This window comes from Passer domesticus, chromosome Z, assembly GCF_036417665.1.
Source record: "Passer domesticus isolate bPasDom1 chromosome Z, bPasDom1.hap1, whole genome shotgun sequence".
In the NCBI taxonomy this organism is placed as follows: domain Eukaryota; kingdom Metazoa; phylum Chordata; class Aves; order Passeriformes; family Passeridae; genus Passer; species Passer domesticus.
In genome coordinates this window covers 59,926,529-59,998,617 of record NC_087512.1, presented here as the reverse complement: position 1 = coordinate 59,998,617, position 72,089 = coordinate 59,926,529, and the positions used below count along the sequence as shown (strand labels likewise).

The 72,089-nt window shown below is 35.6% G+C and overlaps 2 long non-coding RNA genes across 4 annotated transcripts; one reads left to right on the top strand and one right to left on the bottom strand.

Annotated features, from left to right (window-relative positions):
- Positions 1–22,878: 22,878 nt before the first annotated feature.
- LOC135291149 (uncharacterized) lies at positions 22,879–29,563 on the bottom strand. The gene is made up of 5 exons (XR_010354020.1): positions 28,905–29,563; positions 28,602–28,816; positions 26,886–26,969; positions 26,630–26,715; positions 22,879–24,866 (listed from the first exon to the last, which is right to left on the bottom strand). It is a non-coding gene; the product is annotated as an uncharacterized LOC135291149 (long non-coding RNA).
- A 1,193-nt stretch (positions 29,564–30,756) lies between these two features.
- Positions 30,757–64,163, top strand: LOC135290874 (uncharacterized). Of its 3 annotated transcripts, none has more exons than XR_010353700.1 (3): positions 30,757–31,844; positions 32,467–32,624; positions 63,977–64,163. It is a non-coding gene; the product is annotated as an uncharacterized LOC135290874 (long non-coding RNA). The 3 variants fall into 3 exon arrangements; XR_010353701.1 differs by lacking the exon at positions 63,977–64,163 and adding an exon at positions 62,233–62,271; XR_010353699.1 differs by lacking the exon at positions 63,977–64,163 and adding an exon at positions 35,702–37,731.
- Positions 64,164–72,089: the final 7,926 nt, after the last annotated feature.

The following is a 72,089-nucleotide window of genomic DNA, read 5'->3' as shown; positions in this document are numbered from 1 at the left end:
CTAATTAAAATTAGGGGAAGACTTCAGTTGGAGAAATTGATTAAGGACTAACAAGAAAAGGCAAAAAACCCCCTTTCCAAATGTGTTTTTAGGGTAGAATATCAACTGATTATCCTGTGCCTAGAGGTACTGTGCCTTCCCCATCTAAAGTCATGTATGCAGGTAATCTTAACTATTTCATGGGCTCAATGGGCAAAAGGGAAGAGATTCTGAGAGTTTTTTAACAGAAATATGTCTCTGAAATCAAACTTTTTCAGGAATGCACTGACAGATGTCAGCATCACAATTCCTCAAAATGGGAAAGCGGAGAATTATCCACAAATATTTAGCATATTTGCTCAATAACATAACACTCTTATAGGCTACACTACAGGTCACTAATTTTTCAAAGTATTTTCTCTTATAGCTTGATAAATACAGTGTTTCCTGAATGAAAATCACTAGTACTTGGCAGAAGCATTTTTAAAACAAAAAGGCTGTAGATTTATTTTTAAATTAAGGAATTTTAATATTGAATATTTAATACTGAGTATTTCTTTCTCTTAATTTAAAATGTTGTACTGCAACTTTGTCCCCCTTCACAAAAGCTAGAATGCAAAATGATCAGTCTGCTTGCCAGTGTGGGACAATTTTTTAAAATGTATTTATCTTTCCAAGTTTAAATTAGTTCATGAGCTAGCTCACAAAAGCTACAGAGACATATCAGAAAGAAGACAGCAACAGTGTAAAAGAAATGACAAAAATATTTATTCAAAAGAATTTTGCATCGATTTTGGATAATAGCGAAACATCTGTCCTACAACCATACAACCATCAAATTTTATATAGATACAGATCTAGGTATCAAGGGAAAACTTGACCGATTTTTTTTCTCGTTTGTTTTGTTTATAATTCTTTTTCTAATATCTTCTTTTATACTCATTGCACTTCATGGATGCTAACAAAAATATCTTGGAAAAAAGATATTACAGGGCATTAAAGTAACAACTGAATTCTTCTGGAAATACCTATCTATCCAGTTCTTCCTTATTATAGTAACTGAGCTTTCCACTCTTGAAACAGAAGGGGCTGGAAATAACTGATACAAGGCAACACTGAAAATATATTTGTATTTAAGTTGATATAGGAGGGATGAATATTCAGCCCTGGACAATAGTAGGATTCAGACTTTGATAGTCAAAGGAGGGTACAGTACTGCACAGAAGTAAAAATATGTGATTGCTTTTTTCTTATGCTGTGTCTAGTCCAGTATAGCCATTCATGTATGTGTCTCCTCATAAAGGAATGCTTCCCTATTCCTGAGACAGCATTAAGTAAGGAAAGGAAACAAATGTCTAGCAACACTTTTATTCAACACAAATGAATCCTTTTCCTCACAAAACAGAAGGTACAGAGAAAATAGGGGTGAGAAAATGGATTCCCAGCCACTTGCATGAGGGTTTTTTGTTCACTTCAGTAACTGTGCCAGTGCCAGGGGTTGTAAATTGAAAAGGTCTGTATATGTCCATGAATAAAAATATTTCCAGGGTAGACTGTGAGGTGGGACTTCCCAAACATCACCTTTTGTTTAAGACTGTGCAAAAAATGTTGAGCTAGCCTTTAATTTGATTATAGTCTGTTTTGCTATTTAGACCCAAAACAGGAAAGGAATGAGGAACATAAATAGTTCTGTGGGAGCCAATAAAACTACACTTATAATTAAGTATCAGTTCAAGAATTTTTCTGGATAAAGGTACATATTTAAAATTACAGCTTGATTAAATTATTTACCACCCTTAGTGACAGAACTTCAAAACTTTTCCTGCACTTGTCCATAAATATACTAGAGTTTTTGATAAATACTCATGCTGAAGCCTTTCAGGTGATAATCTTATTCCATTGAGCAGTTAAATATTACTGTGTGTGTAAAAAATAAATTGTAAGCGTATGAGAGGGTGCTATGTAAAAATGCCATGTTAAAGGAAATCTGCAGTGATTATCTCTAATACTTTTGCTTGATCAATATATGTGTGCTTAGAAAAAACATTATGTAGCAAAACATGTAGCAACTGGCCTACAAAAAAAGGCAAATACATACCGATCATCTTCTATCTCAGCTCTTTCAGGTTTTAAATTTAAGAATCTGTTTATGGATTTGTAAAAAAGACACATAATCCTATATTTTAGAAGTTTATGTGGAAATTCTCATTCAGCAGTGCTTCAAAAAATCTCATGAATTTTACTGCTGAGATTCAACAAAGCTTCTTACCTGGAGTTTGCACTGGGAAGAATTGTCCCTTTTTTAAATTTTTCTCTCCCCCCAGCCCAGAGATCTCACTTTTTTATAGAGGGCAATAGCAAATAAATATTTTTGCACCATTTTGGGATATTGATTCCTTATAGTGTTCAAAAGGACACTCGAAAATAATAAATGAGTCGTACACTATTTTCTGCAGCATTTGTTACCCCATGCATGTGCTGCCACAACTCACGCAGGAGAACTCAGGTAGTCTGATGACTTCCTAACTTGAGTTGTTTTAGGAGTTGTTTTAGCAGAGCTATTAAAATCCATAATGCCCCACCCCCCCCCTTTTTTTTTTTTTGCCTAAAAAGCCAATATATTTTTGCAATTACGAAAAGGAAATGGATAATATTATGAAATGAAGTCAGGAACTTTTTGCAGAGGAATAAAAATCCATTGAGGTGTTCATCATCTTAAAAGGGGATAGTTGCACCTATTTTGCAAAGTACAAGTTCGCTGCTTTTTCTCCACAGTGGTGGTGACATTATCTTGTTATGGTGAGATCTGCGTTTGGGCTATATACTAATTTAGCAGTAAGAAGGAGCTGGGATTGAAATGTCCATGTTTTAAATAGCTGGTAGATGTAAAATAGCTCTTTCCTGAGGCTAAACCTCCTAACTGTTCAAAAATCCAGATTGACTCTTTGCCTCACAATTCTTGCCTAACAGCAAAAAATCCGTTGGTAGTGGTATCTTAAAACAGTTCTATTTATTGTTAGTAAATTATATATAAATATAGTAAGGATTGCACAAATATTTAAACCACTACAGCTATAGCCTATTTAAACCTTAACTCAAAATCCCACTATTATTGTATGAGAATGGACAGGTAATACAGAAAAGTGACACAGTGAGAGGAAGAACTGCTGTTCATAAAGTTCAGATAAGGAATTTCACCAGGGATGAAAACTGGAATCCTCTTTAACCCAGTTTAGGTAAGCATCTAGCATGTAATGGGGATAGATTACTGCATCTCATTAATCTGCCACATAAATGCAACTAGTTATGACTATGAATAACACTGATTCAGTTTTGCATATTGCCCCCCAGTGTCTAAATAACTCCTACTTCGGTTCATCTTCATTACAGCTGCTATTGTCCACTCTGCCCTTAGAAAATCAGTTGGAAATGTGAACAAATATAAACCCAAGGTTTTTAGGGTTACATTTGCAACAGCACGTTTCCATCTTCATCTGTTCTGGGCAGACAACATCTGAACGGTTCTGAAAGACTCCAGACCTTTTCACAGCAAAGAAGGTAGCTAAAAATGGGATCAAAAATGATTGGGATACATCAAGTTGATTTGAATTTTCATTTTCCCCTTGAATGTACACCTAACATTAACACCACATATACATATTTATATAAAACAAGCATTCATTCTTTTTCTTTCTACCTGATTTGCCTCAAACACAGACTCATTGTAAATTTCAGTGTCTACACATAACTAACACACTTGCAGTAGCTAGAAGAAAGTGTTGTATGTCAACAGGCTAAAACAAAGTACATCAATTCAGGGTTGCAGCATATTTTACTATGTTATTGTGGATCTTTAGCTGTGACAGGTGACAAAATGGATAGTGATACTCATGTAATAATGAGAACGATTTTCAAAAGTATATTATAACTGGTATCCTTAGACATATCAGAATGTAGATTTCCAGAACTGAACTACATGCAAGATATATTGCTATGAGACATGAGGAAAAGGCAGTATTTTTTCTGTCCCAATGACCTATAAAAAGCTTCTCTTGTCAGGCAGCCTGAATCAATATTTTATACCATGAAATAAATGCATATTGTAGCTTATAAATATAAGAAAACAGAAGAATAAATGGATTGATATGAGCTGAAGCCTGAAGCATTATTCTCTCCTGCTAAGTGCATCCTGCACAGACACATGCGTATGTGCATAGATACACAAAGGTTTCACATATACAGCTGGTAAAATTATGATAATTCATTTCATGAGAATGCGGTCATGCCAAATATAGAGAAATATCAGTATTTCATAAGAAAGTTGATTTTTTAGTAATAATTGTTAATTTGGAGATTCTTAAAAGAGGATGAGTGTTGTAATGAATGATAACTGAGAAAGGTTTTTCACTTGTGTGCTACAACACTTTCTGAGAGAAGACAAGTAAGTTTTATTGAGTGCAGTTATGTTGACTGAAATTACATTTTATGGTGGACCAAGAAGTAAGAATATTATTTTATGCACAGCAACTGTTCACCAAGTGAAAAGGCTTCCTTGCTTCTGCCATTGAAAAGTTACTGCTGTTTGTGTAACACTTTCTGCAAATTTTCCAGCAAGTTTATGGAACAGTCAAGACCACTTAATTATCAGTGTCTTCATTGCTAGCAACAAGAGCAGAGTTAGTGCAAGGGTTTTGCTCTCCTACTCTTCCCTTGCTGCTTTTCATACTAGTACAACCTAGTTCATACTGCTCACCCAGCCAACTGTATTGTGTTAAGTCTTCCTCCTGGGCAGTGGCTGATTCTCTCATTGCCAGGAACTATCCCTATTTTCATCGTCTCACCTCCCCTTCTCTTCCAGATACTGACACAGTTGCTCTTGTATTCTCATAACAGCAGAGGCAGGTTTCTTTTTGAATCAGATGTGGAAACAAGCACTGAGTTAGACTGTTTCAGGGATTAAGGCTTATAAATTTTTATGAAGAATAACACACTACAGAACACCACAGTCTGTTATACAAAATATCAGTTCCTGTTTTATAAACAACACAAGTGTAAATACATTTTAAATAATTCAGATATCAAGAGGAAACTTTAAAAGTTGTGCAGCTTCTAAACTACTATAATTTATTAACTATAGTTTATAAACTTCTTTATGATTTCCAGGTGATTTCTTCTTTTAAAAAGAAGAAACTCACAAGAATTTGCCTTGCCTGTGTGTCACTAATTTCATATGATGGTTTCACCATTAGACCAAATGATCTCTATTTGCCAAAACAAGATCCCAATGCATCTGAATTAAGAGTGGACTTCTGGAGTTCAAATACCACAATAAATATGAATGAGATAATAAGAATTGGGCTTTTGGAGCTTCTTTAATCCTTCAGATATTTCCATTTGTACATACGCTGCACTCTTGTTCAACAGCATCTAGATAGATTTCCCAATTCAATTTAGCTGTTACTTCCTTTGAATATGTTTATCTTTTAAGAGATTTTGTGTGCTTAATTTAAGTGAAACACATCTCTATTTTTAAATCATAGGAAAATAAGACAATAACCACGAATTATTCTCAATTTCTTCACTTTTGCAAATTATTTTGCCTTTACAATAAGCAGCTGGAGCAACTGAACAAGGATGTAACTGTGACTTGAAAAGAAACTGTGCAAAATGTAGCCCTCTCAGATTCCACTTCCATTAGAGTCAGTGAGAATTTATGTACATTTCTGTAGTGCTGAAAGAGTAATACTGTGGGCTCAAGAATGAGAAAAAATGAGGGCGTTTCTTATAGTACTATTGCATGCAGCTCTAACAAATACTAAAACCCCAAGCCCTGGTAAAATCACAAATTTGTTTGTCAAGGAAATGAATGGGAAAGACTTTTTGTTTATACAGTTCTGAAAAATAGGATTTATTTACACAATCCATGGGAACTATATCCTCTAAAACTGCATCCTAACTACAAATATGCACACATCTCTTCAGTATTTTTCCAAAGAGATCAAAATGACATTACAAGCAGTGAAAGAATACTAAACTTGCAAAGTCAAATAATTAAAATTTAGTTAATGCCAGAATTCAGATTGCCCAGGTAATCTTGTTTCTCACTACTTGTGATTATAGATTTAATCACAGTGTTATCTCCACAGCTGACCCCTACTATGACTTCTAAGACCTTGTTTCCAAAGATGCAAAAGCCCTCTGTCTTCTGTTTGGTGAGAGTTTCTTCAGTCAACGACCAGAACCTGCTGTACACACTCAGGGACATCCAGGGACATTCAGGGACATCCTATCACAGCTGGTCCATATAGTCCTCATGCCCATCTTCATCCCCCATCTTAGTCTTTTGTTGTTTGTGTATTTTTGCTGTTTTCTTGTACGGTCAATGTGGGGGTTTTTTTGGTGTGAAAAAAGTATCCATCTCCTCATTACTGAACAGAGCAATATGCAAGCTCTTGTTTTTAGAATCACTTCAGCTGTGGACACCTGACTGACTCACTTCTTTCTCCTTGCCCACCCACTATTTTCCTGGGATATTGTGCATCTGCGTTTACCCTTTCCTGATTCTCTCAATCTCCCTTCCCTTCTTGGCTAAGCACCTTCTTGTGAAAGTACTTGGGAAGTCCAGAATGCTGAAAGCCTTAGGAGGCTTGTAGAGGCAGAAGAGAGCCTTTGTACTGCACCCCCCGCTAACTTACATCCAGGAATCATCTAGTGAACCAAACCTTCCCTTTATGCATGAGGAACAAACATTTTGTGAGGAAGAGCTCTTCATAAACTTCTTAGAGGAAACTCCAAGTAGGTCAAGTTTACCTGTCTAATCTTCTCCAAACTTTTTACTCACTGAATTAATAAAATGGATGGTACTCAGTGGGTAGGTCAGTATTTTTTTTTTTTTAGTTTTTCTCATACCATGATTTGTCTTAATCCTTGTTTATTCTCAGGGATAGACACACTGTGTTAACTACTCCAAAGTTATTAATTTGTTAATGTTGTCTTGAGCATTTCTTTGAGTAGCTTCTGAGTGAATCTGAATGATAATAATGAATGCATTTTTATAATATACACTAAAATGTTACTCATTAAGATTATAAGTGCCACACAAAAATTAAATATCTTTTATAGTTGCTAGGTAACCGTAGTCAGACTCTTTGTAGAGTAGTTGGATGCACATTTTCATCTGTAATTTAGCATACTGTTGCAGATAAAACACTCAAAGGATTTAGCCGTCAACTTGCCAGATCTGTACTGAACTCATACCACTCATAACTTTTATTATTTTCATTATCTTAAAAATATTTTTAAAGTTGTTTTAATTTCAAAAAAATATACATGGGCATTCATCAGCCTAAATGAACATACCTAATATCTGCCAAACTTCAAGTCACCCTTCTCGCAAAGGGTCATGCATACATTTTGACATTATATGATTAATCCCTAAATACTATCTATCTGTTTTCTTAGCAACAGCCAAGCCACTTATAAAGACCGATTAAAAGAAATCAAAAGAATGAAAATTTAAACTCATCTTCAGTGTTTTCCACAATGAACAATGATCTTTCTTGGGCTTTCTTGCAGGATCTAGAGAAATTGGTCTCTGTCCAGAGGATTAAATTAATCTTATAATTACTTCATTTGTTTAACAAAGTACATGCCATTAGCAATTTTATATGCGTATTACTTAACCTTTTTTATGATTCTGTGAGCAAATAGCTTGCTAAGTAAGAAGAAAAGCACACAGAATAAGGTACCAGGTAGCTCTTGTCAAATATTGACTTTTTAATTATGAAAACTAAATCTTTACATTCCCCCAGGAGAGCTAAATCCCAGTTTAAGCAACAGTAGGAGATGAACTAATTTAACACCATTTTTCCCTATACTATGTTGTTTCCATACTATGGCCAGACACTCCACCCATACAGATCTGACTACAAAATTGCTCAGCCTCTGCTGAGGGTACAAGCAGCCGCTTTTCACATTACATTTAAAAGGACAAGCACAAACTCTGGTCTGGAGACCATAAGTGCTCCAAAGGCTATAAATTAGGAGATAGCTCTGTCAGTACCTTCAAAAGGAGAACATCTACTACCTTTAGGCTGTCCTCTGCTTCGCATCTGCAGGATGTTCTCCATGCCTTCCCACTCTGACCCTGGGGGATTACCTGCTGGGCTGTGAATAAAGATAGTTGAATTATTTGGGAATGAAATAGATGTAGTAATTGCAGTGCTTCCAAGTGAAGAAAACTGTGAGGACATGGCAAATTTGTTCAGAATATGTGTGACTTCTATGTTTATACTTCACAAGTAATTCAAGATCTATGAACTTTCGACTCTGTTCCTGTTGCGTCTTCTCATCTTCAAATCTCATAATTTAACACATAATTCTTATGACACAGACACATTCTACAAGAAAAAAGTCTTCATGTACAAACATAATTTTTATTCAAGTCAATTGCTTGTGATAACCTATGGATAATATTAATCAGATGGTGGTTTCATCTACTATCTATTTCTGTCTATGGCAGGCACTGAACCACATGAAAAATATGCAAAATTTGTTTTGAATGATTGACTCTAAAAGGGGGAGTGTGTGTGGGATTGCTAAGAACAGTTATCTTTTTAGTCATGGCTTTTATTGAAATGTATCTGTTCAAATTCCCTAGGCCTGATCTGTTCCTAGTTGTTCATAATTTTTTTTCCTATTGATCTGAATTTAACAGAGATAATTTCATTAAGACATTTAGATTTTTCTTTTAATTATTGAAATATTCTTGATGAGAGAACATGCTAAAAATAAAACCCATAAAAAACAAACGAAACCCCAACAAACTGTGAGAAATTAAAAATCCTAAAAGAGAAGTTGCAAATTGTTATTTTAAAGAATAACTGTTCTCTTTTTATTATTGTACTTCATATTCCTTTAAAACATATGCAACACCATTTGCTGGCTTTACAAAAATCCTTCTATGTCTTGCCTTTTCTTGGCTAGCCTTGATCAGCCTCTTCCACAGATCATTCCTCAAACTCTGAGGATTTTAAAGAACTAATAAAACCATACCCTACATAATTTAAAATTATGTTAAGGTCTCTTCTTTTATCAGAGCTACATCAATCTCTTTGTAATTTTTTAATTTTTTATTTCCCCCCCATGACAGAAGTTCCTACCACCAGCAGTCTCAAGTGCGTAAGCGTCACCATTGACAGAAATGTCTCCTACCAGGGCATCTATGTCTTTAGAGTGGCTGGCATCTCACTAGCTGCATGTTGGCCACCATTTTGGAGCTGCTGATATGTGATTGCAAACTAAGCAGTGTGATGAAAGGCTATGAGTTTTCCAGTCATGGCAACATGAGTGCTAAAACTGAAATTAAGCCATATAGGGGTGCCGTATTGAACTGCTTTCATGTAACCAAAACATTGTGTACTTCACTGTATGTAGGATTTTTAAATAGTGCAGCACTGCCCACATCTCTTTGAGTCATGTCAGCTCTAAATTCTGTAGCAAATTCAAATGAATTAAGCTTTCTAAGATTTTCAGTAACTGAAAAATGACAATGAATGAAAGAATTAACCAATCAAAACTAGTAAGGATACAAAAAAGGAGTTGCTAGGGGTGAAGATTCAGAAACGTCATCACAGAGTGGGGAAAAAGTTGATAATTCTTTTATCTAAAATGAGGTAAAAATGTTTGGGATTTGAAACTGAAATGACTGATGCTGTCATTTCCAGCATAGAGCTATATTATCTATCCAGCCATCTTTCAGTGGCTGCTTAGGAATATGCAGAACAAACCTAACATTTTGGGATATTATTTTCTCACTTTGTCTACAGTCTCATGTCTTGTATGTATCATATGGTTAGAAACATCATTCTATTACTGGTGTCTCAATACATTAGTCACAGTATAAACACACACATTTCTTGATATTAAGGAACACAATAGTAGATGGAATCTCCTCAATCACCAGTCCCAGTTCTCTCTTGTCATAAGTAAACAAACCATGTAATCACTTTCATCAATTGATCTAGTTACAGCAGGCACTAATTAAATTTTCAGTTCTTATTATATTCAGCATCAGTGGAGAAGAATGTAGTTGAATACTTCAGATAAAATTGTTAATCTTGACATTTAAATAGCCATCATTAAGTTACGGAGTTAGTAGCCTATTCATAGGAGCAAACTCAGGTTCTCTTTACACAGCTGTTGGTAGTGAAGGTAATTTCTTCTCTTTACTTTCTGTTTGACTTTGAAAGGATCTCCTTCTAGTCATAAATGCTAGAAACACAGCTATTTAAAAATGAAATTTTAATTCTTTATCATTGTTGACAGGTAAGTGATTTAAATAACCAGTGCTTGCTACACATGCTTCATTTGCAATCCTTCAGTAAAACAACCTGTGCCTGTAGAATTTTAGCCATGAGGCAAAAAAACTGCTTAGAAATTGGCACATGGAAAATGAAAGTAAGAAAGGAAGAAGCCTCAGTGATTAGAAACAATTGCTTTATCACTTGCTCTTTTTAGTGACGGACTAATATTGATCTTTATTTGCAGATTTTTTCCTTGATGCACGTAAAAGATTTTCTGCCCCTGTTCTTATTTACATTTGAACTAGAATTATCAGTTATTTGAATTGTTGATGTTTAATGGTGAATATATTTTAAAGGGTTAAATTAAGGTCACTGGTAAGTAATCTGAATAAATAACCTCTAGTTATAGATTAAATTACTTAGAGAGAGACTGTGGAGTCCATTGCCGTGTGGAGGGATACATTAATACATTGTAGCTCTAGGGACACCTTCACATTGCAGTTGGAAGTTTCTGCAGCACAATATAGAGATTAGCAAATTTTGAAATTACCTTGAGGTAATACTAGAGGTCTAATTGCAGTAATACTGTGCAGGGTAATCTACCTTACTTTCCCTTGGCTGTAGTACACACTTGCTAGGAGAAAACTTTAGCTTCCCATTTGTCCAGCAATGTGGAGAAATGAATTGAATAACCAGATAAATTTCATACTTATCTTGATTAAGAAAAAAATTTGTAGGCCTACTGAAAATTAATTTGTTTCACCCCATGAGCACTCCAGGGTATTGCTGAATTACTCCTCACTGCTTCCAAATCTCAGGACTTAGTTGACAAGCTTAGAAACGTCACATTAACTAGCCTGTGAGATGCCTGCTTCAAGGATTAATGAACAATGCAAATGAGTTTTCTACAGGATGTCCATCACTAAAATCCAGAATTCTAGAATAGAATACTGCATTATTGTTATAATTCTGGCCCCATATTATAGATTTGCAAGTAAGTGTCATCTCCCTATGGATTCTACAAGCGGCAGGATCCTATAAAATACTTACTAAAAACGAAATTAATTAAGCTGTAGAGGCTCTAGTAGCATAAATGAAATTGTTATATCATTAGTTTCTTATCAGCTCTTTTCTAAAATTTAATAAAACTTGTCTTATTTGCCTATATACAACTTATCTAATATGAAACTAATTTAATTTCATATCCTATGTTTAACTGTAGCTGCTCTAAAACCAGTAGAGAATGTCCTTATGGTTATTTGAAAAAAGTCCAGCCAACAAGAGCGCAGCATATTTTTACAGGGTTGTCAGATAAATCTCTCTGTGGAAGTTGCCATGCTCAAGAAATTCAATAGAGCACAGCTTGGTAGCGTACACCACATGGAGTCTTCCCAAGGATTAAGCCCATGTTTTGTTAAAATGTAAAGTTAGTTTTAGAAAATATGTGAAAAGTGATCATTTGGAAAACATAGTACAAGATCTACTTGGTTTCTTTAAAGTAAATGTCTTATATTGCTCATACATGAACGGAGGATTATGAGGAAGATTAAAATAAATCAGTATTTTGTGAGCATTGTTGCATTTATTTTAATGCCTTAAAATGTGTGTTTTATTATGGAGCTCACACACTGCAGTTTTATGTTATGTTTTTAAACACAAACCCAAAGGTACACCTTAACACTGTACTCATATACTGTATACAGAGGGCAAACTAGTGCATTGCAAAATCAGACAACTCTGTATGCAAGTTGATCACAAACAATCCCAACATTTACACCTTCATGCAACACCTTATGTATATTGCAGATATGCCCTTGTGACACACGGAATTTATTTCTGCTGTTTGTACAAGCAGATATTTAGTCATATTCATATCTGTCCCAGCCACACAGAATTGATAGTATTGGCTTGTCTGAGGATAGAAATCTGAGAACACACTCATTTCTAAATGCCTTAGTGTACACCATACCTGCTGCTGTACAGATCACTTACAGGCAATGTATACAGTGTAAAAGTGCACATCATTTGCAGCGTAACAACCATGCCTTTGAAGAATGGGGTTTTTAAATTTAAATTACCTGTAGCAGAGTATTACTTTGTAGAATGATATTTCAACAATACAGAACTGGGCTAAAAGAGACCAGATAGCTGACTAATTTCCTTGTTTACAGTATTCATAGGCCTACATTCTACATAATTCTGGTTTACTGATCATAGAGTTGAAAAAATGCTAATTTTATTAATTGCAATTGTATTGAAGTTGCTAAAAATGCAACTATACTAATAGTTTTTCATAATATGATAATTTCAGCTACGTTAGAGCAGTATTTGGGTATTCTTTTCTGAGTTTGTATAGTCCAACATTTGAAATCTCTCCATTTCTCTGAGTCCCTTGTTGGTCAACAAGCACTGGGAAACTTGTGTGGATTACAGTTTGTTGTCCAAGCTGGAGAACCTTTGCTGAGAAGAGTCCTGGCCCCAAGCATCCTGGTGCAGGGATGGTTACTGTACATCTACAGGTTTCACTGGTCCTCAGGAGAAGAACAAATTTGGCTTGTGTTTTTCCATCCCACAGAATAAACAGAATTACAAGGGACACTGCTAGATCTCTGTCACTTGACACTTTTTGAGAAATGAAAGCTCAGTTGGTAGCAAAGAGAAGTTTTTCCTGTGTTCATCCAGCAATTTTTGCTTTCTCCTAGGAAAGATGCATCTGTTCCTCTGGATTACAAATGGAATAATTACATTTTTTATGTACTAGATTTCCTATCAAAAGAATACTTTAACACCTACTCTGGTGTACAATTATTTGTAGTGTGGATATAAAAAGTGAAAAGGATTCTTTATATAGATGTATATATAGCTGTACATATATAGAGATGTACATATAAATAAGTATGTAAAATATATATACACTTATTCATGTTTACATGAAAGCAAAAGTCACTGAAAAAAAGACTACACAATAGGGGCCAGATTCTAAGCTGTTTTGAATCATACAAGCTTACAGATTATATGAGAGCTCATGAAGTTACTCATGCAGAATCTAATTCATAAATTCACTTCTGTACATTCAGATAGGGAGGAGGGGATGGGAGAGGCTGCAGCATTTTGTTTATAGAGACCATCCATTTTGTCATCTCTGCCTGCAGCCCATAAGTAGTTTCAACTCTGCTCCTGTAGCAGACCAAACTCTGCTGCCAGCATTCATTCTTTCACTTTCAAAAATTTCACAGGTTCAGAGTCACAATAGGAGCTGCAACTTGTGGCAAAATTATGGTGCTGTTGATGCCTTGGAGTGGCTACCTGGAAGAGAGGCTGGACAAAATTAAGAGAATAAAACCAGGTATTTATTAAAGGCCTTCAATAGGTACACCTTGGGCAGTCACGAGCCTCTGAGAGGTTACACCCATGGTGGGTGATGGTCACAAGTTTTTCAGACAGTTATAAGTTTGGTCTATTTTCATATCTGGGATTAATCCTCCAATTACAGTTCCAGGTAATAAAGTCATATATCCACAGTTTGTGCCAAAGTTCCCCACATCCAAAGCCCCCTTACTGAAATCAACCTTCTATATTACACAGGTGCTATCCTGAGTAGCTGTATATGCTAAGAAAGTTTTCCACTGAGTATTTAAATACTTGAGATCAAGAACTCAACTGCAGCACAAACAAAGATCTCAGCTCTGCTTGAGAAAAGCCTGAAAATTTCTCCAGGTAGATGTTTGCTAGGATCCAAAATCCCAGTCTCTAGTACTAATGGATGGTTGTAAGAGACAATATCTTCTTAGAAGGCTAAAAGAGTAAATATTTTTCAAGTAAGCATGTGAGGAATTAGAAAAGTGATTCTTGCCTGCTTGAGTCCAACTCTAAACAACAGTTTCTGTAAAAAGTCAGAGGACTAGAAATTGTGAAGTATATTTTTATGGCAGAATAAACACTTTTTATGGGTTGGAACATCCTGCGTCTGGTGGGATGGGAACCCTGAGCTATTCTTCCTTTACATGGTCAGAATGATTCCTGTTTTTGCAGATCATCCAAAGATTTTCTGTGTCTCACTTAACATGTTTTCCAAGTCAAGTTGGCAAGAGGGTATTTTAAGCAAAGTGCAAAGCACAGTAGGAGGTACTATATAGTGCCATCTGCTGAAAAGTGAAGTGCTCACACATAAGAACAGAACTTCGTGCATTTTATATTAATGCAGAAAATACTCTAGAGTTGGTATATAGATATGTCCCATTCATCCCCATTTAGAGCCACTATCTCAATTTATATGGCGAACATGAACAGTCAGTTCTGGAGTTGATGGCATTGTGAATGATAGTGTGAATGATTCCCAAAGAAGACACTTGAACAGATATGGAACATATTTGCATCACCAAGACTCTGCATAAACTGTTTCAGAGATTTTGATCCTATTCTAGAGAGCAATGCTCATTTCAGACTGTAGAGGTTTTAGTTTGCCAATTCAGTTTTGCGGTCAAAGCGCCAATAATATAGTGGGTCTAGTTCTGACTAAACACCAGTGCACCTACTAGAATATATTTTCTAATTTTTCTTCTGTGAGATATGAATTAGAAGGAGGTTAAAGCAGGCACAAACTTTAAAGGGTACAACGAAAATATTTTAACAGAAAAAAAACAATAAAACAAAAAAAATCAGAATAAACATTCAGAACACTTCTCCTCCCCCCAGTGACAACATTCAGAGACAAAACCTGGGACTTTCAGACAGTTTACCACTTCTAGAATAGTCTTTCTTCAGTCTACTTAGGGCGGGGAGTCTCTCTTGCTATGCTACGAAGACTTTTCCACAAGAAATTGTTCTGTTGTGGCATTAATGTCACAGCGAATCAGCCACCCGGAAAAGGAAAATCTGTTTGCAGTGCGAAAAGTCCCTTTCGTGCTTTATAGCTTTCCCACAGCTCCCATGTCAACTTATTGAGGTGCTATTTTAAGGATGAGCTGTTCTAACATAAAACAAAAAGTTCTCTTCATCCATCTCTGGGAACACAGGATTTTTATTATTATCTCTGGGGCAAAGTTTCTCATGTCTCTCTGTTCAAGTTTTCAATTGGACTAAAGTAACATCTACTTGCTTCAATACTGGTGCCTTCACTCACAGTTGGGTTAAAATGCTACATCCTCTCAATGCATTTTCATGAGTTACAGGGAAAAAAAAAAGTCTGATGTATCAATTATATCTTCTCCATAAACATACAAAAAGAATATCAGCCCAAGATTAAGGCATGTCCTCAATCCCCTCCTATCTAGAATTTTGACTCCTTCTTTATTGACCTCAGAGTCCCATGTTGTTGTCTTTATGTGTCTTCGCCCCTCCTTTTCCTGATTTGGAAGAGAAATGGTGTTTGTAAGTTCATTTGTTCTCAAGTCTTATTAATTGAAACAGTTTTTATAGAGTTTTGTATTGTTGAAAGGTTGATCTTGTCTAGGCTCCACAATCAAGGAATTGCTGTGTCTTTTGCTACTGACTATGTGGTTCCCACTGGCATCATGAAAGCTGCGCTGGCTGCCAGTGCCAACCCCCTTTTTCCTTTCATGGGGGGCACTGGGAAAAAAGAAAGTAAAACTGCTGCTGCTGCTTTTGCCCTTCAGTCAGCAGCATAGCTGGCTAAAAGCGGCAAAGTGAACAAAGTCTGTTGAGTCAGGTTGACGTAGCCGTAGCTGCATGTGCCGCCCCGGCTGCTCCAATCTCAACTGCCCAGCCCAGCCATGTGGTTGCTCCCAGTCTGGGATGGCAATGGTAGCATGGCCACTCCTGGCCCTTCTTGGCTTTGGGGCAACTCCTGGCCCTGACCCCTCATGGTTTTGGGGCTGCTCCCAGCACTGGCCACAGGGCTATTCCCAGTGCTGGTCCCTGGGCTCTGCTGGAAAGGGGATCCAGCCCCGCTGAGGAGGAGTCCCAGCCACCCCCTGGGACGAGGCCCAGCAGGCTCCCCAGTGATGAGCTCAACTGCCTGCTCCCCACTCCGAGGGCAGAAAATCTCAGCCCAGCTGTGCAGGAGCTGCCCTGGCCACTTGCCAACCCGGCTGTGGGGGCCCAGCCCAACCTGGCCACACAGCCTGGGCCCAGCTGTGGGGGCCTGGCCCAGCCTGGTCAAAAAGCTGCAAGTGAAGAGACCTTTTCCTGGGATTTCTTTGCTTTCAAATGTACTTTTCCACAGGGCCATGTTCACCTTTTTATAGTGATTTAGCTGAGTGTCAATCTTTAAACTTAGCCAACTGACTGGCTCTTCAAAACTAGCTAGTTGATTGGCTCCTGCAGATTCCCAGAGGGAACCACCCCTCCCCCCAACTGAAAACCAGGCCTTTGTTACACCATGACACAAACCCAGATATGATGTAAAAAGAACATAAGTAGATGTAATTTCCTGCTTAATATTTTTACTTCACAAAAGCCATTGTGTAACCAATTGCATAAAATCTGCTTCTATTTTTCTATTTTAATCTAAGACTCAAGACCCTTGAGATAGGGACTTTGTGGGCTGTTTTTGTCATTAGTTTTTGTTTTTTCTTTGTTTTTGTAAAATCACTGAAAGACTAATGCTGTCTGCTTTGCTGTATTACTCAATTGACTAAAAGGAAGAGCAGTCAACATTTTGTCCTAATAACTCTGGAACTTTTTATAAGACAGAAGACCTGGAATAATAATTTGCCCTACTACGCTGCCTTTGACATAAAGGATAAGGCTGTTTTTTACGAAATAGGACAGAAGTTTTAAATTTAAACTTTTTCAGAAAAGTCTTTTCACAAAAGCACAGGAAAGCCCCTCATGTACAAATTTAAGCAAATACTTTTATACTATAAACCCATGTTTAGACTCTAATTTTGGTGGAAAATTTGTTCTTCAAGGTTTTAATTGGTATTCTTTGAGAGGGCTTAAGCTACATCCTACAATCAATTCATACCCAAGAAAGACTCTCCTTGTGCAGACAAACTATTAAGAGTATGAAGCAAGTCTAAGAATTTTAATTATCCTTATTTTCATTATCCTTAATTTTCATTTTTATGCATTACAGTTTATTTGATAATTTTCCAAAGTACAAACTTGTCAATCTATTGGATAAAACAATTCAATAATTAATATATATGAAAACATATATCACACTGAACTGTATTTTTTGAAGTTATCCCAGATAAGTTATCTAAAAGTCATAGATCTGAGACAGTACAGGCAACGGACAAGCAGATGCTTCAGTTCACTTTAAGTTTACATCTTGTACTGGATTTAGAATATTTGCAATATTTGTGCTTATTTTCTATCCATTTGATTTTCTGTTGTTTGCTTAATACTGACTTGTAGATGATTCCAAGAGGGGCAGCGTATCCCACTGCTGGAGTAAAAATTGAACAGTAACTTAAGTATAGCTTCATTCACAAGGATCTAATGGAGCAATTCCAATGTTCCTCTCCAGTTTATTGCTCATCCCATAGTGTGTTACTGTGTGGGCTACCTTCACAGGGATGTAATTACAGCTTGTATCCTTGAGGGGCCTACAGGGATGCTGAAACAAACAACTCTGAAGTGGATGAAAACCACTTGTTATTTGGAGAAGACTCCAAGAGTACAGTAATAGGTGTCTAAACAGGAGAAAGCCAGACCTCTCCAGTCTTTGTGCAGTGCATGGACTATCTGTCCTAAGGAAAATTCTTGTTCTGTACTCTTCTTGCCCTCAAACAGTGTGTGAATCAGCACATGCACAGGACTATGGGCAATGAAAAAACCACAGCTGAAGTCCAAAGAATAAATTTATTTCATTACCTTGCCTACTGGAGGACCTTGAAACAGCACTGGGCTGCAGAGACACACAAAACAAGGATGTAGGCACCATCAGCCTCTGTCCAGTCCTAGGCAGGGCATCAGGCCTGCTGTTAGCACCTGTTTATCAAAGGCCCATGCATGTGTATTTTGCTACCACACTGCAATTTTCCTCTGTGCTTTTCTGACCTCTCTCCCAAGAAGGAAGCTCAAGCCTTTCAGCAGAAGTGTCACTGAATCTCTGAAAACACCTATATTATCTCTACATAGAAATTCTACTTCTCAAAGTAGACAGAAGATAAACAGCAGTAGGGTAATATATGAACATATAATATATCTAATTATTTTTAATTTTTGTGAAACTTTTCTTCATTCTGCTAGGTCTGAAACTGGTGTTTCTGAATCATATTATATACCATTCTGGTCATAAAATGACCCAGAGGAAGGCCCAAAGCCAGAATCTCAATTTTTTTCATAAATGTCATGCCCTTAATGTTCTTTCTTGCCTGGGGAAAAAAAAAAACACCCCCCCCCCCCCCCAAAAAAAAAAAAAAAAAAAAAAAACCAAAAAAACCCAAAAAAACCCACAAAAACAAAACCAAAAAAAACCACCAAAAAAAAAAAAAACTGAACAAAACAGTTGTGCATAGCACTTCTGAAAGTAAAAAGAGATTGGGTAAGTTATTGTTGCCTTTTCCCTATAAAGATGAAGGACATATGAAAAACACACATAGAAAGATGCAGTGAGGGAGAGGAAAAGATGGATCAAGAGAAGAGAGTGGGAAGTCCCCATGGAGCAAGAGATCAGTCTTTGATGCAGGCTGGGGGGAGATAGGGCACCCCACTGTGTCACCTGGCAGCAGACAATACTAAACTCTCATTAATGCCTGGTCATGCTTCTATGCAAAAGGGCAACCAGTGGTTGAAAGGCATTGTTCAAATGCCTTTCAAATGAAGCATTGTTCACTCTTCTTACACATCACACATTTTCATACATCCTAGGGGAATAAAGCAGCCACAGAGCCACACTAAAAACTTAGTTGAATATACCCCACAAAACCATTTGTGAGATGTTGTTCCATCTGCTCTGGAAAAAATTCAGGGAGTATTTTTTCCTTCTCTCTTTCAGATTGACCATTTGTGCTGGTTTAGAGCAAATTTGGGAGGAAACTTCCAGAGGGTTCCCTCTAGAAAGCAGATAAAAGCAGCTTCCCCCGCACTGGTTCAGGAAAATATTTCCTTGGAGAAAAGCGGAAAACCCCTGTTTATTTAACAAATAAAGTATTCACAAGCATAAGAAATTAATAACATTAAACAATAAAAACTTTCACTGCTCTGAAGAGACGGAAAACTCAGAAAGTCCTTTCCATGGGGTGCAGCTCGGTTCACTCAGTCTGTTATCAGTCCCTCCTGCACTGGAAATGCTGCATCCCAGGCCCTGGTGTGCCACAGGTGTGAGCTCCTAGTGTTCTGGGTTTTCAGTCCAGAGCAGGGCCAATCAGTTCCAAGAAAAAGAAAAGCCACCATCCGGGGAACTTCTCTGCATCAGCTAGCTAAAAACTAGCTAAAAGCAAAGGAGACCTCTGTCCCGCTGTCCATGCTGAAGACAGCATGGTATGTAGGAGAGAATGCTGAAGCTCTTATCTCTATGTTTTTGAATACAACCACCTCAGACATTCCACTGCTTCTCTTTCTCCCCCCCTTCACTCTCAAAGCTAGTTTTAAAGGTGCAAAACTTATTTCTGGGCTAAACAGATGAATGGGGATACAATTCGGCATAACAAAGTCACCCCACGACATTGTTCTTTCTTCACTTATAAAAAGACAAAACCAGAAAATATTTTCAATTCAATATTGTCTTTTTGTTTTAAATTATCTTCAATTAAACCTTTACAGTACCTATAGAATTTTGGTTTTGGAAAAAAAAAAAAGGAGGAAACCCGCTTTGGAAAAGCTTTGATTTTTCTTTTTAAAGTAATTACATTTTAAGGATCACTGCTTCTGAATAAGTAGATGGGATTCTTTGGTGCATTAGTCAGTATTTTTAAAAGATATTAATATTGTAAAGTGAATCATAGAATTATTACATTTGCAAAAGACCTCTAATATCATCAAGCCCATCTGTTAACCCAGCACTACCATATTCACCACTAAACTATGTCCCCAGGTGTTATATAACATAGTGCTGTGGTTTAGGAATGGTATTTTCCAATTTAGTGATCCCACTGAATCCATGCACTGCTCTCTTGCTCTCAACCTGCCCTTCTCTCTGCCCTGCTTGTGCTGGAGAGGAGAATTGGAGCTTCAGAAGGCAAAGATCATGGGTTGAGGGAAGAGCAATGTGCTGAAAACTAACAGTACAACAATACTGACAGAGGGTACCAGAAAGAGGTGAACTATTCACACAGAAACAGCACCACCCAACTGCTCCCTCCACCACACTACACTGACCCAGAACAAGCCCCTTCTCCCCAGAAGAGTTCCTTCCCCTAGCACTTACGGTGAAATAACCTGTGGGTCCCCACCATGGCTCCTTCTGGCTACTGCACAAATTAACCCTGTTTGTTTGCATAGTTCTATGCAAAGACATATCACATCAATCGTTTGCCTGTATTTTCATTATTCATTCTACTTGGAAACTTACTTTTTGGCACTGGCAAAAGTGTTTCTGCTCACTAAAATATGTAGCTAGTAGTTGGTCAGAAAGTCTAGTTGGTGGGGCCCACAAATATGGACAAACCTAGTGAAAACTTCATGCAAATACATGACTCACAGTTGGGCTGAGATCTATCTAAGGAGCATGAGTTATACCCCAGTGCACAACCTGATCAGAATGTACATTTCCAGGAGTATACTAAGGCTGCAAAACTCAGATTTGTGGCTAGCCTGTAGATTCTGAGCCCTGACATTAACTTAATGACTCAGACCTAGGCTCACCTAGGGTGGAGTAATGGTGAGCTGAAAGAAATGAAAGCCTCTTTTGCAAACTCATTATCTCCAGATGTACTAAACACAAATCTAGTACAGCTGATGAGCCAGCCCCCTGTGACTAAAGTAATTTCCATCAGATTGAAGTAGGAAGAAAAACTAATGAGAAGAAAACAGAAGATTGTTGAAAACAAAAGCAAAGTGGTCTTAATTTACTTGTACAAGTTCCAAATTATGTGCTGCGTTGTCTGCGAAGTCAGTGTCTGACAGTTCAGAGCACTGCTGTAGTTTTGCAAGAAAACTCTGCTGTTCTCTCAAATGCAGGACACCTTAAAGCTGTCTATATTTTGTATTAGCAACAGGTATGCCTACACTTTAGTTAGTTTTTTGCCATTCACTTTCGTTAGTTTTCATATTTCTCAAGCTGCAGTAGTTGGTAAAATTTTTTTCAGTCAGATTCCTGTACAAAACGTGTTGCTACACTTGGCATTAATTTTTCTATGGTCTGTGGTTAAATGTAGCCTTAACTGCTTGTAGACTGCATTTCTGTGGGCTGCGGTTTTGTAATCTTCAGAATATAACTGCCTTGTGATCTACACAAAATGCATCCATGTTGGGATGATTCCCATGACCATCTAGCCTAAACCAAATAGCTCAACAACTTATTTTTCCTTTTTTAATTTGTAATTCACTCAAAGAAATAAAGGAAATTTTCCAACATTATGAAATCTTACAGTTTTCCTGCTACCAGGTGGCATTATTAATTCAATTGTAGAATCATAATCAGATGAAAAACAACCACAAAATAGAAGCTTCAAAATAATACTCAGAACAATTCTCTAAACTTTTGATTCAGAAATCATGGAATTCATGTGAGTGAAGTAATATTTAAAATTCTTAAATCTTCTTGAAGGTTTTTCTTTCAGTTTTGCTATCTCTTTTCATGCTGGAAAACATAAAATGATATCTTAAAAGATATTTTAATGCTTCTCTTTAAATTTTAGAAGGAAAAAGGTAGTTACAGAAATAAGAGAAAGGGAGAAAAATACTTTCTATGTTGTGAAATTGCCCTGTTCTGTTTAATGGGAAATTTTTTTTCAGTTTTCTATAGAAATTCCTTAACTAACCAAAATATAGCGTTGTTTTTTTCAAGTTTGCTAGTAATATTATCACATTTAGTGGATCCATATATTTTATAGCCAAAAAAGTAAAAAAAAATTGAAAGGAAAGAGAAGGAAAAAAAAAAGTCTCCCTGTATCACAAGGGTAAGAATTCTGCTGGATGCAGAGTGGCAGACCTAACATGAAAAAATTAGGCATCCTTTAAGCAGTTTCTGAATTAAACAGCTGCTAATTTCTGGTATTAATACTAATTTCAATTTAGTTCATTTTAAAAGTTTAGTGCTTTTTTTTCTATGGCTTAAGTTTTGTGTGGCCTTTCACTTTGAGCTATTGTGTTGCATAAGCACAGGAAATGAGAAGTTAACAACTCCCTGTGGATGAACAGAGTTTGTTCCAGTTGCTTGGAATACTAAAATTCGTGTTTGTGTTTTATTTCACAAAGGATGAATTTTGGGAAGCTGAATATGATGTCAAATCTTAAACAAATCTTTACTTTAAGCCATCTTTTGTCCTTATTTAGATCATTCTTCTTGTAATATTAGCAGTCCATCTGTTTTCAGTGTGTGGTTTTATATTACCTATATTGACAAGTCCAGATGAAGAGCTGGTGCAGGCCTGTATCTTTCAAGACCTCTCACCAGCAGTGGACCCAAAAGCAACACTAAGCTCACAGGTTTTGCTCGAGGCAATCAGTAAGACAGGGGTGTGCATGCACATTCCCCTAATGCTTGCAGAGGAGTTTTTGGAGAAGGCCAACTGTACTGACTGTTCTTTCTGGAGTGTCTTTTTATGTGCAGATTACATGAGGAGAAGAGAATGTATTACAGAAGTGAATCCCTTTATTTAGCTTGTTTCTCGCTGTGAACCTTTATCAGTGAAAAAGCTGCTGGCAGAAAAGACAAGATAACCTGTGACTGATTTTTGAGAAGAGCTTTACACCATTTCCAGAATGTCATCTCAATCTTTGATGGAGGAAATTTTCCATGGGTAGATGATGTGTAGTAGTTTTTGGAGGAAATAATAAATATCCTCTCTTACTAATGCATTCCATTTTATTAGCTAGATCAATATTGCTGTAATTTCTAGCCATTAGCATCTCATTGCTGTATAGTACATAAAAATATTTACATTAACATTGATCAAAATTGCAACAGCATATATTAAAATATGAATGACATATAATCAGAGTTTTCTGTTTCTACTGCCTCCAGTTATTTGTGACCCCAGATATGAAATTCAAGTTTACACCTAATAGCACAATTATGTAAATGTGTAATTCTAACACTGAATTACAGCTGGTAATGATCAATAATTATATTTATGTATGATGTGAAGTTAATACTGTCACCACAGATTAATGTAAGCAACAAAATTATTTCTGCAGTCAAGAGCTAACAAATCATCATAAATAAAGAGAACTAAAACAATCTCTTCAGAGCTTTAATTCCCTCAGCATCATAAACAGATTTTTATTTCTGATTAACGTAAAAGCACTGATTACAGACAACACATGTCTACAAAAATTGCACAAAGGCTGTATTTGTTAGCATAGCTTGATTTTTTCTTTTTTTTAAGACTCTTTAAAAACAAGTTTGTTTGACACAAATAAAAATCTCTCCAAATCAATGTGGATAATAATTTTCTTGGAAAAGTTCTGGGGGAAAATAAACCCCAAGGGAAAAAGCAGATTAAAAAGAAAACTGTGAGGAACTATCAAATACTGTAGTCCCCAACTTTGGAGTTCTTCAGTGTTCTCTAACCCGTAATGTTGTTCTTTGCTGAATAGGGCAACAGGGAACTGCATAATGGGGCAGTGGGAAATTCAAAGAAACAGAAAACAAAATTATGACAGACACTCTTAAAACTAAATCAAATCTTTAAACACCATTCAACCTAATCCAGAGACTTCAGAATAAATTTAAAGCAGACTTAAAATTTAGAAAAAGGGCACACCAGAGGATAATTAATAAAAAAGGGAGGAAAAAAGAAGTCCTGAGAAGTCTGTGTGAGGCTCCAGGCTACTTATTTCAAAAATTACTGAGATGATCTGATTTTCCATCATGTTTTTAAATTCACTCAGTATTGACTGGAAAACCAGGGAAGCCCTGTGTCATGGCAACCATTTAATGAAATATAGAGAGGCCAGCATTGAGAAATATTTAGTAGAAACTTTTGCAGAAAATTCTTTTGTTTTATGTTCATAGAAATTTCAGTGGAGAAAAGAGGTGTGTGTCATACTAAAAACAACAAAGAAGTCTGAGTAATTATCAAAAGTGAAACAATAATCAGACTTCCCTAAAGGATGATTTTTTTATTGGTTTTGTACATGTTTTGACTCATTTTGAAGCCTCCTCCCAGTACACACTCAACTTGGAAACTAAAGGAGCCTGGGAAAGTATTTCTTTGGGGAGTTTTTCTTCCTATAAAATTTTCATAAAGGTTTTTCTCATGTCAATATAATCCATATTATATTATATATTATATCCAAGCTAATCTTGTTAATTTAAAGAACCAGTAATGTTTGACATACTAATTACATGAAAGACCATCCAGATAATTCAGGTGGAATTAAAAGAAGCCCATCTACAACAGAGTTTAAAACAAAAGACCTGAAGACTTTTTTCTTTTACCTGGGTCACCATAAACCAGATTTCTTTACATACCCTGTAATATACCCTGAATACGTTTCTGGATGTTCCTTTTCCTGTGGGATTATTCATTTGCTGGGATGAAACAAGTAGTTTGGATTTATTTACTGCATGTGATGAAACAAAGAAGACTGGGTTAGAAAAGATGTATAGGTTTTAGCAGAAAATCTTTTATCACAGCATCTGAATAAAATAATTTAAAATACTTCCGTTGCTGAGTAAAGAACTTTGAAAAACATTCCTCAAAATATGTGACTAGACCAACCATTAAAAAACAAACATGCATATTAGGACAATGGAAATATCATTTTAATTTAAACCATATGCTGAAACATGGCAGTAAAACTGCTTGTCATATTAGCCATAGTAGAAACTAATGTGGATCAAGATATAGAGTGTAAGTGCATGTTACAGATTTTTTTTCCATTTTTCTAGCAAATTTGGAAACTGATATAGGAAACCTGTAAAGATGAAGCACTAGTAGTCAAAAGTAACATACTTGAGGGCTAGCCAGAGGCAAAGACAAAAGTGATAGCTTTGGCCTGTTTTGAAACTTCAAGCATTATGGGGGATTTTGCACATTTCTTCTGTACAAAAGTGTCACATTCTTGAAAGATTGCTATCAAATCATTCAAAGCAAAGAACCAGAAATATCCTTCCAATGTCTTATGCAAAGACATATATAGCCAGTGTGATTTCAAGAGTGGTTGTGCTGCAAGTTCTGACCCTTGAAGTGCAATACATGTGCACACTGGAAACTCTGGCAGAATATAACAACCCTCTTAAAATTATCCTTGTGAAGAAAAAGATTTCTGATAAGTTGTAAAATGAAATTCAAAGCACTGGAAATCTGTTTGTGCAAGAGGTCATTCAAATTTTGTCTATATGAGAGATGACTCACAGTACTCTCTGTCAAATAGACTAACACAGTGAAAAAGGATACACAAGATAATAAGGCAGAAGGATTATTGCATTTCACTACAGTTGAGTACAGCAAGATGTTGTGGAAAGAATCATCTAGCCCACTGCTTGTGAGTAAAACAAACAACAAGACTTCAGTGAAGACTAGTCTGTTTAACTCCAGCAGTAATGGTTTCATTAAGATGACAACAGTTTGTAAGCTGATGCAGGACGTGTTGTGGCAGGGAAGCAAGACTGCCCTGCCCTCTCCAAAACAGGTGATCAGATAGAAGCATAGCAAAGAGACAGTCAGAAATCTGATCAGATCTTGGTCAAGAAAATTGCTTCAAAATATGCACAGATATATGTTCAGGAAGATCCTTGAGCTCTATTTTAAAATCAGTAAGCCAAGCCAAATTAACCTGATTATGACAGGAAAAAAAACCCCAACCAACCAACCTGTGAACCAGTCAACCAAAGAAGCCCAAAAAACCCCCCAGTACCCAAAATCACCAAAGCTTTAAGAAGGAGTGAAAGCTGCTGGGAAAGGTGCAGAAAGGTGAGAAACCTCTACTCTGTAGATAAACCAAATGCCTGCCATATGCAGAATAACTCAGTGGAGAGAAAAAAGAGAATACAACTTCTCTCCAAATCCAGCCCTCCATTTACTTGCAGATTTGTGTGAGACCAAGCCACTGCCTGTGCTGAGGGTTGGTGTGCACTTCCCAAACCTTCCATGAGTGGAACAAGGTCAGGAAAGGGCTGGGCAATCTCTGCAGGTTGGTTGCCTAGCAGGAGTCAGTGCTCGCTGTGACTTTAGGTTTTCTGCAGTCTCTCTGAAGAATGACTTCACAGCACAGAGCTGTGATTATGTCTTCAGTAATTAATTATGCAGAGGAACCAAACACAGCACCTTTCTTTTGGGAATTACTTGGGAATAGTGCTTGCTCCATGCTTGCATTAAACCTACCATACATTTCTTCCTATGATCAGTATTATGTCCTGCAGCTCCCCAAAGTCATGTGGTCTTCTCTCAGGTGATCACCTACAAAGTTGCTACAAATCAATGAAATTCTTCATTAAGGCTCTGCATTGCATTAACTTGTTACATTTTTGTCAGAAGATTCCACCTTTAAGAGGCACATTTTCAATGTGGAATTAAAATTTGCCCCTTATCCCACTACAGAAGTGTTTTTTACCTCTTAGTTCAACATTTCATGTCTTACCTTTAGCAAACATCACACACTTGTATTTGTATTGAAAATAGAAAATGCATTGAGGAGCTGGGGCTAAGGCGTTGGTAGAAATATCTAGGATAAGATTTAAAGAGATATGAAAAAAAATCAATCCAGCTGTATTCACCATCTGAATGAAACTGTCTTTCAACTGCCTTGCTAACATTTCTATAGTATACTCCAGAAAATATATAGATGACTCATTCAAAACTGTTTTGGTATCAGTTTTAGAAATCTCCATTTAACATCTGTTATCACTTATAAAGTACTAATTACTAGCACTGCTAAAATCGCATTTTTATTCTTGGTTGCAGATACTTGTAAAACAGCACAAGATATCTATGAAATTATTTTAAAATAAAAATTTAAATCCAAAGTAAACTTTCCAAAAAATATACCTGTAGCCATGATATTTTGTGCAAAATCCTCTGCTAGGATTTTTCCCCTCCTGAGAGCTGAGTGCCTCAGGAGAGAAATGTAAACAATAACTATCTGCTGCTGTGGAATGCAACAGGTGCATCTTCCATTGGTCCATGTGGATTGTTTTCAATTAGTGACCAACCACAGCCACCTGTGCCAAGGCTGTGAGCAGTCACAGGATTTTGTTATGCATTCTATTGGATTCTATTCTTGTCCTTTGTAGCCTTCTGATCTGTCTTCTCTCTCTGTTCTTTAGTATAGTTTTAATGTAGTATTTTAATATAATATATAACATAATAAATCAGCCTTCTGAGCAAAATGGAGTCAAGCCTCGTGTCCCCACACATGTGGTGTTTGCCACAACATATACACTCTGTCCAATTCACATAAATTTCTATAACAGCATTAATTAAAAGCTGTCAAAAATCAAAGAATGACTGGAAATGAAGAAATCAATTGGATAAACTATATATTTTCTGCATCTGTGTTGAAGACCCACTAACAAAAAAAATATATTTTTAAGAAACCCCACAGTGATTACTTTGTTTTGTTTCCTTCAGTTTCCTTAGGCATATCACCTAATCTTGCAATTTCCCAGCACTTCAGGAATCTGGCACTTCTGATTTTTTTATATAGGGAACTGTCAACACTTTATAAGTGAACTCAGGCTTTAGAAGAGGGGCCTTCAGGGAGGTTGTTTATTTTCCATTTTTTCTAATTCTCCCTCACTGAAAACCTAGAAACCAAGAAACCAAGATTTTTCACAGACAGACTCTGCGAAACAGGCTTTTTTTTTTTTTCTAGCAATGCCAGAGACCTCTCCTACCCCATGCGACAAGGAGACAATGCTGATGGTCAAAACCAGAGCATCAGTAAAGTCTGCAACTGTTTGTACAATATAGTAACTTAATTGAAACATAAACCAGTAACACTTGCCCTAACTTGTCTATTTACCTTTCTGCTTTTAAGAGAGGTAATGTAATTTTCTTGATGACCATTGCTTCCAGTGTAAACCTACCAGACATATATTTTTTTCTTACACATCTGTAAATTATCATGTAAAAAGAAGTAAATAAAGCTTAATTTCAAACTAATTTTGAACAGCCCATAGGCCATTCATATAATAAATCTATAATTTTACATAGTTAATTAACTTGCAAATTCCTATCTATCTAGCATGCTTCTTCCTTGTTCAGCAAAGAAGCTGAAAGAAATGCTTTACTGTGCCAGCTGCTATCGATGCTTGACCCCTTCCATTTGATAAAGAACTTGTGTTGCTCATCTTACCTTGATCACCAAGAAGAAACCTGCTGAACTCTGAGACTAGACACAATTATTATCATCTAGGAGGTTGAACTTATTATCCAATTCATGATCAAAATGATGATGTTCCGAAGCAATTCTCTGCACTGTGACCCTTCACCTCTTACGCAAGTATTGGAGGTTAGGACTTTTCCCGTTTTTTCTTTCTTTCACTCAGGGAATTTTCTCCTATTTGTTGCCTAAGATATAGAAATGATGGTACTTAAGAGAGACAAAAGATGTAGCCAAGGAGGAGGGGGAACTGGTCAGTTTGCTACTGTCTCTCACCTGGGGGGGCTTTCTTTTAGGAAGGGTAGAGGATACTGCAAGATTTTGGCTAGGGGCTGAGGGGCTGGACTCAGCTTCACTCTCTCTTGCTCTTTGTTCTGGGGGTGATATGGTGCTGCTGTTGCTGTGGGCAGAATTCACTGCTGCTGGAGTTCCATCCTTTTCTGCTTCTCCTGCCGTGAGCGAGGCTTTGCTCATAAGAGCACCTGTTGAACTGGTAACTTGTTGACATTTGACATCACTGGAAAGGACACTCATCATCTACTTGCGTGCCTCAGGGGAAAACCCCGGACCCCAACCCCTTCCCACTTCCGGAGGGAGCACTTCCCAGTGGGAAGTGCTGGGGAGCCAAGATGCCACTGCCCAGACCCGCTGTTTTCAGATGCTGCTTTATTTTTTTTGCTACACTTCAATCTGACACCCTGTGTCCACCCCTGAGGCTCCTGCGATGGCTTCGGAGTTTTTGCTACACTTTGTTTGCTGTTTTGGGGTGCGCTCAACTCTGCTGTTCTGGCCTGCTGCTCTGAGTTTCTGACTACAGCCCATTTTGCCATCTGGAGCAGCACCAGGACTGGTGCTCCTTCCTTTGCCATGAGTTGGTAAAGGAAGCCCCTTTTCTCTCTTCCACCAGTGCACCTGCCATTGCCATGAGAGAGAGAGGCGGCTGGGCTCATGCCACAGCGCCCCCTGCAGCTGCGGGGGAATTACTGCACCTGCCCTGCCTGGCCTGGAGCCAACAGTGCCTCTGCCGGCCGTGACGGGAACTGCACCAAGGAAAAAGAGCCTGGCAGTCGAGAGAAGGCTGCTACCGGGTCTCTGGTTTTGTTGCTGCAGTTGTTGGGTTTTTTTACCTTGTTATATACGGTAGTAAAGAATTGTTATTCCTTTTCCCATACCTTTGCCTGAAAGCCCTGTAATTTCAAAGTTATAATGATTTGGAAAGAAGGGGTCACATTTTCCATTGCAAGGGAGGTTCCTGCCTTCATTGGCAGACATCTGTCCTTTAAACCAGGACACCAAGCATTATTCTTCCCATTATTTATCTCTCAAAAAAAGAGTGGGCTGAAACATTGTGGTGACTTAGATGATCATCAGCTCAACAGTGTTATCAAATTGAATTGATTTTCTCCATCTTTAGACCAACACCAGGAATTACATAAGTATTAGGATAATGGAGAAACAGGGTGAGATATGGATTTTGAAGAGTATACCACTTGTATAATGCTAAAAGAAATAAGTACTTAAAATGCTATTGGCAGAAAGTACATTTTTATTCACAACTGACAAATATATTATATTTCATTTTACTTAACTACTTCTGAAAAGCACTGTCTTGAGGTTTCTAGTTTATATTACAACCCATTATATGCAGAAATAAAATTATTTGCTATGAAAGTTGAAAAGTACAAACTGTTGCAGTCCATCTGCTTATCAGTTCAGCACAAATGCAATGTGATAGAAATATACCCCTAGCAAGGCATCTTGCTTTAAAGGGGTTCTCATTCAAGGGTTTTATAAAGTTACGGAGGTTATTATTCATCCTTGACATTAAGAATCCATAGGAATGTTATGAATGCGATAATTAAAATACAAGCATAAGACTAATAATGAGAACAGTTTGTAAATCAAGTACAGTTCATTTTACCTTCACAAACTGTTGGGAACAAAAGGTTTCAAAAAGAATAGAAAGGAGTGGAATGAGAACATCTAATGTATGCAGATGTTTGTAAACAATGAGTAAATAAGGCCAAGGGACTATCACTTCCTCTTAAATACAACAGAGCTATGACACTACGGGTGAGAAACACTGTTTTAACAAATGTAAGAAATAACACAATAGAATGGGAGAGAATAAAAGGTAAGATATTAAATTGAAACAAATATTTTAGGTATTTGATTACGGTCTCTTTTTAAATCAGGTTTCCTTCTACTCTTGAGAAGACAACCAAATCACAGAAAATCTTTGACAATATTTGTCTACATTTCTAATACAGTAATATGCATAACTACTTATACCACATAAGGACATGATACTATATATGACCACACAACAATTTAAAGGGTTCTATTAACTTGCAGTGAGGACAAATTTTATTTGTGATCCTCTGTCTTTCCTTTCAAGCACTTGGGCTTGTGAGACCACTACCGTATCAGGGAAAGGGATGAGGTCTGGCACAGGAAGAGATTTTTTTTTATTCCAATAAACCCATCTTTGATAACAGTGGAGTTGTCAGAAAAACATTAGCAAGTAAATAAACCTTTTTTAACATACTCTGGAATACTGGGAGTTAGCTTTCCCCACTGAAATCATGTCTATGAAGTATGCAAAAGTTCACATGTTAATAAGAAGGAAACTCATACCTTCTATCAGAAATCCCTCCAATGCCAAAATTCCCAGAAAAGAACAAAGACAACTCTGTGTCCTTGGAAACAAGATATTGCTTGGGGTACAAGTAACTGATGTGGGATGTGGGATTGACACAACATAAGAGACTGAAATAATTAGGTTTTTTATTAAAATGTGTTTCTTTGATGCTCAGCTGTATAAAGAGGGTGTAAATGCTTATATACTATAATTGACTCTTCCTCTTTCTCTCACATGTACATCCACAAGATTCATAGCCCTGCTTTTTAAAAATATCTTGGCATAACTGCAATTGTGGAAGTAGAGCTTCAAGGTTTTGTGAACTGATCACTTGCCTCTTTCAGTAGGATTTAGCTCAAACAACTTGTAATCAGTTAAAAAAACCCAAAACAAACAGTCCTGTGAGTGAACTGAAGAAAGTGTTATTTCCCCCCACTCCAACTCATTTAAACTAAAACCGGCCTTAGGAACTTGCACATAGACATCAATACAGAAACAGACATTGTAATTACTCATCTTCCTTCAAGCTGTACCTCAATCAAGACTTCTGTTTTTGGGCTCCTTTTCGTGTTCAAGTAAGTATTAAAAATGCACAAAATATTTGGAAACAATTTAGATTTTATTACTGTGGTTTTAATTTATTTCCAACCTTTGACCTTATTAATTTCAGATATTTCCTGTATGTCTACACTTCAGATTGCCTTTTTAAAATTTCTCTTCCTTCTGTACCTCTTATAACTTTCTATCATCTACTTCACTTCCATTTTTTTTTCTGTTATTTTTTTTTCTCTATTTCAAATAATTTCCCAGGAGAACAGCTCTACACTCTTGGATTTTCTAATTTTTAATTTAGCCTCTCAATACTCTACTTTTTTCCCCCAGTTTTTGCCTCCTCTCCTGTATGTTACTGCATAATCTGTATGTATTTTCAATACCATACCGCAGAGAACATCTGCTGAGAGAAAAAGATAATGTAAGATTATATGCAAATAGGAAAGTTGTGACAGAGAAAAAATTAAAGTAACTCAGTATATGGGTGGATCAGAGAGATTTCAAGGCTTTTTTTTTTCTTCTCATTTTGGTTTGAAATTTTTTTTGGAGGGGTGAATTTCTGCCCCTTTCACTTGTCTATTAACTTTCTATTAATAGCGTATTTTCTACCTTCTCCCCCCACCTCCCTCCACCCCCCCGCCCAAGAACTCTTGTCTCTTAACCATTTTTCTGGACTCCAAACATGTCAGCAAAGAAATCTCAGCACTCCATTCACAAAACTCCATCTCAACATGTAAAGAAGAAAAGCTGTCTTTAAAAAAAGCGAACTTAAAATATTACTGAGTGGGTGAGATCTTGTGGAGGTAAGATGAACTTATATTTAAAAATACTATGGGTAAAATAACCAGGAAATAAATGCTAACTTTTTTCATAAATATATTCACATATGGGTAGGGTTTTTTTGTTGTTTGTTTGGTTTTAGTTTTTTGGGTTTTTTTTTTTGTTTGTTTTTTTTGTTTGTTTGTTTGGTTGGGTTTTTTTTTTTTTTTTTTTTTTTTCTGGTTTTGGTTTTGGTTTTGGGTTTTTGTCTTTGTTTTTGTTTTTTGTTCTGCTTTCCCCTTAGGGGAATTAAGAATGGCAGAAATTAAAAATTGGCTGCCCTGAGATAACAGTGGATAATGTCAGATGACAATTTGCATTTTATGAATATCCAGCCTAAAACAATCTTCTAATCTTTATATTTTACCAAACGTTAAAGACAATACTGAACAATTTTTAATGGGCAAAAATGGTCAAAATTATTAAATTTTTCTCTAGGAGAGAAATTGAATTTTCATGGCTATAGGAGATTGCAGGAAATTTATTTTACATACAAATAATAAATCATAAAAATAATCTTATCAGATTATTCTAGAATCTGAAAGTTCAAAGAAATAGAAATTTCAAAGCCTCTTACACCACTACTTGTACTATCATGTAGACTCCTACTAGTAAAACTTGTGTTTAATTCACACCAGTTATCTTTCTCAAACAGATAATTGAGGTGTTTCTGTGATGCTTCTATGCTACAATTACTGAACTTCTGAAAAAAATGTCATGAGCAGATTTTTATCAAATAAATTGTTACTTTAACTTATGAAAATTTGAACATTCATGCTTAGTGATAATATTCTGTCTCTAGTGCACCTAATTATATACCAGTGTTTCAATAAACATGGAATCTAGAACTAACCATTTTAAAATTTCAGTTTTTATTTGATAAGTGAAACTTTGAGGTGGCCTCTGGCTGCAACTTATGATACAAAGTTTTGTGCCTGGTTTTCAATTTTTTAAAATTTTGCTGTTCACAAGTAGAAAGTGCCTAAAGCATTGGAGGCAGAGATAGTGTATAATTATGTATAAGATATTAAGAAGGCAAGTGTAATCCAAATTTCAAATGTTAATTTGGAATTATTATTATTTTTGAATTTTACATCTGAAATGGACAAATAAATTTTGAAAATGATCTTCCATGAAGCAATAATTTCATACATTTTCAGCGGCCTACAGTTTGTGCTGTGTATGGGTTCAGTTTTTTTTTAAGGTGCTAAAGTATATGAAGCACCTGTCTTGCCAAAAGGTATTAATAAATGCTTCATTCATGTGGGATGCTTATGCAGGTATAGTGGAGGTATGTAAATGGCAAAAGAATAAAGGCAGCATCCTCTTTATTTCCCTTGCAATCCTAATTCTGTTCCCTTCAGAGGAGTTAACTCCTGAGTAACAATAGGAGCAGTGAAAAATTAAGCCTATATATGGCCTTTTAAAAGAAATAAAAAACCCGAGAAAAAACTCAGTCATGCCAGAAGCAAGATTATATTATAATCACGAACTCACCATTTCAGCATAATGGCCTCTTCTTTTTTGCATCAGTTTTCCTTTCCAGTTTTGTGTCTTGAGAAAGTAAAATGCAAGGAATAATTTGTAATAATTTTAAAATCAACCTGTTAGTCCCAGTTGGTGGGCTTACCCTGCAAGATTTTTTTATTAAAAACCAAGAAAATTAGAATTAACTGAAAGGGTGAAGATAGGCACTTCAAAAATTAAAAATTAAGCCCTTGAATCATAAAACTATTCTTCACATTTCACAAGTCATATGTTAGGTGCTTCCAAAAAAAGCCTTCATATAGCGTATGCATAGCATATGTGATAGGCATGTCCTTATATTCTGCAGGCAAAAAGGTTGTATAAAAAATTTAGGCCCAAAATTATTTTGTAAAAAGGATGCAAAGATTAAAGATCATTTCACCTACACAGCTGCCATCTCATTTAGATTTGCATGCAATCTTCAGTAATTATGAACACAAATACATGCATACGCAGACACAGACACACAGACACATACAGTAGGTATGTACTATTCTAGATTGAAGAAAGGTCCTGTATAAATGAAATCTCTATGAACTTCTGTGAGAAGCAACACAACTAAAGAAAAAGATCCATTAGGATGCATTGTTCCAGATTTCAGAGTGCGTATTAAATACTGACAAATACTTTTCTTCCCAAGAGAAAGAAAAAGTCAACTTAAATCAGTTTTGAACATTTATTTCCAAAAAGATTATAGATTTCTGTACTAAGGTATTAACCCACTTTTGCTATTCAGAAGATGACCTTCAATTGAACTGTGAAGAGTAATTGGCAGGAATGTTTCCTGAAAAAGTTTAGTGAGGATATAAGAGATTAATGAACATATTTGTGTTGGACACTCTCCCCTTTATAATATAATCAGAGTGATAGATTAAATACAATTATTTATTGTATTTTTTCATATCATTTGCAATGTTAATTTATATGAGTTTGATATCGCTTTTGTCTTCTAGTTGTGTGTTATTCTGAGAAATCCCTGGGGAAGGAAAGGATTTATATGCTTTGTGTACACATTCTGCAGACTAAGCACTTTGGCATAATTATTTTTGGCATTCACTAACTGATTAAAACATCCAATTTAACTCATGATTAGTAAGATTAAACCTTTTTAATATACCTCAAAAGTAAATTATCATTTGCTACTCAAACATCTCTTTCTGCACAAGTCTCTAATACAACTGTTATTTTATTTTGTTAATGTACCATTTAACAAGGATTCCCTTTTATTTCTTTCTCTGGGCAAAACTGCCTTTTCTTTTTTAGAGGTAGGAAAAAAGATGAACTGGAAGCTGACTATGCTAGTACATATCTTTCTAATGTCATACCTCTTAGAAGTTACCTCTTTCATTTGTGTGTGTGTGTTCTGTACAGACTCAGCTGTTAAAGAAGACATGTCCTTGCTTTGTGTTTACTTGATGTACAGACAAATGTACAAACAGCTCTTAGGAGGAAATAATATTTTAAAAAATAATTTGCATGACTCAGAAGAATATTATGCAGGCTCTTATTTAATTTCTTAATATTTTATTTTTAGGAAAAGTTACATTTTAATTTTGCAAGGAAGCTATTTGAAAGCGTATCCTAAATACGCCTTAGCAGTGAAACTTGAAGGGAAGAAAAATCGTCTCTCTGAGAGAATGAAAAACCCTCTTCAGCCATACATGAGGAACGAAACATTTTTTGCAGAACCCAAAACAGCAGGAGCACCCAGAAAGTTATTGCTGGAAATAAAATTACACTGTGCTTTTGATCAGCACAAATAGCGTTCTCTGCTTACCTAGGACCAACATGGAAGTCTAAGACAGCCATAGGACAGCCATCATAAATATAAGGCAAAGCGGTGAGCATAGGTTTTGCAGAGTGTTAATTATCTAGATTTTGTTCAATTAGCTCAGAATGATGTACCTGAGATGAAAGAGGCCTTGTTTTAGAAAAAATTGGGTCAACTTGGCTTTCTTATGTAAGTGATACCACTTACATGATGCCACGTATCCAAGGTTTTATCACCAAAGCAGTTCCCTGAAAGAATTGCATCTGACCTACATAAAATATACTTTTGTGATCAGTGCTCTTAATGTTTCAAAACAGAGGCAAAAGTTGGGCAACAGTTCAGAAAATGTTCAACCTGAAATAAGCCGACTTTCAGAATTAGTACATGTTTCCCTTATTTGTCTTTCCACAGAGAAAAGGGTGTCATAGAAACAAGCATCAGAGTTTAGAAACTTGAAAATATAACTCTTTGTATCTAGTAAAACCAAAGAAACAGCTTCTGAGAAGGCAGCTCTAGGCAGCTCTCCATGCCCAGCCAAGTTCATTAGCAGGCTGCAATCTTGGCAGTGATGCAATATGCCATTACCCTCTGCTTTAACTGATTTATTTGAAGCACAGGAAGAAAAGTCAAGACTGGACACAGAAAGAAACAATTGTTTTTGGCGTGTTGTGGTGGAGTATACAGGTAGAGGTGCCTTCTAGCCTAGCTGCTGAAGGGAAAACAAGTACAAATATCTATGCCTTGGCTGTTAGGGTCTGATTATAAGCACTGTGCTAGAGAATTCATGGATTATTCATGTGTAATTACAGATAGCTATTGTGCTCTTTTAAATCATCCCTATAGCCCATTATGGCCCATAACAACTGAAATAGCAATTGTCATAGTAAGGGTTGGGCTCTGTCATAGAGTGTAGGCTCTAATCAATAATGATGAATTGCAAAATTTAACATCAAGCCAGAGAAAGTCTAGTTGCCTCTTGCCATAAATCTGTGCAAATATCAAGTTGTGCAGCTGCTGTATCTGGAAATCTAAAAGGCAACACTCTCCCTCCACCCCCTATACATGCACTTCTATAAAAGTTGAAAAAGGAGAAATGTGCAATATGTCCATTCTAATAATTCACATGCTGTTAAGTCACTTTTCTATTTATTCAAAGCAGGGTGAACCCTAGGTTGTTTTCAAGGTCAATTCCAGGTGAAAGGGGGGTCATCTGGAGGCCACCTCGACTCCCATGCAGGTCAATAATGTCTCCTCGCTGCCCCAGAAGACAAGCTGCTCACACCCAATCAATCCACAAACGCTCCTGCGCACCCAGTGTAATGAACAGTGAATAAATGTAGCCTATCATCACAAAACATGCTTTTTAAGTACCTTCCCTTTTCATGTAAAACCTCTAGCTGTCAAATTCTACATTCACTCATCCAGCGGTGAGTAGCAAAAGTGAGAAATCAGGCTCTCATTGGGGTTGGTAAAAGGTCACTGCTGACAGACACGGAGGTTAAACTGCCGAGTTAAAATACTGTTCATTACCCACTGCAGCTTTTTGCTAACTACACTTCTTTGTGTTACAGTCAAGCAGTACATCAATATGCTCCTCCTCCTAATTCATTAACAATTGTTGAATTGTACAGGAGGGGGAAAAAGGAGGATTGATCTTTTATACCATTTTAAAATCTCTTTTCCATGTCAAATACTTTTACATCTTTATCCACTCTGTATTAAATACTCTGCTTACAGCCTGTGCTGTCTGTTTGAACAATTATCATTATAGGTACAATTCCTGAAGGTAGAGATGGCCAGTTCATGTGAAACCCCAAAGGTCTGGGGCTGCTCAAGCAATGGTTTCTTTTCTCTTACGCTTTTTATTAATTGCCCTTAGCATAGTGACATCTGTATAATGGCAAACTAAAAATTTTACGTCACAATTGTGTCATATTAAAAGAGGTTTGTACAAAAGAAATGCGTCTCCTCCAGATGAAGCAAATTGGTTGAAACCAGATGTAGTATGCTAAATCAATATTTAGCTGAAATAAAATGCCTATGTCCTGATCGTGCTGACTGGTTTAGTTCTTCATCAAATGCTATCCTTGGTGTTGATCTCAAGACACTCCCTAGTCTAATATGTTATTAAGAAATTATTAATATCTGCATTTTTCCACCATGAAAAAAAATTTAATATATCCAAAAGATATTTAGAGCAGCAAGGAATCATTCGAGCTCAAATGGAAACAGCAGTGAAGGTTTCATTTGTACTGAAGGCAATGATTTGGTGGGAATTCTTAACAGTAAGGACCGAGTTCCCAAAATGAAACTCCATTCTTTGATTAATTAATAAGTAGATGTGATTCCCATTATTGAAATGCAAAGATTTTGTATTCAAAAATAAACATCTTCTGAAAATTATTCTCACAAAGCAATAGAAAAATTCTCTCTAATCATGAATAAAGTAACGTTTATTTATGCACACATTATAACAATATTTTTGACTCATCAAATTACCATTATCTATTTAAATCTCAAAAAAATGCATTCAGAAATATCTGCAGGAAAATATATCTTTTTTTCTTTCTCTATGCTTTTTCTCTCAGTGGGACTGAAAATAAAATGTTATGACTTAAATCACAAGAGGCTAACATCATTTTTAGCAACAAGGGCTGCATAATTTCAAGACTGTGAGTGAGTGGCTGTCTTTAACTAAAATGTTTCAGTTCTGTGCGTATATAGGTACATAAATAATTCAGAATTAATCCCTGCAGAGGGGACAATGGGAATCGTAAATTATCCATGTGCCGTCCTCAGTGTTAGAGGCAATGAACCTATAGTAACAAACTATGAGTGTTACTCATTACATACATTTCACAGACACCTTAACCTTTTGAATATTAATTTCCCTCCGCAGCTTGTAGCGAGATGGCATAATTCCCTTCCCCTTCCCCTTCCCCTTCCCCTTCCCCTTCCCCTTCCCCTTCCCCTTCCCCTTCCCCTTCCCTCTTTCTCCTTCTCCCTCCCTCTCACATTTCCTGAACAACATATGAGTTCAGTTAAGCTATTTAGAGGTTGTGATTGTTGAGGGAATATTGATTATATTACCAACTAAATATTTACCAGAGAGCAGATTTTAAAGGCTAGATTATTTTTTTGGCAAAATTACATGCTGAAAAATTACATCAGAGCTTGTGTGTGTGTAGAATAACTGGCCTAGCTCTTTGGAGCAGTCTGATGCACGTAAATCCTGAGTCGTGGCTATTTTTAAACACCAGCAGTATTTTTGAACCCTTATCATAAGTGCCACAATCATTTTATGGTATCTAAGGTGTCCAAGTTTCCCATCGGAAAGGTGGAAAGTGTATGTCATCAAAATTCAAGAGATATCGCACTAATATAGCTTTCAACCTAACATTTTTTTCTCTGACAGGATGTTCTGGTTTTGTTCTGTTTGCTTGGTTTTTTAGACTCTAAATATGGCATATAAGAATATTTTCCCCAAAAAACTGGATTCAGAAGGAGATATTAAGAAACTCACAACAAAAACCTGCTTCTTGGCCAAAGTCAGGAAACAAATTATACTGACACTTGCACATTTTATGTTTAGCTGAAATGATAGCCTGGCTGTTCTGTAAATCTTAACTTCTCTTAAGGAACTCTACTGGGGCTTTTCATAAGAGCGTTTAGAGGATCAATATCCATTTGGTAAGCTCATGATGCTATTTCTGTTAAAAAGCGGAACAGAACAATACTGTCAGGAGGTTAATCCCCTGATTTCAATGGGACTTTATTCACATGAATAAGAGCTTCAAATTCAGGCTAAGGTGTGTTAGATGAATATTATGTATTTCCTACTTCTATGTATATTCATATATTTTTTTGTAAACTTCTACAGCTGCTTTGATAGCTGTAGAAGTTTACATAAATGCTGGGTTAAGTAGATGTTTGGTCAAACCCAATAAAAGGTAATAATTTTTTTTGCAGGTGCATCCAGAGAAATGATTTGCTGTTAGTTAAAGTTATCTCCATGTGTGCTGATTTTGGATGGGGTAGATTAATTGTCTTCATAGTGCTTGTGTTTTTGATTTCTCCTGAACACAGAATTAATAATATTTGTTATTGCTGAGCAGAACTTACACAGAGCCAGGACCTTTCCTGTTGTTTGTATTACCACACTGGCCAGGAAATTGGGGTGCAAGGGACATTGTAGGGAGGCATAGCTGGGGCAGGTGGCACAAATTTATCAGAGGGATATTCCAGACCATATGACATCATGGTCAGAATGTAAAATGAGGTAAAGAAAGAGGATAGGGGGACATTTGGAGTGGTGGCATTTGTCTTCCCAAGTATCCATTCTACTTGATGTAGCCCTGCTCTCCTGGAGATGGCTGAAAACCTGCCTGCCATTGGAAGGAGTGAATTAATTCCTTGCTTTACTTTCTTTGTGTTTGTGGCTTTTACTTTTGCTATTAAATTATCTTCATCTCAACTTTTCTAGCTGCTACCTTTCTAGCTGCTACCTTTTCCATTCTGTTGTTGATCCCGCTCGTGTGGCAGTGGGTGAATGGCTGCATAGGGCTTGGTTGGGCTTAAACTACCACATACATACACTAGACATGCTAGTACACAAAAGTATTTTTGTGCTTAGCAAGGAAGATAACTTTAAACAGATTTAGCTTTTTAAATTTTTTGAGCATAAACAATTCAGATGCCAAGTTTCTACATGATGACAGAACAGGATTTAAAGTGACACCTTGTCACCTCGTAAAATTCCACTGAAATATACCAATTTATTCCATTTATTGGAATACAAAAACTTTTTCTCCACTGTATTCAGAAAATTATGTCAGAGAATACACTGATCAGAAATCATGCTAACAAAATATTAAGTAGATTTTCAGGCAGAAAAAATGAGTATAAAGCACTAACAAACCAAGGTTGTTCTGCTATGTTAAGGAGAAATGGGAAAAAGTTATGTGTAGAATTTATATAAAATGAAATTGCAATAATTGTATGCTAAAAAAAATCATGTTAACTTATTTGACTGAGTTAGATGGTTTCTTTTCTTAGAGGAAGAATCCTCATAAACCACAGCCCAATTATTAAATTTTCCTTACTAATTATGGAAAGTACTCATTTCTTGGCCTCAAGCACTAGATGATGTATCTCTGAAGGGCAATGCAAGATTTATCATAATCTGTGACTCTCTTTATTTAATAAGAATAAAAATAAATACTTCAGTCAAGACTGATACATTCTCGTATATATTACATCTCAAAGCATTTTCTTATGTGAGGTTGTTTCAAAGATTGGGGTACTAACAAAACGCAACAAGGTCCAAGTACAGCTAAAGAACAAATTGTTCACTAGCTCCAACAATGATTTTCTATGGCCCACCATAACCTGGTTTAATCACAACATGGAGGTATTATCTGCCATGATTCATTTAAAGAAAGCATTTAAACACAATTACATATAATCTTAGATAATCCTGTAAATGCATGTAGTTAATCTGGTTTCATGTTCATTCAATGAATATCCTGAAGTAGTGGGTAGGAGGTGACTAAAAGGAGATGGACAATATCAAGGAAGAGCTAAAGAACTGATCTGGCACACATAAAGTATACTGGATTCTGCAGTGGGGTTAAGAAGGTTATTTTCCTCCTTGAAAAAAAGAATAATCAATACAAAAATTTCTCTCTGATAGTAGAAAAAGCAGCCCTTGGAAGATGTTTTTCTATGTCCACATCTTACTTTGAGCAATGTATTAGAGGTGGGATTCACCTCCTAGCCCTGTTTAGTATTTCCTTTTTCATAAATTTTTTTTTTGCTTATTTGCCACACAGTGAACTCTACAAAAGCATTGTGGTAAAACCTGTAAGATAGTCAAGCAAGTTTCTGTGTAGAGAAAAAAAAAATTCTGTCCTGTGATGGCAGAACATAATTCTGTTCATAGTTCTCACCTTTCATAAATCCATAGTTCTCACCTTTGATAAATTAATTCAAAGACCACAGCCATACACTATTATTTTTAATACACTGAATGTCCATTTAGTCTACAATCAGTCCTGGCATGCAAAAGGGAAGCTAACAAAATCTCAAAATCCTCTCTTCCATTGCTTTTGGAAAAAAAGAAAACCAAGTAATAATAGAGAACATAAACTTGAAATTGAACCTTGAACAATAAAGTAGGTCAGATTAGGATTAACATCAATTTTTATTAACAGGATATACTCTATATCCAATATATATCAATATATTGAAAACACATGCAGCCATTTCCAAACTAAAACTACTCACTCAGCCATCTGTATTTTTACAGTTTTCTTCTGAAGTCCCAACTGTCCGATGACACAGGCCCAGGCACAGAATAATCATGTTTCAGGCGCTACACCTTAGGATAATGAAAATAGGTAAATCTCCAAGTAATCCCATCAGACAACTTAATTTTTCTGTAAATTGAAATTAAAGTCTGTAACCTTGAGGTAAACATTATTTCTCAGTTGCAAAAAGATATATTTTAGACTAGGTTTTAATACTTTGGAAATGAAAGCATTAAAAAAGTTTGGGGTTTTGTTTGTTTGATTTTTTTCCTCAGAGGAAGAAGAAACAAAAACCCTAATCCCTTAAAAAGGTGTTCAGAAACTCATAAGAAAAGGTGAATTGAGTAACTAAACAGAGCAAATGTATCAACAGTAAAACTGGCTGATTTGGCTGGTAGGTTTTGAAAAAAAATTAAGAATGTAAGTACAAACCTCTTACTTTATAAATTTATAAATTTATAAAATTCACATAGTTCAAATTATACACTAAACTGGAGATAGTGTAGAAAGTAAAGAGACATGGCTATCCAGAAGTCAGAAAAAAATTAATTACTTCAGAGTTGTTGGATTTTCAGGAACTACCAAAAGAAGTAACTCGACATCTGGTTTCAGATGCTGTGAGTGAAGGCAAACTCAGGACTCATCTCAAAAAAAATATATTATGAAGTATATTAAAATTATAAGAGGCTATTTTGATGGTGGTTTTAATTATGGTTTTTATGCAGCAAGCTAATTAATAAACAACATAAAATTTATCAATTTTCACAAGTGCCTCATCAAGCAAAGAACTGGTGGGGCACCATCAAGTTACTTAAAGGCTCTAGTACTCAGTTGTAAAATTTGCCTAAGTGTTTGATTCTCTGAATTAAAAAAACCACATTTAAACAGAATGGCGGAACTGCTACAACACTTAAAAACTACAAAAAAAAAATATATATGATGACAGGAGGTAGAGTGGTGTTTAGGTCATGACTGCTTCATAATTGATGAAGTTTAGGGGGAAAAAATCATGACACAGACAGTAAAGGCTATTATGAGGACCTAAATATTAGGTCCTCATAGCCTCAGGGGAATGCTTGTTTTAATTACCTAGATTATTTTCTTTTCCAAACTCCCCTAGTTCATTTTAATTTAGTTTTCAGGGATAAATTTCTGGATCCTTGGTTATGTTCAAAGAAAATCTTTCTTTCATTTATGATCCCACTTCACTGCATCATCACAACTTTTGAAAAAGATCTTTAGATGGTCAAGTACAATATCTTTTTAGCTTAATTTTTCCCTTTCAGAATATTCATTAAAATGTCACTATCATTTAAATAGAATATAATTACATATGACATTGTGCTAGTGAACCAAATATCTGGATCAAATGTTGCACTGTTGTCAGAAGCACTTTTTTCCTATTCCTTCCCTCCATAAGCAGGTGCAAAAATCAGAAGGTTGTGAACACCTGCACTGAACCTAGTGTATTTTCTATTTTATTAGAAAACCCATCAATAAAACATCATGCTTTCCTCTTTGTGAGGGGATACCCTACTCTCTGCCTTTCACTTTTTGTTAGTTTGTTTGCTACTGTTGAATGATTGTTGGCTGCACAGTGGAAAGGGCATTCCTTTACGACTTTAAAGGCAAAGCAGAAAATATGACATTAAAAGGCTGGCTTGGATCTGATTGATGCACTCTTATATTTGAAGTTCACGCACAGCTTTGTGCTAGAAAACCAGGGTCAGTCCATTCAGTCCTTTAATGAGACTGTGCATGAACACTTGCAGCTTTATAGGCCTTGTTTTAATCAGAGACTGAGAAACATTCCTGACTGATAGTCTTCAGGATCAGATCCAGACAGAAAATAACATCCTCAATTTGGCCTCTGAAGGTGGGTTGAGCAAATCTTTGTGATGTATTGGAGTATTTGCTGAGTGCAAGCACACATGATATAGTTCCTGTTTCTGTCGGCAAATAAAAATTTTTCACTCAACAGGAATAATCAGAGCTAACTCGAGAGGAGAAATAACAAAAGCTCAACAGCCCTTAGCAACTCAGCATGGCATAGAGGGATTTAAGACTTTAGCATTTTATCTCTATCAGTATGAAAATGTATGAGGAAGTCTGAACTTTGGAAGTGCAAATAAACACATTTAACACATTATAAACCACCCATTCTATGACTCTTGGGTCTTTTTCTATTTTTTAACTTTTCTAGCCTCCATCTCCTAAAATAATAAAGCTGGTTCATTAATTTGGATTTAGCTAAAATCAAATTGTTTTGACACAGTTACTTTGAAGGTAAGAGAGTAAGGGTTCACAATATATTTTTCTAAAATGATAAGGGAGAAAAATCATGTTCTTCTTTTCATAATGTTTTTCCTTGCAGCTCCTGTTTACTTCCCATCTCTTTGCTGAGAGATGAATCCAACCCAGTGCTTGAATTTGCTGAGACTATGAGGGCATTAAAAACGCTAGGTATCTTACCTAAATCTAAGGTAGATAGCTGCATTTTGCAGAAGTAAAAATCACTGAAATTTAAACTAAAATTTTTTCTTTTTAAACTTTTTAAACTTTTCTTTTTTCTTTTCCAAAGACTGTTTCTATAGTGAAACATTTGTGATTATAAACCACATGCATTGACAAAGTACTTCCTAGGAAGAAAGGTAAAGAGAAAGAGAAAGCAGAGAAAAGATAGAGAAAAAAGAGAAAAAAGAGAAAAAAGAGAAAAAAGAGAAAAAAGAGAAAAGGAGGAATTTTTTTACGCAGCATAGTACACCATTTAAGAAACATAAGAAAAATAAATTCACAACCTTATAGTAACATTGAAAATCATTTGAAACACTGAAATTTTCATACAGTTTCTCATTCTGATTCCATGTCATCCCTATATCACTATATTTGCTTTCTATATTACATTTTTCTTCTTTAATCTGCAACAGTTGCATCTTGTCCATGTACTATTATCTATGCTGTTACAGCAAGCACAGATGTATTCCTGCCTCCTCTGAGCTGCAATCTAGGGGTGGACATCACAACCTCCTGCACTTGTATGCCATCCCTGTGCCATTTTCTCCTCCCATGGAAATGTTCTAAAAAGTATTTCTTCATAACAGCAAGAAAACAAGAGTGGATTTCATAGCCAAGTAAATAAATAACAAGGAAAAAAATGAAAAAAGAAAAGAAAGTATGCAGTCTGCCCTAAATTTAGAATTACTTTTTTGGTTTACGCCAGATTTCTCTTTAAAACACAGTTTTTGACAGAGATGTATTGTGTAAGCTATGAAGGAAGAGACTGCTTCTATGTGGAGCAATTCAGAAATGTAGATTTAGAAAATCAAGCTTATAATGGGAAATGTAATTAACTCTAAAATTAATCACGAGCCTGAAATAAACTAGTGAATTCCTTCAAACTGACAGATTTAGAATTCCAAATGGTATATTTCAGTTTCTCTACCAGCATTTGCAAAGGCTTTACCTGTTAGCAATGATTTTGATGTCAAATGCCAGGCTCTTAGGATCACTATTAGTTTTCATTCCTGGTAAGATTCTTTTCCACTACTTTTTGCATACAACTACAAGAAACTTTTACTGAATAGATCTAGCTGCTAACCACTTACTCAGAGCTGAAAGCAGCAATCTGCTATGAATCATTCTGTGGGTATTAGAATACAATGAGTTCTTTCACATCTATTGGTTTAATTATTTCTCTCTAGATAATATCCCTTATTTCAATTACAATGTTTATCTTTTGAAAGCAACTTACCCTCCCCCTAATTGCAGTATTCGTAGAAACACCTGGCAATTTTTTCCTTCATACTTTACAGCTCAGTATGAAAAACATCATCCTTAAATCTTTGCTATCTCATGGGCCACAACACTGAAGAACGTAAATATTGTTGCCTAGACCATAATTTACTGTCCACATCAACCTGACTTATGACAGACATGGCATTCCCATTTTTAAGTCCTTTCCAGAGTGTTCCAGATGGTGCATTGTATTTCCTAAGGGCAGATGTTGAATTTGAGTAGCAGTCTCCAGCTACAATACAAAGATTCCCTAAAATGAGGCAGTTCAATCATCCAGCTGCAATGTGGCCAAGTCTTCAGTGAATAGCATATCTGAGGACTTTGCTTAGAGACAGGAGAAGTTCAAGCTGAAGAATGAAATCCAAATCAGCTGTATCATGAGGAAAAGCCTTCTTTCAACCAGGGAGTTTGCAAATATTGAGATCAGGGGTGTGCTACTTTGATTCTGGAAATAAGAAAAACTTTTTTTAATGATCCTCATGGATTCCTTCAAATTCAGGATATTCTATGATTCTATAAACACTGTAATTGACCCACTTACATTAACTTAATCTTAAGGAGAGGATCTCCTGCATTATCTACATCCTCATGGAAATCAGCCTACTGCCGTTTGCTTAAGGAAACATCAACAGCACTGAGCTTCCTCCTGGATTTCCCTTCTCATTTCAAGAATGAGAATTGCTTCACACAGCTCTGCCCTGAGAGAGCTGTACTGAGGAAATTTGGAAATATAGGAAAAATTACCTCTGCTCAAAACCAACATAAAACCATTCTTTTACTTATTTGAGAGACCAAAACATTTCAAAAAATATCAGATCATGTTTCAGTTATTTGGAATTCTACTGAACAGGAAAAATGAATTATGATGTTCTTTTTGTTTAGAAAGCTGATATTTGTCTAATGTTCTATTTTCCTTTGGAAACAATCATCTTCCCACTCCTCCTTTTTAAAATTACCTTAGGGCTTGCTTGATTTCTTGGTGACTTTCCAGTTTTTATATCTTCTCTAGCCAGACATCCAAAAAGTCCTATAGTTGTAGCCTTAGTTCACTCAGAGTTGCCATAAACGTAAATCTCCATACATAAATCCCAGCATCTCGTGCCCCTATAAAAAGTTTATAATCTAATAGAGTGCCTTCCCTTTCATATAATTTTTCTAACATCCGTTCCATCTAAAAAAATCAGATCTTATTTGTTTAAATATTAGTCTCATGTTACATTAAGAAAAGTCCCATTGCAAACATTATTAGTGAAATATCTGTTAGAGGGCAGTTCAAAACAGCCCTGTACTTTTGAATAGCCTGTAAATGATTCAGTTATATATATTAGTAAACTGAAAATAAAGGATCAGAGAGAAGAAAAGGTGAAATATGGTGAGTTATGGGGGGATATGATTTAAAAACAGCTCTTATTCCACAGTTACTAACCACCTATTTGTCTTCTCCCTCTTCCTGAATTGTATTTAGTGATATACATGATTCTTCCCTCAAGAATCACAGGGAAGCAATAAATGTGTGGATGAAGTAATAAAGGATACAAGAGCATTAAAAGGTCTTGTCTAAGGAGAAATTAGCATGCTTGCAAACACAGGGTCAAATTCCCCTATTAATATCAGCAGTGAAGCTTATTTAAAATCATTGCAGATAAGTAACAAAACAGAAGAAAATGTGCCTGTAAAAGCTGTCAGGATCCGTGTGCTGTGTAATGTGTGAACCTGCTTCTCTTTTCAATCCAATCATTTACTTTCTCTAATGAAGCAACTTATGAGGACACTCACAGTGCAATTGCAGTGATATCTGCCTATAATAATACAACATAATATAGCATCACCAAAACTCTTTTCCACATTATCAAAGTACATAATAAATCACACATCAGAAATGCTACTTTACCCAAATATTTGTATGGTTGTGTGAGCAGCACACAGACCTGTCAATACTTCCATAAGAAGAAATATCTAATATAAACAAAAAATGAATTATTGAGATACTTTTATTTAAACAAGTATAAATAAAAATAATTTTTGATGCTATTATAACAAGGTTAGTGAAATTATACCATGAGTTCACATTTTATTAATGCAATAGAGGATGAACAGACATCCTGAAAGAGAAAGAGCCAGCAAGACCCAAACTTAAGCATATATGAAGCACAATATATTAGACAGGCATCAAGTTATTAAAGCATAGCAAGTAAGGATTAAAAGGAGCATGCTTTCCACTCTTAGACAAGCATCAGTAATAAATCACTTCTCTCCAAATAGAAATGTTTCTTAGTCAAATAATGGAAAAAAGGGGAAAAAAAAGGAAAAAGCAAAGGTCTAACTGCCATGTACACTCAATTTATATGTCATGTCTTATTAGAACCCAATAAGTGGAATGTCTGTTTTCCTCCTTTGGTTGAGCCATCACATTTGTCAAAATTTTATGATAATTCATTCCATCATTCCTCAGATATTTGAATGGCAGACAGTCATTGGGAAAAAAAAATCCCTGTAATCCTACTATTCATATTAAACTGCCTCTAGAGAGTTTTTTAAAGTACACCACATCATGGTAGGAGCAGAGCCCTAAACTTCTTAATTTCATTTATGATTTGCTGCCTTTTTGGAAAATGACAATAAATTGGCCCTCTACTATTCTTGACCTCTTGACTTTTGAACTCTGGCTGCCCATGCCTCAACTTTGCTTGTTTAAGTCAGCAGCTATCATACCACTCTGATCCTCTCCCAGAGGGTCTGGAGATTTAAGTTTCCTGAACGGTTAAGCTCCCCCTCTAGTGTTCACTGCTCATCACATTATTCCTCTGAGAAAGGAAGAGACATGTCACTTCAGTCACTTCATAACTTCTCACATAGATGTCTTCTTATTTATAGCTTAAGACTTTAATGGCAGTAGCAGGAAAGAGTAAACAGAAACCTTTAAATGTTTTTTTTTTTTTATTTGGCTTCTTTCAGCTAATTTTGTAAGAACAAACAGAAAATATCAATGAAGATCTAGTCTGAAATTAGTGTAAAAAATGCCTGATATTTCAGAAAAAAAAAAAAGAAAAAGAAAAAAAGAAAAACAACAACAACAAAAATCCAGTGGCATGCAAAATATCTGAAATAATCAGGGTTTAGAAGGCAAAAAATATTATCTCTATTTGTTCATAGGTGACTGAGTTAATAATTGAAAATCAGGTGTGAAAAATTTTCATTTAAGAGCTCATTTCTAATGAAATATGGGAAGGGTTTCTCACATATCTCTTTTCTTGCTAAGTCTTGTTAGTGATCTGCAAAATAAATCCTTTTTTGCTTGAGGGTCAACATGTTCATATATATACAAGCATATTGATGATTAGGATTTGCATTCAAGAAACAAAATCTAAATGAACATAATTTAGTTATAATAATCAAAATCTGGAAACCAAACAGGTTAAAAGTTCGGTGTCTTTGTTAAACACAGCCTTGGACCCACATCTAGACACAACCCAGAATTTATTGTACTGTGAAACACTGAAAAAATAAATCCCAGCATTTTAAATGAGAGTATGTCAGCATATCATCTGTAAAGCTGATTTGATTTAACTTTAAATGCATGGTGTTTTAGTTAAAGCAAAAAATGTACAAGAAGCCCCTGCCTTCAAGTCCCTCTTTGCAAATCCAGAACACAGAAAACCCCCAAGCAAAACAAACTCTTCACAAAATATTACTAAAAATTTTATTAAAAATTCAAAGCACAAATGATAATCTGTGACAGAAAATATTTTGGTTTTTATTAGACTGGACAATTTTTCTTAACTGGTATCTACCTGTGATTGAGGTATGCAATACTTTTCTTGTAGCAGCCATTTTTTAACTGCACAGGAAAAAAAAAAATTGAACAGATCAGATGTCAGCTGAAACCACAATTTTTGTTGTGTTTCAGATATGAAAACATCTATTAAATGATCTCCAAGCAAAATTCTGATGGAGCATTTTCCATTGTTCTAATGATTCTCTTGGAAAAAAAAAAAAGCCTTTGAAAGTTATGCTTATTGGGAAAAATTTTCTTGCTGAAGAAAAATAGAAATCATGCCATGCTTGATAACCTCTAGACAGCCTTTTAAACTTTTGCCTTTTCAATGTGGCTTTTCTTATTTTTTCCCCACAATATTGCAGCATGTAAAATTTGAAGTAAAAATGTAAAACTTATCTGAACAAAATCAGCCACTTTAATGGATTTAGTTTTTTTTTTTCTCATTATATTCTTTCATTAACAGTTTCAATATCTGGATTTTTCATTCCAAGTCACATTGAAAGCTTTAGCACCCTGATGCAATGGACAATTCTGCCCTCTGTGTCTCTCTGTGTGGTATACATGTTAGCAAATTTTGGGGTACTTACAACAAAAAAGAATGTTTCAGAAAATAGAACTGCAAATTTTGCGAGCTTCTTAAAGTTGTTTATTTTGCTAGTGTGCAGCAGAGCTCTGCAATCAGAATGTATTTAGACTAGTTAGATCTGTGAGCTGCAAGTACGTGTGGATTATCTCTGATGCTGAGGAATTTCTAGCTGAAGTGGACAGAACTGTAGAAATCCATCTTAGGGCAATCTCTTTACAAAAGTGCAGTTTCTAAAGTACTATGGAAATAAGCTGTATAAGAGCAAAGGAAGGGCATGGATTGATTATTTCAGAAGAAAGAGCGGGGTTAGTATGAAAAGATGAAGGATCATCTTTAATACCATTTATTCTGTGAACAGGGCACTTTTGGACAGAGAGCTAAAATATAATGAGAATTGACTAATGAGGCATTAAATCATCCATAAAGCAAAGTCTGATGTCTTCCTTATGTAAACCACTTAACATTGCAAAATAATACACCACACTTCAGTTCCTTAGTGGTAATATAACAATACCCATCCTGCCCTGCTGTCCTCCAGTGAACATCCCAGAGAATAACATGCCATTAAGGCTGAGGAGATTGTCTGGTGTCATATTGGCTGATATTCCCAAAAATGGGCAGAGTGTCATCATCAATAGGGATGGTCATCATCAATAGGAATGGCCTGATTCACACACCAAGGAGAGAAGTTAAATGAGAAACACAACCAAAGACAGTACGTAAATAGAGCTCAAACTATAACTCAGCATCTTAATCAGTTTCTAAATTGTTCCTCTGACAAGAATCAGTTCCTGTGTGAAGAGGAGCAGGGTGCAGAGGAGATACTCAGGAAGATGAAAAAATAAAGACACAGATATTCTACCCATCACACAAAATTCCCTTCACCGAAGAGTCCGAAGAGAGTAACAGACACAGCACTTTATCAGAGTGTTTGCTCCTGAAATCTGGTTTCTTCAACAGTAAAAGTCATAATAAAGAGATATAAAGATTGTTTCAGACATCTAAGAATGAAAAGTGTCATGAACTTCAAAATATGTATTAAAAATGGTATTGACTGGTAGTGTAGAGATAAAATGAATACGAGAAAAGTTAAAAATAAAGAAGGAAAAAGAAATTTTGTCTATCATTTTTTTGTCAAAGAGAGTTCTTAAAAAATTAATAAAGGTGCTAACAATATAACTGATATTATAAAATGCATATAATGTCTTATTAATCAATCACACATCTCTTGAAGGATATTATGTCTCTAATGCCTAAAACAAGCAATTTAACATACTTCTGAATTAAAGAGAGAAAGACAACAAACCCCCCCCCAACACTACAGATAATAAGGTTGCAGTTGTAAGTCCTACACAAGATTAGAACAATTCTTTACCTAACAATTTACTGTGTTTGCAAAGTATCCTGCAGAATATATTTGAGCATCATTGAAGCAATGCAGATACTGAATATGGATTAGAGCTTTGTTTTCTATGCTGCCTCTGTAACTTTGATCTACTTGGAGAATACTTGAACTTCTCAAGTTCATTAAATCATTGCCCAAAGAAATTATATGTGACTGGACAACACTCTTGCCTTTCAATGAGTAAAACCTGCTAAACATTTGAATAAGCTTCAGTTCTTCTATATTCTTTTTTTCTTTAACACCTGGAATTATTATGTGATAGAGATATCTGCCTATAACCTTTATAGAGTTGTAAAAATGTGAAACTTGCTGTATCTGAAGTTTGTATAAAGGTCCATTTGGTACCTGGAAAATATTTTCTTCACTAATTTACCAAGCATAGCTTATTTAACTGCATTATATTGTTGCAAAATCAGGAATAAGACATCCTGTAGTAACTTCAATTACATAGCAATATTTCTGGCTTGTTTATGACAGTGGTGGGACAGAATGCTCACATTCTTTGAACACCCTACCTGTTTAAAATATGACTTAGGATATTGCTTCATTACTATATATCCATCTACCTTTTACTTTTTTTTTTTAATTAAGACTGCATAGCAAAAGCAATTTCTTAATACTTTTATTTTTTTATTTACTTCCTTGGAGATTGTAGGGGAAAGAGTTTGATTTTCTGATTGATTTTCTGTTTGTTTGTATCATTTGGTGAGACAGTTTATGCATGTGCATGTTTGTTATATGTGTATGGGAAGGAATTATTTCTTAGGAGACAATCTCTCAGCCTAATTCTGTGGTCAGTTTTGTGCTCTTTCTTATTTCTTGTGAGAATTAATTCCATAGTCAAGGCTGAGCCTGTGAAATGGGTAACTAAGCATCCCTCCTGTTAGTCAACAATTGAACTGAACTGCTGCCACGAAAGGTCACAGAAAGAAAGCTGATCTCTTGGATATCACAGATCAAACCTTTAGAGGGATTTGGGCAGCGGATCAGAGACCTTGAACTGGACACTTCCATCAGCACAATATGAAAGGGAGAGCAGTAAAAGTAGAACTGAGCAAAATGATTGACAGACCTTCTTGGTGGAGCATACACACCAATTCCCACCCTGCCTGAGTTACTAACTGGTGCTTTTTCTGGGTGTTTTAACTTCTTAGATATATTGAGCAGCAATAATATTGTGTTATATTTTTCTTCTTCTTTAATATTCATAGCAAGTAAATGCAGATCAAACCAAAACACATAAGCACCAAGGCTATCCAATTCTCCTTAACCAAAATACTTTCAACAGCAAACAGTGCTATCATTCTAGCAGTTTTTTTCTCTGTAAGTTCACCTTTTCAGTTTTATTGTCTCTTTTTATTTTTTTTTGTCTTTTTTTGAGGAGTCTTATCCATATAATTCTTCAGAGAATCAATATAAACTTTTCCTAGTGCAAATCAATCATCAATTTCTTATGCCTGACAAGGCCTGTTACATACTAGAAAGTCACAAAGCATACATTTATGTTTCCTTAACAACATATTTTCCTGTGTTTACCACAAAGAGATTGCCAAATTCTTTAGAGGACAAATACACAGACATCTATGTTACTACCTCCTATAACGGGTGTCACTATTATCTAATTTCTGGTATCAGGCCCATCTTTAAAATACTTTCTCTACCTTGACATAACTAGAAATGGTTGGAAAAATTGAATTGTAGAGAGATACCACATTCTCTACAAATTTCCATTAAAAAAAGGCTATTTAGATAAAAAATGCTCTCCAGAGTCCAATCTTTACTTTCAGATTCAAGCTGTACCACCTCAGATGAGTACTGTAGAAAAGAAGTTTTCAAGTAATTGCCTTCTCTTCTTTTGCTACATTGAAAAGAAAAATAGCTTTTCTGCTTTGCTAGGGTGCCTGACACCCAGAGGAAGATGATGGAGAGGAGCTGGGATGATGAACCCTTTACTGGCCTTCTTTGGGTTCGGTGAATCGAAAAGAATAGCAGGAAAAGAGTATAACCTCTGCTTGTGGCTGATTATTCTGGGCTTTACTCTGGCTTTCTTGAGAAAAGTAAGATTTTTCAGTTTTCTAAAACTTAATAATTTCTTATTAGTTTTAGTGGGCTATGTGTAGATAGCCAGATGAAAAGATTTGATGTTCAGCTTCAGCTGAAAGTTGCTCATCAAATGGGCAACTTTTCAGATGGAAGGGTTTGATAGGTAACTTCTCTATAACTCCTTATGCATTCTTCTGCTTGTGAACGTAGAGACAAGTATACAACATTTGAAAACCAATGCATCCCCAAAATTAGCTCTTACAGTTCTTACATGCAAAGACCATTGCTCCAAATCTGCTAAAGAGCATAATGTATGTATACCAGTGTCTAGGTTCCTAACTCAAACACACTGCAATTTGGAGACAATTAAAAAAAAATCCATTAATGGATATGAATTGCTTCATGTATCTTCCTTTTTTTTTTCATTGTTTTGACCTGTTACCCATCCCTTTATATTAATAGATAAGGCTGACAGAAATATGGATGCTCATTTCAGAGCAGGTGTTTTCCAACCACCCATATGGGAGAAATTGCCACTGAGATTTGTTCCACATTACTTTTAAATTTTAAAAGAACCATATTTTGTGTCTGTTAAAAGTACTGGCTTGACCACCACTGAGATCTGTTCAGTAGCATGGAAAGCAGAAGTGCGTTTCTTGCATCTATTTTTTGGATGGATTTTAACCTTAAGATGATCCACACCTGAAAATGGAAGTGTATTATCTACATGCATTTGATACTTTACTTTTCAAAGTAGAAATAGCTTTACTTTGTACCCTGAAAAATGCACAGACAACCATATTTCCTGTTGATTATGGAGCACCACTAATGAAGTGTCATGACTTTAGTCAATTAAATAAGCCAGCTGTGCTTTAATAAGTACTTTGAGTGTGACTTAATATACTGAATGAATTCAAAAGTAATGTTTCCCATTATTGAAATGGATAATTTTTTAACTTATCTTTCTGGTTCTCAGACACAACTAGAGAATGTACAGTATAACTCATTTATGGGCAGGAGTTAAAGTATCATTAAATTAATCTAACACTTCCTCTGATATAGGACATGCTTGTCTTATGTGAGGAGGAAGCTACAGCACTCTTAACACTTGTCCATATTATGTTAGCTGTGAAGAGGCCAGCTGAAGTATGACCTCTGCAAAGAATGCAAAGAAACACACATAATTTTCTCAGTCATTCATATGTGCTAAATGCAGGACTTGTAGGAGGCGGCAGAAGTAATAGTGTGTGTACAAGGTCTTTTTACCTGGAATTGAAGGTCCTGGTATGTGTCAAAATTGGAGAAAAAAAAAAAAAAGCCCAGAAATATTGAATATTTTTCATAATCTAAGAAAAGAAGTGATTATGTGCATAGAGTAGAAATGCAGAAATGGGGAGGGGTGGGTGGGTGGCGTGGGGGGGGGGGGGGGGGTGCGGGGTGGAGTTAAACTTTTCCATAATATCCCACATGCTTTGAAACTCTTGGTAATGAAGCTAACAAAAGTAATTCTCACTATACTTTTAATATCCTGAACTTTTCCAGAACCGGTCAGTCTCCTAAGAAGTAATAATATTATTCAACATTTTTTATGCAGCTAGATTTAGGATGGAATGAGGGAAGCCATGTCCAAAGTGAAACCAATGTGGAGATCTTTAAGACTACAATAAAAATCATAAAAATGTCTTCCATTTAAGAAAGCTAAGTAATGAATGTAGAAAAGGCAACGGAGATGTTTAGTTAAATCTGTGCAAAATTTTTATGTTTCTTTTTCTGAAGAAAAATTAGAACACTCAATTATCATTAAAAAAACCCAAACTGACTTGGCTTCACAGTGTGAGACAAATATATTCTAACTATACGTCAAAATTAATGCCGTTATGTAGTGACTCTCAGAATCACCAAAATGCTTAACATCTAAATGAGGGGAAGACTGGGTCTACCATTAGTGTTAAAAACAGCACAAGGACAGCAAAACAACATCTGTTTACTCTTATGTTCCCATGTCATATACATGTTTCAAGACTTTTGACCATTTTCACTCGATTTACAGTGGTACATATCACACAGCCTTGCATAATAGGCAATTGTAACATTTGAAGGTAGATGCTGCACTGAAATAAATCGAGATGTATTTTCTCACTTTGACACCTAATCCTACATATAAAAAAGTGACCTTCTGAGAAAATTTTGCCCACCATACATTTTATTCTTCTGGCCAGGAAAATTTTTACAACAACCCTTTAAAAGGTGTTGGGTTGGGCTGCTCTAGAGACTGAGGTAATGTTCTCCAGGCAGCATTTTAATTTGATTACAATCATGCTGGTTTACACCAGATGCAGTATGGCCCATTCAAGTGTATACAATTACTCATCATCCTGCATCCTGCAAGTAACACAAAGCTACTTGTGATTTCTGCATGCAGAGACAGTTTGGTAAAACCATGCAGAGACAGTTTGGTAAAACCAGATGAGAATTACTCTGCTTTGAACCAGCCTCAGATGTAGCATAAGGCTGGACATTGAGGGGATAACATTGGTTAATGTAGATTGTACTAAGGAGACACACTAACACAAGAAAATGGCATGAAACAGCAGAGATGCTTTACTCTGATTTATCCTCTCAAGACCTGGAGCATACAGGGGGCAGGATATCCTCTACAATATGTTTTGAAGTACAGCATAAGAAGTACATATCCTTCCCCAAACTGCAGCTATTTTTTTCTCCATACAGTAGCCACAATAGCCTTTTCCCCATGTCCTGGGAACCATGAAGGCTTTTTCTTTTCTTGCTTGCAGAAAGTTTAGAAGATTTTGGAGCAACCTCCAAAATCTGGAAGATTTAAGATGGTTATAATGCTTGTGTATACTACAAGGTCTTAGTATCCTTAAAATGAATTGCCAGGAAGACCTTAAAGCTTTCATAAAGACCTTGAAAGCTTTTATAATGTGTTTTCTGTCCATATTTTCAGAAGAAGCTATTGATAGTGGACATTTTGGTTTTGTGTCATGTCATTGAAATGTTTTGCTTCTCAAAGTGCACCATATCTGCAAATATCAAGCTGTGGCTGCAAATGACTTTTATAATCAGGACTAAAAGGAAACAAATTAGATGTTCAAAATCTGTGTCAGCACTTGGCTTTCAGTATACTAACATTCTGGCAAAAAAAAACCCCAAAAAATTGTCAAGAATCAGCTCCTGTTTCCATCCAATTTCAGAACAATGAATACTATCAGTGTTAACACTTTCTCCTTTTCTGATTTGTCTGCTTAGAAGAAGTGTCTGAAGATTGACAACCTGACTTATAAAACACACCAGAAATCCTGACAAAGATGATGAAATGATATTTCCTAACGCACAAAATTAACCTACTAGTTTCTTCCCCATCTCTTGTAATTGTTTTGTCTAGTAAAACTTTTAAAAATTCAAACCACTAAAACTTGCGCTACAGTTTAACATGAAAGCTATCTATTATCCCTAATTTATCTGTATTACTGACCCCCAATCATACACAAACATTTTGTGTGTATATCTAGTCTTCATGAACAGTACAAGGTTGAAATCTTGAACCCCAATTCTATGTAATCTTGAGATTAGGAACTCTGAGAAGAATGACATGAATATATTTTGATACAATGAATTAAAAAAAGAGTAAGAAGCAAGATGGCATATCAATGTCAGTGTTTGTCACAAAGTAAGGTTAAGTTGACAGTTCTTTGCATTAACCATATTACTGCATTGTCTTTCTTGGAGTTTTGTGGAAAGACCAATAACACACTGCAGATAATGTTGCCACACAATTGAGTAGTTACCCTCCTGAGATCCTTATTTACTTGCTAATTAGAATTCTAAAACAGTAGAAAGTTTATGAGATAAGAAATAAGTAGGCACATTATCATCTGTAACATTATGCCAGACAAATTTACTTAAATTAATAAAACAGTAAACTAAACAGCACAATAAACAATTATAAATTTTATTCAGTACTTATTATTATACAAAAAAGATAAAAAATGAAGAACACTGCTGGCTTCTAAACTTGCGGGGAGGGAAAATTATTAATTTCGATTAATTGATAAAATGTGACTTCAGTGAACTGTTTACAGCCTTGATGTTCCTTGATGTTCATAGGTTATTTCACTAGGTGATTTATGTATTATGCTGTTGAGATTCTCCAGTTCAATACTATCAATAAAATGAAAATTACTCTAAAAAGTGTCAAAAGGAGGAAAAACCATAAGTATGGAAGCAACATAAGAAAAAAACACGACTTGCAATAAACAGAAGTGCACAAGGAAAGAGGATGTAAGATAGGGTTGAATCTTAAGGCCAATTTATGTTTAAATTAGAATCAAATAACCATTAAAATAATTTACAGAGGACATGTGAACATTGAAACTGGATTGCATGAGAAAATTTGTTCTCCATTTCTTGGATTCAACATAAACACCATTGCTGTTCCTAAATTGTTTCTGAAGTTTGGCTTTTGTATTGTAATGGAATTGTTGGGTAAATATGGCTTATTACATAAAATTAGAGCTGTTATACTTCCCCTTTTATGGTTTTATGCTAATCTATAAGGACTTTACTATGTGCCCATGAGACAAAGAAGATCCTGCCCACTGATGCCCCACAGTCTGTTCAGAGATGGAGATTTGTTCTTATCTTTATCAGTAAAGCAAACAAACAAAACACACACACACAAAACAAAAACAAAAACTTGGTTTGTTCTTTCTGCCTGTTCTTATAGAAGAAGACATCAGCTGAAAACGTCAGTTTAAAAAACTCCAAATTCTAAGATGCTTAAAATATAAAAGAAAATCCTGATATTTAGAAAGGTCTGAACTGTTCTTTAAATCTTATTCCTCAATATGATGAAGTATTTTATCAATATCTATATAAATAGAACCTGATGGATCTTGTCAGACTGAATTATTAACATTCTAGCAGAAAGGAAGAAAGAAAACTGGTGGACATTTCCACCTTTTCTGCTTGTGATAAAAACTAGTATGTTTTGTGTATTTAAAATTAGGATTACAAGAAAATCAATTCATCTGTACAGACTTGCTTCTTGATATATTAAAAAAAACCCATTGAAAATGACAGTTCAGTGTTGAATTACAGCAATTTTAGTGTGACTACTAAGCAATCTTATTCTGTTTATCCTTGTAAAATATTTTTATAATTATCAAAAATCCATTTTCCTTTCTCTGGTTCATTTATCAACAGAAATAGCAGATAGTCAAACTTAAGGTAAAATCTGTGCCCATTGGTTGAACTTCAGAAAATGGTACTCTCTTTTTACAGGAAAAAATCACCTATATATGCTCCTGTTGTAGATTTGAAATGTGGGTGTTATCCGTGCATAAAAAAATTTCCTTGCGAAAAAGGTGGAACCACCAGAGGTGTTTAGATCAAGCTGGAATATCCTTAGAGTCAGTAAAATCCAACATAGCTCAACATACAATAAGATGATCCAGCTATATGTTTTGTGATGATGGGAACGCTGGAAAATAATCAAAGATAGGAGCAGTGTTACAATTATACTTTTTGTCAATTGATTTTGTCAATTTCAAACATCACCATATTTGAAATTTGATACTGATCTCTTTAAATTTCTTGTAGAGCAAGAAAATAGGTATTTAATTGCTTTTGTCTGTACTAAGGTGAAACAACAATACCTTTAAACTCCTATTCATCCAGAGAGACAGTCAAAAAAAGTCCTAATTTTGTCAGAATCAGGAGTGGCAACAAAAGGTCCTAATGAAATTATCTGTTTACAAAATGCTAAGTGAGGGTTCTTTTGGAAAACTGCCTTAAGCACAATTGTGTTTTAAATGTGGCTTGGAAAACTGTCACCTGAAGCTCACCTGAATGCAGTGATGTGACTTTTCAAAAAACCTCAACAAATCTAAACCTCAGTTACAAACTGTTTAATCCCTCATCCCCTACCCCTCTTCCCCCCAACTTTGCTATGGCTCTCTAAAGAGCCCCGGAGACATATAACAAAATCCGAGCTGTAACCTCATACTTGTTAAGTGACTTTTTTATGGACTGTTATTGATAGAAATTGGACTGCTTTTAAACTAATGTTGTCTGGTGGGCAAAAGTGAGTGAAATCGCAAAGCCTGGAGGAACACTAATTACTTGTTTTAATTAGCAACAACTTTCACTAGAGTATAATCTCCCTACAGGTCACTTTTTGGTAGGTGTGGAAAATCTAAAAAAAAAAAAAAAAAAAAAAGGGACATAGAAACAAACCAATAATCTCTATAATCTCTTATTTATTCCTAAATGACAGCTGTGCTCTTATTCCAGTGCAGGCACAGGCTTTAGAAGGAGCTGCTCACTCCAGGAGGAGTGGGGCCTGTAGCACTGGCTGTTTCACTTGGAGACCTCTGGCAATCAGCTGCACAAAGCAGTCCCTTATTTTATGCAGCTACATCATAAAAGTGCTCCTTTTGTTACATTTTCTCCCTCTAAAAGGACTTAATCCCCTTTTCAGTTCAGCCTGTAGTGAATTCCTCAGAGACATCTCACTTGTCACAAGAACTGCAATGGCCCACTTGGCAAATCTTTCAGCTTTTTTTAAATTCCTTGGTTTTTTTATTTTCTACATTAAATCAAACTTTTCATTCCCTTCAACACAGGGCAACCCCCTTAATGATGAAAGAGAGATAGAAATTTCTCCACTCCCCCCTATGTCACCATTTTGTTGCTGACAGGCAACTTGCAAGTTCAGAAATCAAACATGGTTTTCAGCAGGTGGACACACTGAAAGTCATGGGCTGAGAAATGGGCAGCCTACTGGGAACCTTGGCTTCCCGCAGCAAATTAAGTTGTCCATGAAACCTTTTCATTTACAAAGAACTGGATTTATGTCTGCTTTTAGCATCTGGAAGAGCTGAATACAGGTGCTCCTTGTGGAGGGTACATGGGTTTGTTCGGCTGAATGATCAATACAGATGATTATTTTTTGACAAGAAGTGAGAAAAATTTCAAGGCAGAAGAAATGAACAAGTACTTCTGTTTTTATTATTGCTAAAAAAAGAGTTAGGAAAAATACTATTATCTTAGTTAAATGCTATTTGGAGTCATAAGGACATGGCAAAGCCCATTGAAAATGTAAATATGTGAATTATGGAAGATATATCCATATATAACCTGATATATATATAACCATATAGAATCAGATTTAATGATCCCTTTAATCTCATAAATTAGGAACAAAAATTTGGCTTTTAAGAAGAAAAAAGAGAATGTTCTCAACATTTATGTTATTTTACATTGATCTGACTAAGCTTCTTGAAACAACATGACTTCAGCACTTTATTAAAATTTCAGGTTTTACTAAACTCCAGAGCTATGCCAACTTTTGTCCCGTATCTGAAGAAGATACCTTTGACCTTTTCATCTGCCATTTATTTTTCTCTCTTAAGTGCAGAAACGAGAAACACAAGGAGCAATATTTCTTAATTATGTGTTAATATTTATATGCTAACCCTTTTTAGCTGGAATTTGAGACGGCCAACATAGAAACATACTCTCTAATGACAAACATACTTTTGTGTTTATTTATAAAAACATATGTACACATACATGTATACTTTTGAGACATTGTAGTCTATATGTAGTCTATAATATCAAAGTTGTTGAGAAGAATCATGACATGTCTCTGTCAGTGGAGTAAAGAGCACAGGAAGAATATGCTACCAGAAATGCAGGTTACAGAAGCTGGAGTGACAGGTGCCACCTCCTGATCAAAGTATTCATCTTTTGGTCTTATTCTGATGCAATGATATTGGGGCAGGAGGGCAGGGGTCAGGGGGGAGCAAAGAAGGCATCTTTACCTACTGCTTTTTATTTGTTTTGTATTGCACCTTACAAAGTGGCAAGTTGGTATTATAACATCTTTATGTGAAAGTGTTTTACAGCTTTAGCCTTTTGATACAATCTGTCACGTATAGGCAGGAGTGCCACATTTTCTAATATGATCCAAAGTGCACTTTTGTGCACTTTGTGGTGCACTTCAGGCATGAAAGCAATTAACTGCTTTTGTAAAAAAAAAAACAAAAACAAAACCAAAACCAAACCAAATAAAACAAAAAACCCCAAAACCAACAACAACAACAAAAACAAAAAACAAAACAAAACAAAACAAAAACAAAAACAAAAAACCCAAAATGACAACAACAACAACAAAAACATGTCCAGAAGCAAAATCCCCACAAGATAGGGACGAAATAAAAATCACAAGAGCAAAAAACCAAAAGCACCAAGGAAAAGCTCTGGACATTATCACACAATGGATTCTAATTTGCGCCAATTTTGCCTAAGAAGGAAAAGTGTCATTCCTTAATAAATAACATTTTTACCATCTAGGGAAAGAAGAGGAGAGATACAAGTTGAAAATATTCACTGACCACATTAAAGCAGCATTCTTGTCATTGTGGATGCATGTGACCAACCTGCACCCTCAGTGAGAGGTGGGAGACCTAGTTTTGGGTAATAACACAAGGAGAATTACAAAATGTATTTAATAATAATATTAATCATCATCATCATCATCACAACATCACCAATAATAACAACAAGAATAATGATAACAATAATACGAACAGCTACCACTCCTATTACTACAATAACAACAACAATAGCAACATTAATAATCTGATTTCCTTGCCCACCCCCCCCCACCCCCCCCCACCCCCCCCCCGGATGGTTTTTGGCTGGATTTGGTTGTGTTTTTTACTACAGTAGACATCTGCTGGATTTCATTTTCTCTTTCACTGCCTCCCTGAACTGGCTCCAGCAAGCTGGTTGTCTGGAAGACTGAGACTGAAGGAAGGAGACATTTGAAAGAAAAAAGTAAACATTACCAACAAAGACTATAATTGAAAGGGGCTTCGTGAACAAGGGTGTTGTCAGAAAGCAAAATAGGCGAGGGTGGGGCTGCCTGGGGCTCTTTGTCTGCGTGCACACTGAAGCTGCCTGTTGTGCTGCATTGTACTAGGCAGAAATTTACCATCTCACAAGCAGGCAAATAGCTACCTCTACAAACAAATCGAACTATAAAGCTTAAATATTTATAGCTATTTATGACTCCATTTTAACTATTGGTGACCACCTCTACTTTCAACACTTAGGAGTTCTGGGGGTTTATTTATTTTTTAAAAAAATTTATGTGTTATACTAATTGTTCGTTAGTCTATCGAGCACCCTTCCTGAAGCTGCATGCTCTGCCACCCAGAAATGACAGAGGGAAAATAGCACTATAACAGTTATTTTTTGTATTTACAACAGAGCAGTAATTTAGAACCACAGTTTCAGATTCCTTACCTGGATGACTAGAAATATTTTCGTGGGTTTTTAAATTTAAATTTCCTGCAAAACTGTTTTTTTTATCATAAATTTGGTGCCACTTGATGTGAATAGAACAGAAACAGGGAAAATACAAATGGGAAAGAGAAGAAAATTATGTTTTAGAGGATAGATAGTTACTGCTAGTTAGTTGCATGGAACTGTTTGAAGCAGTTTGTGCAAAGATGTATATGTTCAAGCATCACATCTAAGTGTTAAAGCTTGGAAATAATATCAGGGATAGCTTTCATTGCATCACTTTTAATCTAATCTATATATGTATGGGATCTAAATAGGCATTTCAATATAGCATACACACCTTTCTTTGATAGCACAAGCTTAAGCTACTTCTTTGTATTTTGAAGCTGTAGTAACTGTATCAATTAAAAAAAAAGCCAATGAAAAATTAATGTAATAGCTAAAAAAACCCCATCACACACTAAAAAAACCCTCAGAAAACCTTGATTACACTTTAAAATGTCATATTTTTTTTTGCCAAGGTATAGTTTCCTGACTATGGTGAAGACAATGACAATAATTTTGTTAATACATGTTCTCTTTTATTATAATACCCTCATAACTCTGGCAGAAATCTCAAAAACAAACCTTAAGAAAATAAGAGATGACTTAAAAGGATGGGGGGAAATTTTCACTTTGTGGAAGGCATCGCTTTTGGACATTTCTTTTTCATTTGTACCTTTTTTAAGGTTAGAAAGATCCCAAGTGCCATATGTCAATAAATCCTCTCTCTCTCCTCTCTATACAGCAGCTGCACTTCAAGAAAGGTTGTGATAACTACTCTGCAAGATCAGCATAAGCTCTGCAGTTGTAAGCAAAATTGCTCAGTGTGGAGCATAGAGAGATATGGATTTGCTGCAAAACTACTAAGTTAAACACATTCTTCTCTGTGATGCAGTGTACTCACATGGTTATGTATGTGAAGGGTCAGTCTCAGAAGCATCCTATAAATTGGTAAGTGTTTGGTATGTATAAAATAGTATTTTTGACATGAGAAAAGAAACTGATTTTTAAAGTTTAATAGAAAAGCATTAATGATCACTTTCTGTACTTCTACATAAGCATTTTACATCTACATCCAGTAATGTATTTATTTCACCTGAGATAGTTGCCAGGAAAATAAAATGATCACTTGATCTACATTCCACAGTGATGTATTTAAATATTTCTCACTTACCACTTATCAATGTTGGAAACTTTCAGAACAATTCTTAATTTTAACTTTCTGTTGACCTTTTCCCTTCTCCATCCTCAAATTACTAAACAGGTGCTGCAGGAAACATAGCACCAATAATTGGTAACAAAAAGAAGACACTACATACATACTTGTCAGTTACTAAACACTGAATGAGGCTGTATTAAATATTTGTGTAAAAATGGATGTGATTTTACTAGTTTTAAGATTAATAACATGCAATATTCAATTCCAAATGGAGGAGTAACACAAAAGAAGGGTTTACCAAAATTTGTTTCATAAAATGTGTTCATGTTATATGACATTTTATGTCCTTCTTAAAGTTAGCTAAAGCTATAGGCAGAAGAATTTACCATGTGAAAGTTATAGTTTCTGCTATGTCTGAAATTAGAGAACATTTTGATAATGCTTTTTCATGTACTTAAAATCTAGAAAGGCCTAGTATATTTTTAAAAGTGTCTGAAGTATCACTTATCACCTCCTGTATGATTTTCAGAATTTTCCTGAGGATTGCTTATATTTCCTCAAACAACAATAAAATAAAAATCGGCCATGTGAAGGTTTGTACCATCTGTGATGTCTTTCTCTTAGCTGTCTAACTTCCTTTCTTGTTACTAGCAACATCTGGAAAATCCAGAGACGAGGAATAGCTAAACTGTTTCAGAGAGAGCTGGATCTAATACTTATCATTGGGACAGACTTTAATTATAAAGTGTTTAAATAAAGTTAGTTGCTGATCAAATCTGTCGTAATGACTGATAGGAATTGTAGTCCACTCACTTACAGACAGCTATTGGGGTAATCGGGACTCTGGAGGCTACTGCCTTGCAAGAGCTTAAAACAGAATTCAGGTTGTGAAAGGTAATATCCTTCAGGTTTTCATCTCTCTAATTGGAGGCCTTTGGGAAGTAAAAATTGCCTATTTCATTTATGGTCACCTTGAGAAATTATCACCTCACAATTCTCTCATGACCTTGAGGCAGTATAAGCATCCTACATGTTTGACTTTTTATTCTGGAAAGGAAAACAAGAAGATAAAACTAACCACAAGGTTCGCAAGCTGGTAGCTGGCAGCTCTTTATACAAAATTTGGAAACATTGATGGTGCCAAGAACCACAGATTCTACCCTTCACACTCTAAGCATTGAGAAAACCCTCATCACCATGAGAAAATTCTTATCACTGTGAAGAAGCATGAAGCACACATAAAGTACCTATTTTTGGGAACATGAGGTCCTGAGCTTGGAGGAGGAAGAAACCTTTTCTGCTGCAGGTATTTATTCTGTAACTTTGCAAAGAGAAGACAAATTGTCCCGTTAGCAATGGAACAAATTGAATGTGGTTTCTTGAGGAGTTTGATAGGGTTTTTTTACAGCCATAATTAGCACTGCACCCCTCCTATTCCCATACTGAGATGATGACTTTAGGAACTAAATCTCACCTACCACCCATCCATTTGGCAACAAGAACATCTTGGTGGGTTTTATGCAATGGAAACACTGATCCTGCACTGAGAGTCTGAGAGTACTGCTTACTGATAGTTTTGTAACACAGGAATAAGCTGGGTCTGCCTTTAGTACCCAGTCACTAATTTTCAGGAAACTTACAGGAACTGAGTTATTTTTTTAATATTTTGTCTGAAATTTCTCTGAAATGGGACAATTGGTCAAAAATTACTAAAGGGGAACTATCAGGCACACAGCCTTATTTTCCTGGAAATCAGACTATGTCTTCAAATACCAGCTACTGTTGCTGTAATTATTTCCTCACATGCATAAAACATGTCAGTTGATGACCTTCACAAAGTTCAACTAAGTGACTTGGATAAGACATAGTAAAACAGGTTCTTCAGTGTCTAGCAAGAAAATGAATTCTCTCATTCTGAATGATTACCTGTTGAATGATGCTTCAAGCATATCTGCATCACATAGCTTCTTCCTATTAAATATAGCTGAGGTTTTTTTGACTTAACTAGTTATCTTGGAAATAGAGGCTTGTCTTTTACCTTTTGCTCACCCACCTCCTTCACTTATGAGTGATATTAAACCCATTTGCCTGCCTGTCAAACACAAGTTTACATCCATATTCCTGCACTTATCTGAATATAGCCCTTATACACTAAATGCTTTCATGGGGCTGATTTGTAAAAAAAAGAACACCTTGCTCTCTCTTTAAGATTAATATTTGTCATAAGGCTTATATTAGATCACCCAACTACTCAGCCAGTTCTCTTGACGGAATAGACAGCTCTTTCTTTTCATGTAAAACAATTCCCATACAGATCTGAGTGTATTTATCTACATATGCATATCAAAGAGATTTTTTTTTTTTAAATGTGATTTTTGGCTGCAGGAGTTTGACTGAGGTTGCTCCTGGCAGTTTCCTTCTTCTCTTTCTCTTTAAAATCTTAAATGTTGTGTATTAGTTGTCATAATGTATCCTGTTTATGTAAAGTTTCTTAGGTCTGGTGGTATCTTGTGTATGAAGATAATAAAAATTTCAACTGAAAATAGTGTCTTATCAGGAGAAGCCCATTTTGTGATTATATGAAGCCTAAATTTCCAGTTTATTTGACAAAAAAAAAAAAAAAACAACCAAAACAAAAAAACCCAAACCAAACAAACAAAAAAAAAACCCCACAAAAAAAACACAAAAAACAAAAAACAAAAAAAACCCACCAAAAAACACCAAAAAACCAACCAGAAAAGAAAATAACATGGGAATGAAAAATAAATTCTTCCTACTTTACCAGAACAACATGTCTATATCTAGTAATTCTGGAAAATTACTATTCTTTGTGTATGAAATGGACTGTTCTACAGATATATCTTGATGCTGGAAGGAACCCCACTGAACCCTCTGAGCAGTGGGAAGAAGATTTAGCTCAGGAGCTTCTATGAGCTCTAGTTAAGAAGTGAGTGATAAAAAAATGAGTCCATTTTAAGAGTGAACTTGAAAATATTCTTCAGAAGTGTAACATTCACATGCCAGAGTAAATATCACAAAGCATCTTTTGCTTCTGAAACTTAACTGCTGTCATAATGACCATCTGTTGGCTGTAGGCTTCTAACATTCCCTGACCTATGGCATTTATGACAAATTACGCACAAAAGTGCTAGAGACATCTTGTTAAAATGAAGCCTGAGGCCCGCAAGTTCTAACCCCTATTGTCTTTAAAAGCATGGGTTAAATGGGAACAAGAAGTAGTTTAGACAGAAAACAGACATGGCCATGGCTAAAAGAAAATGAAATCCTAATCCCCTAACCCTTTGACTTTTGCAGCTTGCTGCACAGCAATGTGCTTTCAACCATTAAACTAACTTAACCTTTTGAAGAGCCAAATCAGTTCAAATTGAGTGAAAATTTGCACATTATCACACAGTCTTTGATTGATTCCTGTTTGAAAATTTTATGGAAGACAACCATTTAATGCAATATTTTTAACCAACAAAATATGTTTCACATTCACTTCTACTACATGTAATATTTGATGTCATATAAAATCAATGTGAAGGAACACTTTTCAAAGTCATTAGTCCAGCTGTAAAACCCACTGGTGTCAGTTAGATTTTAGAGAGAGCTCTACAGTTTCTTTCAGGGCTAGCTAATATTTAGAGGAATTAAAAAAAACCTCTTTCTTTGACACATTCACCAGCTTATCCTGTTGTGTAGTTTCTGGGATTTTAGCTAAAGATAGCAGAAACTCAATTCTTGTTTCAAAATGGTAACTTTCATATCCATATATATATTATTATGAACCTTACTAAAAAGAAATATAACCTATATTAAAGTGAAATGGGAAGATTGCAATTTTTTATCTAATCAATGTAAAACTTCTTGATTTCTAGCAAATGATACAAAAATACCATAAACCCATCAAAAAACCTCTATATGCCCACATTGTATTTGTAGCATTATGCTTTGAAAGGTCAAAAGTAGTAAAAGGACACGTAAGGATGCTTTAAAACAAACACTTTAAGTTTCAAAATAAAATTAATATTTATATATTTTCTTTCATCTAGAATCTCAAGTGAAATAGCCTAAGTTAGCACATTGAAAATAGAAGTATCACAAAATCATTATTAGTTTCTGATTAACACATGAAAAAATGGTATGTGGGGCTGGGATATCCACAATTAGATGTCTAAAGTCTCCATACAGTGCCACATGCTTTAAAAACTAAAAACTTTTTTCTACTGTAAACTGTGATCTTTATATTAGATTATGACCTGTGAAAAGAAAGTAGGCATTACATGATTTGGTGATTGGACCAAACATCATCCTGAAGTCATACAACATGACAACGTTGTGACTACAGGATGGTGGTTGGTCCAATCCCTGTAACATTTAAGCAATGACTGCATACACCTCCAGAGCATGAGCAGAAAACTTCTGTCACCTAATTTTGCTGCATAAAGTCTGGTAAACCTGCATCCTCATTGGCTTCTGTTACCTTCTTTCATCTTGCATCTTCAAAAAGGGGGGTTTGTAAATCTGTGATGCTTCTAGCCATTTTCAGGCTGCAGTGATTGACTTTGTCTTAGCCTATGCCTAGCCATTTACTTCTTTCATAAAGTAGTGCTTACCTGACATTAATGAAAACTGCCCAAATGGCTATTGGCAGGAATGAGAGTTTATTTTGACTCACTTGCCCACCAGAGAATTAGCCGGGATTGTTGACTAATCTGGTAAGGAGCAAAAGAAAAAGATCACACAAGGAAGAGCTGCATGTAAAACAAGAAATCAAAAGAACGTTTTGGATACATCAGACTCACAATTCAGGCAAGAGTTTAAGCAAGTGTGAAAATCACTCTTTCTGCATTTTCTGATTAAAATCTTTGTTTAAATTTGTTATGCTTTTAATTTATTTCTGTTAGAAAAATATCAGATATGCTCTTAATCTCCATAAAGGTCCAGTAACCTTAATTTTCTGCCCCATTGATTTACATGGAAGGAAATTCAGGAACATACAACTCAACTAATGCTGAGAAAATTGCTACCTATAGAGATAAAATACCTCCAGAGTATTTTTAACTCACATTGAAAATGCAGAGAAGACAGTAAATTATTTTCTTCTATGACACAGTTCTACAAGATTTTTTTCAAATTTTCATTTCACAACAGCGTAAAAGGCAGAGTTTGATTGTTTCTTTCTCCTAGAAAGAAAAGTTGAAGAAAAGGAAAAGGGCTGAAAAAAGTATAACAGACAGCTTACTTAGCTCAGGGAACATAGGGAACACAATATTTGGTGTTTACTCTTGTACTGTCAGTTTTCACTTTCTAGTGTTCTACCCTTTTGCTGAAACGATTGTGTTGTGGCAGTCAGAAGACTTGAAAATTACAAACAACAAACATACAGCAAAACAAGTAAACAACAGAAACACAAGAAGATGGTGATAAAGCTAATTTCCATAATAAATTGCTGAAATGAATGTCCACAACTGCTGAGACTCAGGTCCAGACCCACTTTGAATGACTGAGGCACGAATCTCAAGCTTGTCTTCCACATTGTCTAATGAATGTAGCGCCCACCAGTCAATAATTCTGGATTTGATCTTAAAAGGTTCCTGAAGGCTGAGAAAATGTTCATATTCAGCCTTCTGTGCTATTCCTTTCTGCTCCCCACTATTCCTCAGAGGGGTTTTTTTTGATGATCTGTATTTTTTAAAATTACTCCCATAAGCCATAAAAATCCCAGTCTAAGGTAATTATTGAATGGAAATAAATTAAAATGTTTGAGCAATTCTAGGGTGAAGAGACTTCAAGCTCATTTAATTTAACTCTTAGATTCATTACAGAGCTTTTCACATTCATAGGCAGAAAAACAAATCAGTACTGAACATGTACAGATTAAATGCCTCAGCAACTTTGTCACCATCAAAGTACATCTTATTTGACCTCAGATACTGAGCATGATAAGCCATGAAACTACACCAGAAAGAGTATATCCAGACTCTTGACAGGATGAGCACAAGTTTATGAGAAATAGAGAGAACTTCGACATTCACACTAGAGCCTATATCTAGGCTATTGGGTCATGATGTGTTTTGAATCACCAAGAGCACTTTATACCTAGCTTAACACAAACACTCCTAAAATTTTTTGGGTCTGTACATAAACACTTCTTTGATCTTCTAAGTAGCTTATTCGTATAGACTAGGAGTTCCTCTCCTCTATTGCTCAAGAGATATCAAAATCTGAATTTTAGTACCTTAACTTTCTGTATCCTCTAAAAGGCATATCCAAGAGGCTTAAAATTTTGTGAAACAGCCCTCAAAAAACTTTGTCATTTTGTAAAGCACCTCCAACTGACTACTCTAAATCAGAATAATTTGAAGGCACTGATAAATATGGGACATTGATTATGTTTATAAATTGCTTTCTTTATGCATCTACATTTACTGTGCTGTTCTAAATTGTTTTGTTATGAAGTGTTTGGAAGTAGAGGAGACATGGAAAAAATGATAAAACAGCTGTGAGAGAAATAGTCATATACACACAACAGTCAGAGATACAAATTGCAATTACAGCATTAATTATGAGTTATGCATACTAGTTCAAACTCCAACAATGCCTCAAGATATTAAAGTCATTACAAATACTGTACCAAAGAAAACTACTGGTAGGAAAGATCATGATTTTACATACAGTCCTGTCTGTCAAAACCCATTAATCAAAACAAATTAATATTATTAAGGAGACTTATTAAGAGATTTACATTTTCTAAATAAGTTAAAGACCTTTCTCTTCAGAAGTCACAGAAATTTGTTTGGATGCCTGACCAAAAGTTGGATTCCAGTTTTGCAAACACTACTCTGTACTTTATTACAAATGATCTTTGCAAAAAAAAAATCTCATTAAGCTGTCATGGCCTCTTCCCTCATCATATCTTTTTGTAATCTACTAGATACATCAAAGTAATCCTGGTGCTACCTACAAATACTAGCAATAAGGACTCACTTCGCACCCTGTATAGAGGTAACAGATAACAAAAATTCTTCCATACAGGTTTGAAGCTCTTTAACAAGATTTATAAGAACAGGTTAGCCCTTCCTGCACACTTATTATGATCCTTGACCTCAAAAGACATTCAATACAACCAAATGCAGGACATGTTACAACAAGTGCCTTGGGTTTGTCCCATGTGGAAGATAACAGCCTTATTTTTTAAATTTGTGGGTCAGATACTGTTGCATGAAAGCACTGAGACCATAAAGCACATTACAGTTTTCCCCATTACCCATTTGAACTCATCTGTCCTAAGGGCTTCTCATGAAATCTCTGCCACTCCAGCCATGGCCTCTTTGTCTCAGAAGCTTCTGCCAAAATAAATGCTTTGGTAAAGTTCTGCTTTTGCAAAATGTTTTGCAGAAAGAATTAATCTTCTTGCTATGGTGAAGTTGGTAAATTAACTGTGAAGTTGGTAAACTGTTGTGCCAAACAGAAAATATCAAGAGAGGTGCATTTATAGATATCATCTAAACAGAAGAAGTACATTTGGTTCAGCTATGCTGGAGTTTTCTCCTCAAAAACTCATTGTTTTGCCCACACAACTGATTTAGCTGGAAAGCAGTAGGACACCAAGCTGAATGTTAAGCTGTGCAGTACCTTATTTCTTTTAGAAAAAGAAATTAGATTGTACATGTCCTAAAGGAATCATTTCCAA